This window comes from Hevea brasiliensis, chromosome 15 (assembly GCF_030052815.1).
Source record: "Hevea brasiliensis isolate MT/VB/25A 57/8 chromosome 15, ASM3005281v1, whole genome shotgun sequence".
Lineage (NCBI taxonomy): Eukaryota > Viridiplantae > Streptophyta > Magnoliopsida > Malpighiales > Euphorbiaceae > Hevea > Hevea brasiliensis.
This window is the reverse complement of record NC_079507.1, coordinates 67,196,789-67,268,877: the sequence shown is the minus strand read 5'-3', so window position 1 is coordinate 67,268,877 and position 72,089 is coordinate 67,196,789. Positions and strand designations below refer to the sequence as shown.

General features: G+C 33.1%; 4 protein-coding genes, 1 non-coding gene and 1 pseudogene across 5 annotated transcripts; all 6 read left to right on the top strand.

The window, feature by feature from the left end:
* Positions 1-23,397: 23,397 nt before the first annotated feature.
* On the top strand, positions 23,398-26,968 carry LOC131174010 (MDIS1-interacting receptor like kinase 2-like). The gene is made up of 2 exons (XM_058137031.1): positions 23,398-26,252; positions 26,390-26,968. Exons 1-2 carry the CDS (start codon positions 23,486-23,488, stop codon positions 26,764-26,766), a joined length of 3,144 nt encoding a protein of 1,047 aa, XP_057993014.1. The 5' UTR covers positions 23,398-23,485; the 3' UTR covers positions 26,767-26,968.
* A 5,574-nt stretch (positions 26,969-32,542) lies between these two features.
* Positions 32,543-35,577, top strand: LOC131173998 (MDIS1-interacting receptor like kinase 2-like). The gene is made up of 2 exons (XM_058137006.1): positions 32,543-35,099; positions 35,294-35,577. The coding sequence occupies exons 1-2, from the start codon at positions 32,543-32,545 to the stop codon at positions 35,575-35,577; spliced, it is 2,841 nt and encodes a 946-aa protein (XP_057992989.1).
* Positions 35,578-47,802: 12,225 nt separating this feature from the next.
* Positions 47,803-47,910, top strand: LOC131174257 (small nucleolar RNA R71). The gene has a single exon (XR_009144505.1). It is a non-coding gene; the product is annotated as a small nucleolar RNA R71 (small nucleolar RNA).
* Positions 47,911-52,405: 4,495 nt separating this feature from the next.
* Positions 52,406-53,454, top strand: LOC110652311 (transcription factor BEE 3-like). Its single transcript, XM_058137168.1, has 3 exons — positions 52,406-52,806; positions 52,891-53,035; positions 53,293-53,454. The coding sequence occupies exons 1-3, from the start codon at positions 52,406-52,408 to the stop codon at positions 53,452-53,454; spliced, it is 708 nt and encodes a 235-aa protein (XP_057993151.1).
* Positions 53,455-59,086: 5,632 nt separating this feature from the next.
* On the top strand, positions 59,087-61,606 carry LOC110652309 (uncharacterized). The gene has a single exon (XM_021807878.2). It carries the CDS (start codon positions 60,004-60,006, stop codon positions 61,372-61,374), a length of 1,371 nt encoding a protein of 456 aa, XP_021663570.2. The 5' UTR covers positions 59,087-60,003; the 3' UTR covers positions 61,375-61,606.
* Positions 61,607-62,272: 666 nt separating this feature from the next.
* LOC110652310 (probable serine/threonine-protein kinase PBL23) lies at positions 62,273-64,255 on the top strand (annotated as a pseudogene).
* The last annotated feature ends 7,834 nt before the right edge of the window (positions 64,256-72,089 follow it).

The following is a 72,089-nucleotide window of genomic DNA, read 5'->3' as shown; positions in this document are numbered from 1 at the left end:
TCTAATTACCAATATGAAGATTCAACTAAATTTACGGTAAATTAAAACGAGCAAATTGAAATATGGCAAGATCTAAAATGATAAGCAATTAAATTCGATTAGAAATTAACAATAATAAAAGAGCGATTCCGGAATTTAGGGATTCATATTCAAGTTATTTTAGGATTTTTTTAAATTGGTTATCCAATCTTATGGAAATTATGGGTTTTAAGGGGATTAATTCTTAAATCCTCTGAATACCCTTTCGAGTGAGACAAAGAGTACCTTAATTAACTTAATCCTACTTTCGTGAAGTTAAAATTAATCAAGACCCATTAGGTTCCTTAATTAATGTGTAAATCCTCTTAATCCTTAGTCTATTTCTAGATCTAAGTTAATCAAGTTCAATTTCTTGATTATCTATCACAGGATTTTCTACTTTCGGTGCTTCAACCATGGATTAAGAACAATACTTAATGGGATCCTACACTAAGCATGTCATTAAGCACACAAGAAATAGATAAAATCTCATAAAAACCACAAAATATGGATTACCCAGTCAAAATCCACAAAATATCTCAAATATTACATCCCAACTCCAGAATCTATGAAAAACTACTCATTATCCATAATAATTACAAGAAATTTTGAGTAAATATGAAAATAAAACTTGAAACTATATTAAGAACTAAGAAACCCAATACAAGAAAGGCAGAAAGTAGTGAAAAAAAGAAGAAAACTCCAAATCTGGTTCAGAAATGGAGAGTGACGCCTCTTTTTAACATAATATTATAATAAATAGTCACATACACTATAATAAGTGTTTTATTTCTCCCTCATATACGCTATATTGAGGGTATATTAGATATGGATTGAAAGATGAAATTTAATAATACAATGACTTGATTTAGAACTTAAAGTTGATGACAGTCAGGGACAATTCATCTCCCTCCCTTTTCACTTAACACGGTATGTTAATTAATGATTGCATGCAGTGTAGTGTAGTGAGTATTCTCTTTCATTCTCAAATATGTTTTATAGAGGGCGCATTATGCAATTTGAAAGATAAAACTTGACATCACAATGACTTAAATGAAAACTTACATGCCATGTAGTGATTTTTTTTTTCTCTCATTATATAGAGAGGACATTAATTATAATTTGAAAGATAAAAAAATGACTTGGATTAGAATTTATAGTGGGCGATAAATGAAGACTATTTAATGCCGTGTGAAAATTGACCGTCACATATAATGTAATATCAATGTGTGTGTGTATATATATATATATATATAATTGATGCATACGTAGAATAAACAAGCCTTCTAAAATGGGGTGGAAAATTGGACCCTTTCTAATAGTGATAGGAGTAGACCCTGGGCTGAGCTACTTCTGGTTCAATTTAAGGAGACTAGAATTAGATAGTATAGCCTTTTAATTTAATTTCAAATTAGTTTTGTTTTAATTCAGTTTTAATTAAATACAATAGTTAAATTTTTTTAAAGGAAAATTTTTATTTTAACTTAAAATTGTATCAAATTACAAAGTCGATTTATATTAAATTAATTTAAATTTGTTTCAATTTTAGATTAGACTGATTCAATTTCCAGATAGAACCAAACTGTAGCCATGACTGGGTTAAGCTATTGATTTTTAAATTCAATTCTAACCACACAAATCTCAACCAACATTATTTTCAGGAAAAAAAAAAATCTCAAATCACATTTGAATTTTCCACGGAGAAAATGATTGACAAAGATTTGAAGCGAAATCCCTCTTAAGTCTTAGATTTAATTTCCAACATCCAAATATTAATTACCACTGAATGTAAAGTCTATATTTCTAGGTATAAACGACAGACGGAAACAATTCATCCCCTTTAACACGGTATGATGATTGATAGTTATATGTAGTGTATTGATTTTTCTTTCCATCTCTCTCATATGTGCTACGTGGAGAGTGCATTAGTAGAGGGTGGATGGAGACAATTCATTGCCCCTTGTCACGCGGTATTATAATTGAATTGATGAGTGCATTATTCAAGATTCATTAATTCGTTAATTGTGAATTGGGTCCAGGTCATTTTCAATTTATTAATTTAAGGAGACTGAAATTACATAGTAGAGTGCCTCTTGACTTCAGTTAAATTCCAATTTAATTTTAGTTTAATTAATTTAGTTTTAATTTTCAATTTATTAATTTAAGGAGACTGAAATTACATAGTAGAGTGCCTCTTGACTTCAGTTAAATTCCAATTTAATTTTAGTTTAATTAATTTAGTTTTAATTAAATGAAACAGTTATTTTTTAAAAAAAATTTAATAGAAAAAAATTGATTTTGAGATCAAATCCATTGATTTTCATCCAATTTAAAATGGATTTATATCAAATCAGTTCAAATTTGTTTCAATTTTAAATTAGACCAATTTAATTCTGTATTAGAATCAAACTGTGGCTATAAACTATTGATTTTCAAAATCAATTCTAACCTCTCAAATCTCAAACCAAATTATTTTCATGGAAAAAAAAAATAAAACCACATTTGAACTTTGCATAGAGAAAATGATTGGCCAAGATTTGAAGCCAAATATATCTCTAGTGAGACCTTTCTATTTTAATATAACTTATTATGTAATCCCTGAATTTTATTGTTATTTATTAATTAATTTTTATATTTTAAAATTAAATTAATTGATATTTAATTCACTTAACAATTTTAAGTACTTACATTCAGTATTTATATTTTCTATTAGTCGAAGATATTAAAATATGCAAAAATGCTCCTAATAGATACTTCCATTCCTAATTTCAAGTCTCTGACTGACTTGAGGAAAGAAAAAATGCTCTAAAGACAAACTATACCATGGGACTTAACTATAGATTGTTTCTTTCTGCTTTCTGATGTGGCTCAACCGCAAGTGCACGGGTTGTACAAATAATATAAAAAAGTTATCGTTTCCTCGAAGAGTTGTGTTAATGATTGAATTTTTTATATAAAAATTCACTAATTCAAGCTAATTTTGAAATTCAAGCGATAGATTGATAGAAATTGAGGTGTAAAATCTATATATGCAAAATTAATAATCTAATTACCAATATGAAGATTCAACTAAATTTATGGTAAATTAAAACGAGCAAATTAAAATATGGCAAGATCTAAAATGATAAGCAATTAAATTCGATTAGAAATTAACAATAATAAAAGAGCGATTCGAATTTAGGGATTCATATTCAAGTTATTTTAGGATTTTTAAATTGGTTATCAATCTTATGGAAATTATGGGTTTTAAGGATTAATTCTTAAATCCTCTGAATACCCTTTCGAGTGAGACAAAGAGTACCTTAATTAACTTAATCCTACTTTCGTGAAGTTAAAATTAATCAAGACCCATTAGGTTCCTTAATTAATGTGTAAATCCTCTTAATCCTTAGTCTATTTCTAGATCTAAGTTAATCAAGTTCAATTTATTGATTATCAATCACAGGATTTTCTACTTTAGTTGATTCAACCATGTATTAAGAACAATACTTAATGGGATCCTACACTAAGCATATCATTAAGCACACAAGAAATAGATAAAATCTCATAAAAACCACAAAATATGGATTACCCAGTCAAAATCCACAAAATATCTCAAATATTACATCCCAACTCCAGAATCTATGAAAAACTACTCATTATCCATAATAATTACAAGAAATTTTGAGTAAATATGAAAATAAAACTTGAAACTATATTAAGAACTAAGAAACCCAATACAAGAAAGGTAGAAAGTAGTGAAAAAAAGAAGAAAACTCCAAATCTGGTTCAGAAATGGAGAGTGACGCCTCTTGCTCTATTTTCTAACTTTTCCTCTGCCTTTTTCCTCTTTCTTCCTTCCTTTCTTCCCCTTCCAAAATGAGATAAGGACACTATTTATATTCTTTAATAAATAACCCTAAAATGGTGTGTTTGAGGTGAAGTTCACGTGAGAGAGTCTTTCTGCCAGCTCATTATGAAGAGTTGCACAAGTTGTGCAAGTTTCTTATGCAGGTTCCATGCAAAATCAGTGGTTCTAAGTGCTTCCCGTGATGTTGCATAAGTGATGCAGGTTGGTTGTGCACGTTTTCTAGCTTTGGAGTCCTCTGTGAAACTGCATAAGTGGACTGCATAAGTTGTCCAGGCTCTTATGCAGATTTCGGTAGGTTTGGGAGCTCTTTCCGTGAAGCTGTATAAGTGGAGAGTGAAACTGCATAAGTTATGCAGTAAGTCATGCAGGATTCCGTGAAGCTGCATAAGCAAGGAGTGAATCTGCATAAGTCATGCAGTAACTTATGCAGGTTTCAGCAGGTTTGGAAAATTGCTTATTCTCCTTGTGCAAAACTGCACAACTTGTGCAGTAGGTTATGTACATTTTAGCAATTTTGCATTTTTCAACTTTCAAGCTTCATTTTGATAATTTTGGCTCTGAGAATCATTGTTCAATGGCACAATTACTTTTTTGTCTCTCAAAAACACCATTTTCACCTACAAAACAAAACAAATTATAAATTAACCCAAAAATTGATAATTATAGAAAATTATCTAAATAACTAATAAAATTAGCTAAAAATGACTAACAAATAAATGAAATGGCCATGAAATCTAACCTAAATGGCTATGCAAAATGCATGTATCACTTTCTTAGATTTTCCATTGAACCAAATAGAAATCATCATGCTTTCAAGTGAAGTTTCATCTTCATAGTATACCTTTTTCTTAAGTTTTTAATAAACCTTTTTTTTTTTTTTTTGCAAAATTGCCCTTCAACATAATGTCATGCAAATTCTCCACTAAAAATGTTATGCTGCCTCCAATGGCAAGTCTGATTGTGTGAAGTCCTTTGGAAAATGAAAACCTTGTGATTCACTAATTAGTGATTGTAAGCCAATTCTGAGAACAGGCCATTTCCTTAAACCTATCATAGCCTCCATTGATGAACCTGATCTTCCTTCGCACTCAGTGTCTTTACCACTGACTCTAACCTTTAAGCCCAGAAAGTATCCATTAAAGGTTACTTTCAGAACGTGGAGAAACCAGACAACTAATGAAACAAATGGGTTTCTCACATGCATTCAACAAACCATTCCACATGAGAAAAGGTAGGTGTCTGTGAAGCAATTCTTAGTTCTACCTCTGAAATACCTAGATATGATAATTTGATTTTTGGGTTGGCCGAGTACTGATGTCCTAACAACAACATGTCTATTTTTCCTGTACAAAAGCTACTATTACGTTAGAGGATGTTATGGTTTTGCAGGTTACCTTGTTTTGGGATCCCCTGTTTCATTCTCTGTTCAGAGCATAGAGTGGAAGAGGATTGAAGAGAAATTGATGAATGGTGGAAGAGTGGTTAGGAGGACTAAATCTAACAAGGTCCGTCAGTATAAATGGATGAACAATTTAATTTAGTGTGGCAGTGAAATGGAGCACGAAGCATTTTTTTTACTATGGTTGTGAAGATTTGTTTTGCACAATTCAGCACATACAATTAGAAAAGAGGTTTTCCACATAGCGTTTAATCTAGCTAGAGGGATCCCTTTTGCTCTTGCACCAACAATTCTAGAAAGTATTTGTAGGGATTTGAGTCAATTGAGTGCAATATTTAACGCTGCCAAATTTAGTAACGATGAGGATGTAAGTAATGAATTAATACTGCACATCCCCTCACCATTTCTTTTTTTTTTTTTGGATTATAAGATGATTGATGTGGCCTAACCGCAAGTGCACGGGTTGTTCAAATAGTATAGAAAAGTTATCATTCTCTCAAAAAGTTGTGTTCTAAATTAAATTTTTGATATGAAAGTTTACTAATCTAAATTAAATTTAAACTAAAAATTAATTAAATGAAGTGATTGGAGGTTTAATATGTATATATGCAAATTCAGCAAAGAAATTAATTGAATGGCAAGTATCACTAAAGTTGCAAGCAATAAATGCAGCAAAATGAAATATGGGAAGAATTAAAGTAATAAGCAATAAAAATTAACGATTAACAATGATAAAAGGGTGATTCTGGAGTTTTAGGCTTTATATTCAGGCTATTTTAGAATTTTAAATTGATTATTCAAACATATAGAAATTATAGGTTTCAAGAAGATTAATTCTTAAATCCTTTGAACACTCTTTCAAGTGAGAAAAAGAGTACTTTAATTAACTCAATCCTACTTTTGTAGAGTTGAAATTAATTAAGACTCATTAGGCTCCTTAATCAATCTATTAATCCTCTTAATCCTTAGTTTTCTAGATCTAAGTTAATTAAATCCAATTTCTTAATTATCTATCACTAGATTTTCTCCTTTCGATACTTCAACCAAGGATTAAGAACAATACTTAATGGGATCCTACACTAAGTATGTCATTAGGCACACAAGAAATAGATAAAACGTCATAATACCCATAAAATCTGGATAAATCAACTCAAATCCTCAAAATATCTCAAATATTACATACCCAACTCTACAATCTAAAAAGAACTACTCACTACTCATGTTTGATAAAATGATTTTAGCAAAATAAGCAAATAAAAGATGAAAAGAGAATTAAAATTGAAGAAACCCGATGAAAGAAGTTTAGAAAATGGTGGAGAAGAAGAAGAAATAGAGCTTCAGATGGAAAATAATGAGATTGGCGGCTCCTTTGTTTCCTGCTCTCTCAATCTTTCTTCTCACAGTAAAAATGAGGTAATAATGCTTTTTATATCCTCTGACATAAACCCTAAAATGGACTAAAAATGGTGTGTGGTGAGGTCATACATATGTGACAAAATTTTGCCTCTTCAGCCAATTAATGAGGGATTGCATAGCTGGATCTGTGCTCATGCAGCATCTTATGCAGAGTCAGAACTGAAAAGAATAAGTAAAAATAGGTTTGCATGGTCGTGCACATCCTTATGCATGTTTTAGTAAGCTTCAGAGAGTTTCTGTGAAGGTGCATATGCATTTGCATAAGCTATACAGAAGGTCTTGCACATTTCGGTAAGATTAGGAAATCCTCTGACATAAACCCTAAAATGGACTAAAAATGTTGTGTGGTGAGGTCATACACGTGTGACAAAATTTTGCCTCTTCAGCCAATTAATAAGGGATTGCATAGCTGGATCTGTGCTCATGCAGCATCTTATGCAGAGTCAGAATTGAAAAGAATAAGTAAAAATAGGTTTGCATGGCCGTGCACGTCCTTATGCATGTTTTAGTAAGCTTCAGAGAGTTTCTGTGAAGGTGCATATGCATTTACATAAGCTATACAGAAGGTCATGCACATTTCGGTAAGATTAGGAAATTTTTCGATCAGTTACATAAGCTATTGCATAACCTATGCATGAGGCTATGCAGGTTTCGGCAAGGTTGAATTCATTCCTCGTGAAGGTGCATAAGCTATGCAGGAAGTTATGCACATTTTGATAGACTTACAATACCTCTCCGATCTCTTGCATAAGATAGTGTGTAGCCTATGCACTAAGCTATACAACTTTGGGCAACTTAATAATTTCTTTAATTTTCTGAGAACAAGCAGCATAAACTATGCAGTTCCTCATGCAACTTTCAGCAACATTCAAAAATCTTCAATTCTAGGCTTCAATTTTCATACTTTTAGACTTAAACTTCACTCCTTACTTGCAAAATTACCTTTTAGTCCCTCCAAATAACATTTTATCTACAAAACAAAAATAAAATTATAAAAATTAATCCAAAAATTGATAATTATGTAAAATTAAGTAAATAACTAATAAAATTGACTAAAAATGACTAATAAATGGATAAAATGACTATGAAACTTAACCTAAATGACTATATGAAATGCATATATCAATGATATTTTTATAGTGTTGATTGTTAACTGTACTCTTCCAAACAAATTTCCTCCCAGATGATAAAATATTGCCGCTCTTCTTATTGTTTTGCTTAGTATAATTTGTTCTTACTTTGTTTGAACGATAATGTTTTATTGTTAATTTTTCAATAATATAGATATCTAAAATAATATATATATATATATATATATATATATATAATTATGTGAGTCTTAACATATGATCTATGTTACATATTACATAGTTAGTTATAAATTGACTTTATGTACTATACACCATATTAGCCTTAAATTATGATTTATGTTACATAATCAATTATAAATTATTAGTTGATTCAAAGTTACAATCCTATCACTATACAAAAAATATTTCATATAAAAATGTTAATAAACTTGAAGCTGAGTCATAGAAGTTGTAGACTTAAATCTCAATTGAACTTTCAATATTCAAATCATTCAAGTTTGGATTATTATTTCAATTTTTATTTATATCAAAATTTATCACCTTTAACAAAATGACCCATATCTAAGTCAAGTCCTTTTCATAGGCCAAATAAAATATTAGAAAGTTATTTTGATTATTGAAAAAAAAAAGCAAGTCAAGTCTTTTTGATAATATATAAAATAAATGAAAGGCAATATAGAAATTTTTTGTAAAAAAAAAATAAATAAATAAATGGCAACCAATGGAAACTGCTCAACTCGAGTCTTTTTTTATAATATATAAAACCCTAAAATATATAAATAATGGAATCATAAAAGATAATTTACATGTTTTTTTTTTTTTTAAAACAATCAGAAATAACTCTATATGTATTTGTAAAAGTTCTATAATTTACCTCCCTCACTTGATCTATAATTTATTTTTTCTTTTATTATAATATATAAATTGATGGGACAAACCAACTAACAGTATAGAAAAATGGACCATCTCTAATAGTTGTATGAGTGAATCATGGACCGGTCAATTTCAGTTGTATTAATTTAAGAAAACTGAAATTAGATGGTAGGATGTTTCGTGATTTCGGTTTAATTTTAATTTAGTTTTGATTGAATTTAATTTTAATTAAATATAATGGTTGAACTTTTCTTTTAAAAAACTTAAAAAAATTAAAAGTGTTTTTTATTAATAAAGAAAATTAGAAAGTTAAATTTTATTAATAATACAAATTAAAATTTTAAAGCATGCAGTGTAATGAGTTTTTTTTTCTTACTAGATGGTATTTGAAAGATGAAACTTGACACTACAATGACTTATACTAGAACTTATAACGATTTAATTTAACATGATATTATAACGATATTATTATAACCATATTATAATAATTAATTTCTCCCATTTAACTTAACATGATATTATAACGATAGTCACATTTAGTGTAGTGAGTGTTTTTTTTCACTCATACATGTTGTGCATAGACAGTGGCATATTTAAAAAAAAAAAAAGAAAATTTATCAATATATTAAATATATATATATATATATATATATATATATATATATTAAAAATAAAATTTTTAAATATTAAGAGTTTGATATTTAAAAATTTAATAAAATAAAATCTAATCAATCTAACTAATATTTTTTTTTTGTGAAAAGAAGAGAACAAACTATTATATTCAATCAAGTCATATAAATAAATCATTTATTTTAATATTTATTAAAGAAGATTCATTAATTAAATTTATGAGAAGTTAATTTAAAAACACACATATATTTACTTGAAACATTTTAATAAAAAAAATAGTCAATAACCTCTCATTCTTTAATGTGAATTCACCACTGATATCAGATATGATTTAAAAAATGAAATTTGATATCACAATAACTTAAATAAGAGCTTATGGTAAACGGTAAATGAAAAGGATTCATTCCCCTTTTAACAAGGTATTATAATTGGCGTATAAGTTACAATTAGTCAATTTATTTGTTTTTTGAGATCCATATTTAATTAAAATAGAATACTTTATCAATAAAAGGAAATTTTCTAGATTTTTCCTAAACCATTATATGTTCCACATGACACCATGGAATACGTGAGTTTTTAAATATGCTGTGGCATGAAAATTATTAGAAATATAGGAAGCCCAAAGCGCTTGGATAGAATCTCCTTCCTGCTTTTATGTCTCTTACTCATCTCATCTTTTTTCAATGTGAAAATTTTACACTTGCATATTCCTAACAATCTCCTCCTTAAGTATGAATTTCTTCTACATTGAGCTTACTGGGCATGCTTGCCCTTAAACATAAGCCTTTTTTCTTAAGTATTACGATATTACTGAGAGCCCAATTACTCTATCAAGCCCACTTGGGCATGCACCTCTAAGAGCCACGCTAGAGCCATTCGTGTTTCACCATCACGTGCACTGAGAGTTCCCATTCCATCAGTCTGCTTTTCTCTAGAAGAGTGCCTTCCTGCTCCATTGGGCTTACTAGGAGTCTCTTAACTCTTTCATCCACATGTCAGAGCACCACAAGAATCACTGACCATCGTTTCCATACTCGTCCCTTGCCAAACCAAGGCTCTAATATCGCTTGTTAGAGATCTAGAGAGCCCAAAGCACCTAGGGAGAATCCTTCTTGATGAGCCTTATAAAAGAATACATTCATGGACTTAACACCACATCCAACCCACAACTTTAAGGCAAATGGGTAAATGGGTCCTTCCCACTTATACGTCTCACACTCATTCCATCTTTTTTTGATGTGGGAATTTCACACTTGTATATTCCCAATAATCTCTCCCTTAAATGTGAATTTCTTCTACATTGAGCTTACTAGGTCTGCTCCCCCTTAAACAAAAGCCTTTTTACTTAACTCAAGTATTATGACGTTACCAAAAACCTCAATTAGTCCACCAAACCTACTCAAGCATGCACATCTAAGAGTCATGCCAGAGCCATCATGTGTACCAAGAGTTTCCACTCCATCGATCTACTCTTCATTAGAAGAGTGCCTTCCTGCTCTATTGGGCCTACTAGGAGTTTCCCGACTCTTCCATCCATGTGTCAAAGTATTACGGGAATCACTACCAACCATTTCCTTACTCGTCCTTTGCCGAACCATCAACTCTAATACCACTTATTAGAGATCTGGAAAATCCAAAGCAACTGAGGAGAATGATAGAGTGGGTTTGATTAAGTGTATGATAGAGTGGGGTTGTTTATTATGGTTAAAGACCATTTGTTAAATACCTTCTAACTTAATTAAGTCTATGATGGAGTGGGGTTGTTTATTATCATTAGTCCTTATTTATGAGCTTTGCTCTTCCCTTTTAAAGAAAAGAAGTTAAATTATCCAAGCATTACATCACATCACATCAAATCTAAACATTAAGATTGATTGGCCTTCAACTTCTATTCCTTACCCCTTAACCAACGCTACGCAAAAACGCTACGCAAAAAATTATTTTTGCAAACAAAGATATGTGTTTTTCACATTAAATATTTGTGTTGCAGATAAGATTTAAACAATTTTTTTTTCTTTAATCTAACATTTGAGGTGGCATAGCTAGGCTGTTGATGCCTGACTCTTCAAATTGGACCTCATTTGCCGGTACAGTTGGGTACACATGTCACGGACCAAGAGGAAGGGTCCCAATTTTTTGCATTTTCAAGGCAATTTCGACCGCGGAGGTCATTTGTGGCAGTTGACTAAGTGGGCACGTCAACTGGCCAATTTGGTGGCAAACGGGCCAAAACTGCCTAAGGAAGAGCAAGCCAATCCATCGGGGAAGATTGGCCAGCCAGCAGGTGCTACGGGCCCATGGGGCAACAAATGAGGTTCACTGCCTAGGAGGAGGCAGCATAGGTGCTGGAGAAATGCCAGGCGCAAGGGAGAGCTACTTGGCAAGTCGCAGGCCCAAAAGAGGTTCACTATGCCTGAAGAATTAGCCCAGCAAGGCAGGCCCAGCCCAGGAGTGGGAAATGAGGTTCCTAGCGCCCAGACAGCATGCCAGGCGAAGTTCCAATGGTCATCCCGCTAGCTCCAATGGCTAGCCTACCCAGACAGCTTGCCAGACGAGGTTCCAATGGCTAGCTGCACGCCAGACGAGGTTCAAATGGCTAGTGTACAGTGCTCCCACCCAGCCACCTTGCCTTGAGTTGATGCCTATAAATACCCCCAGTGAGGTTCATTTTGGGTAGATCTGGAGAGTTGTGAGGTTCACCAAGTGTAGAGAGATCACTTGTGTATTGAGTGTATAGTCTTCTCTAATTGTAAAGACATTCTCATCATTAATAAAGCTCCACTTTTATCCCCCAAATACTTGTGTTCTCCTTCTTCTACATTTCTGCCAATTGAGGTTCATAGTGCTGCTTGGCCAGCACAAGTGAGGTTCTGCCTGGGCATTCTGCCAGCCAAGTAATGTTCGGCCAGTAGGTTATTCCGCCCACGTGAGGTTCCGCCTGGGGCATTCTGCCAGCTAAGTGATTCGGCCAGCAGACTCTTTAGCCCAGTGAGGTTCGGCCAGGCTATTCCACAGCTCAAGTAAGGTTTGACCAGCAGGATTTTCAGCCCAAGTGAGGTTCCGCCTGGGGCATTATGCCAGCCAAGTGATTTGGCCAGCAGACTCTTTAGCCAAGTGAGGTTCGGTCAGGCTATTCTACAGCCCAAGTGAGGTTCAGCCAGGCTATTCTACAGCCCAAGTGAGGTTCAGCCAGGCTATTTTCAGCGCAGTTGAGGTTCGACCAGTGCAATTGTGTCCCAAGTGAGGTTCAGCCAGCACTTTCACCCGAACATTCTCACCATAGCCCCCCAGGTGTTTTGGACCAAGGCAGTTGAGAAAGGCTGACTTAGTCAATTGGCATGGATTGAGTTGTGCATTAATTTGTGCCGTGATAGGTGGTATCAAAGCCTGGTTAGAAGAAGTTCTACTTGTGCAAGATGTCAGACCCGAGTGAGATGCATCAAGGCACAACTGTTGGTGAAGCCGCTCCTAGAGGAGAGGAGCATGGTGGGAGGCGAAAGGGTCGAGGCAAGTCCCGCGAGTCAGCACGTGCCGGGGAGAAACTTGGCGATATGGAGATCCGATTGGTAAGGGTCGAACGGAGGGTCATCGAGAACGAAGGGAGGTTCGAGGAGATGGATACCCACATGGAGGGACTTGTTGTGGGCATTGAGGAGTTTTGCGATGAGATGCAGGGTGACTTGAATGCGTCCATCGATAAGCTGGCTAGTGAGACGGAGACTTTGCGACACTCCCACACCGAGGAGATCACCAACATAAGAGAGGAGAACCGGATTCTACGGGAGGAGCTGGACCACATGGTTACTAGGATGAAGGAGCTGTTCAAGGAGCTGGTGTTGGTCAAGAGGGCCATAGCGCACAGTGGAGTGCCCAGCACACCTGAAGTACCTAGCACTATTCCGAGGCGTATGGATGTACCAAAGGCATCACCGTATGGAGGGGCGCGCAATGCGAAGGAGATAGACAATTTCCTGTGATCCTTGGAGCAGTATTTTCGAGCAATTGGTGTGATGGAAGACAGCCAGAGGATTAATTATGCCCCGTTATTCCTAGTGGACACAGCCTTGGTTTGGTAGCGGTGTAGGCAAGTGGATGTGCAGAAAGGGACTTGCACCATGACTGCCTGGGGTGACTTCAAGAGAGAGTTGAAGAGGCAGTTCTATCCAGACAATGCTACAGACGAGGCTCGTGCGAGGCTGCGTAGGTTGACGCAGAAGGGCAGCATCCGAGACTATGTGAGGGAGTTCTCAGAGATTCTTCTGGAGATACCCGACTATCCAGATTCAGAAGCACTTTTCTCCTTCAAGGATGGCCTGTAGAATTGGGTAAGGTTGGAGATAGAGCGATGGGGAGCTCGGGACCTCACCACAGCCATCTCTATTGCCGAGTCTCTAGTGGAATTTCAGAGGATTGAGAAGAGTAAGCCTCAACCACGAGAGGAAGTAAGTGGGGGAGAGACCCACGTCGACAAGGAAGGGAATTCCAGGTTTGGCAAGCCGAGGGAGAGGAACTTCCATCGCTCGAAGGAGGATCGCAGAGGCGAGAGGCCTGTGTTAAAGTGCTTCATGTGCGACGGACCGCACAAGGCAAGGAATTGCCCAAGGGAGGCTGCATTAGTAGCCATGGTCGAAGAGAAGGAGTAGCCTTCTCTACTGCCAAAGCTAGCAAGCATGGGGAGCTTGCAGTATTGTTCGCTTGGTGCCCTGAGGTTAGTTGGCCCGAGTGATGCTCCTAGCGAGGATGGGGAGCAGGAAGATGGCATGGGGGATACCTCTGAAGAGAAGGATTCAGAGGAGTGTGCGACTCAAGAGGAGTCCGAGTTGTCGAGGGAGCTACCACCAGAGGAGCAGGTGGGCTGTGTAAGTGCTACACCGGAGGAGCCACCAGTAGCCAGAAGTCCAAAAGTGGCATTGCCGAAGCAGGAGGGATTGAGGCAACACCGCTCAAGGAGGAGCCGAAATAGGTGCAAGGCCAAGAGGAGGGCAAAGACACCTAGCCACAGGGACGAGGAAGGTACTGGAGCACAGCAAAAGGCCAAAGGCAATGGGTCGCAGGGACATGAGAGGAGTCCTAGGCGAAGAGGGCATCGCCATGATGAGTGGGGGAGAATGTCACGGACCAAGAGGAAGGGTCCCAATTTTTTGCATTTTCAAGGCAATTTCGACCGCGGAGGTCATTTGTGGCAGTTGACTAAGTGGGCACGTCAACTGGCCAATTTGGTGGCAAATGGGCCAAAACTGCTGAAGGAAGAGCAAGCCAATCCATCGGGGAAGATTGGCTAGCCAGCAGGTACTATGGGCCCATGGGGCAACAAATGAGGTTCACTGCCTAGGAGGAGGCAACATAGGTACTGGAGAAATGCCAGGTGCAAGGGAGACTTACCTGGCAGGCCCAGGCCCAAAAGAGGTTCACTGCGCCTGAAGAATTGGCCCAGTGAGGCAGGCCCAACCCAGGAGCGGGAAATGAGGTTCCTGGCGCCCAGACAGCACTCCAGGCGAGGTTCCAACAGTCATCCCGCCAGCCCCAATGGCTAGCCCGCCCAGACAGCTCACTAGATGAGGTTCCAACGGCTAGCTGCACACCAAACGAGGTTCCAATGGCTAGCTGCACGCCAGACGAGGTTCAAATGGCTAGTGTACAGTGCTCCTGCCCAGCCACCTTGCCTTGAGCTGCTGCCTATAAATACCCCCAGTGAGGTTCATTTTGGGCAGATCTGGAGAGTTGTGAGGTTCACCAAGTGTAGAGAGATCACTTGTGTATTGAGTGTATAGTCTTCCCCAATTGTAAAGACATTCTCATCATTAATAAAGCTCCACTTTTATCCCCCAAATACTTGTGTTCTCCTTCTTCTACATTTCTGCCAATTGAGGTTCATAGTGCTGCTTGGCCAGCACAAGTGAGGTTCTGCCTGGGCATTCTGCCAGCCAAGTGAGGTTCAGCCAGTAGGCTATTCCGCCCACGTGAGGTTTCGCCTGGGGCATTCTGCTAGCCAAGTGATTCGGCCAGTAGACTCTTCAGCCCAGTGAGGTTCGGCCAGGCTATTCCACAGCCCAAGTAAGGTTCGGCCAGCAGGCTTTTCAGCCCAAGTGAGGTTCCGCCTGGGGCATTCTGCCAACCAAGTGATTCGGCCAGCAGACTCTTCAGCCAAGTGAGGTTCGGTCAGGCTATTCTATAGCCCAAGTGAGGTTCGGCCAGGCTGTTTTCAGCCCAATTGAGGTTCGACCAGTGCAATTGTGCCCCAAGTGAGGTTCAGCCAGCACTTTCACCCGAACATTCTCACCATAGCAGCCCGGATGTTTTGGCCCAAGGCAGTTAGGAAAGGCTGACTTAGTCAATTGGCGTGGGAATTGGCTAAGTGCCGCACGGCATTGAGCTGCGCATTAATTTGTGCCGTGACACACAGCACCGGGTGTATGTCTTAGTTTCATTTACTATTTTTATTGCTACATCAATTAGGTTAATAGTTGTTCTTTCTTGATATGTTTTTCTTTTTTTGATCATCTAAAAATCGATTCACTATTCCTACAATTTTTTTTTTTGAGTTGGCATACGCAATGGCAATCAATGAAAAATGCGACATCTATAGTTTTGGAGTGGTCACTCTCGAAATACTAATGGGAAAACATCCAGGAGATGTTGTCTCATCTCTTTCATCTTCAACTCCACCAATGGACCAACAAACACTTATGAAAGATGTGATTGATCAATGCCTGCCAACTCCTAAAAATAAAGATGCTGAAGGAGTGATCCATGTTGCAAAACTAGCACTTGCATGCCTAAGTACAAATCCTCAATCTCGACCAACCATGACACAAGTTTCTTCAAAGTTGATGATGGCCCAGTGGCATCCATTAACAAAGGTATTCTCTCAAATAAAATTGGGAGAAATTTTGGTCCACGATGGGTTCAGTGCCTAAGCAATTCTGGGAAATTAAGATCTTTGTACTTTTTTTTTTCCTCTGCAAACCTTGTATTATATATTTGGTTGGAGCAAAAATGAAGTGTCAATTTCATCTTTTTAATAGACCTGATCTTGACGTGGGTAGTTGTAAATTTTAAATCATAATCACAATTATAGTCCTAGTAACCTTTGCTATTGCAGAAGAAGTTAGACTTGAATTTTAATTTCCTTAGTCTTGGGCTGAGTCTTGCCTTATACTTTACGTAACTTTGAATTTTTCATCAAGAGAAACCAAAAGTGACAACCTGATTTTTCAAAAAATATATATATATAATTTCTAATATAATTTCACTATTATTTTATTAATATTATTATAATTTAAAGGCTTTAATTAAAAATATCATTCTTAATTATATTAAAGTAAATCTCAGTTCAATTATTTGAGTTAGGTATATTAAATAAAGATTATTTTATTAGATGTTTATATTTTGTTTTAATTGTTGATTTAATTATTATTATTATTATTATTATTACTTGATTTAAAGTAATTAAAGCATAATTGGATGTAATTGAGAAGGAACTAATTGAACAACATAGAAACGTTAAGGGACTAAAAGCCTAATTTAAAGTTGACCTTACCAACAGGATTTTGATTAAGAGAACTGTTATTGTAGATCAACTCTCATACCTATATATGAATTTGTTGTGTTTGGTGCGTTTACAGCTTCAAGTTTTTTTAGTGCAAATATTTAGTTAATTATTTATTAATTGCATTATATGTGTATTTTATTTTAGGATTGCACTTGTTTTATGTAATTATTAAAATTATATTTATAATCAATATCTAAACCTGCATTTCTGCTCAATATTTTTTCATAGATTGTAAGAAGAGCATTTTTTTCAGAGTCTAACTTATAAGTTTTCCTACAAGATATTAAACTTTGTAGTAAGTAAATTTTAGTTTATTTATTTATTTATTTATTCGTAGAACTTCACTGTGACACTGATGTATAATTATAGCTAGAGCCAAATTAAAAAGAAAAAAAAAGTAAGTTATTTGGTAGAAAAATTATGACGACTAATAAAATTGCTTTTCAAAAAATTACTAAAAAAATCAACAATTTTTAGAAATACATCTCGATACTTTTCATTTTAATATAAATTATTGTGTAATCTCTGAAATTTATTATCATTTATTAATAAATTTATTATCATTTACAATTTTAAGTTCTTACATTCATTTATTAGATTTTTTTTAAGTCAAAGATATAAAAAACACGTAAAAGTCGAGGGTAATTAATAATAGGTAAGGAAAGTGAATTGGTCTAAGTTCAAATATCTCTAATTATCATTTACGATATTATCAATTTTATTAAGGTAAAACTATCGTTTACACTAGTTACTACTAGATTCATCTTATTTTTAAGGATAAGAAAAATTTATAAAAATAAGTAAAATTGCATAATTATCATTAAGAAAAAAAAAATCTTGCAAAAACAGATTTTTATAACTAAGAGAGAAACATATAAATAATTGATTGGACTATGAAATAATTAAAAATAAAAAATAAATATTTAAAAGATAAATTAAAAAATTTATATATATTAAAAGAATCATCATGCTTTCAAGTGAAGTTTCGTCTTCATAATATACCCTTTTCTTAAGTTATTGATATACGTTTTTTTTTTTTCTCTCACAAAATTGCTTCAACAGAATGTCGTGCAATTCTCCACCGAAAACATTATGCGAGATAAAGGCTGTCTCCAATGGCAAGTCTGATTGTGTGGAGTCCTTTTGAAAATGAAAACTTTGGGATTCACCAATTGGTGATTGTAAGCCAATTCTGAGAACAGCCCACTTCCTTAAACCTATCATAGCTTCCATTGACTTTCTTCGTCTTTACCACGAGCATCAACCTGTGAGCCTAGAAAGTGTCCATTGAAGGTTACTTTCGGAGCGCGGAGAAACCATCACAACTAATGAAACAAATGGGTTCACATGCATTCAACACACCATTCCGCATGAGAAAAGGTGGGTATCTGTGAAGCAATTCTGAGTTCTAACAACAACACGTTTATTTTCCCTGAGCCGAAGCTACTATTACGTTAGAGGATGTTATGGTTTTGGGGGTTACCCTGTCCTGGGATCCCCTGTTTCATTCTCTGTTCAGAGCATAGAATGGAAGAGTATTGAAAAGAAATTGATGAATGTTAGAAGAGTGGTCAGGAGGACTAAATCTAACAAGGTCTGTTAGTATAAATGGATGAAGGATTTAATTCAATGTGGCAGTGAAATAGAGAACGAAGCATTTCATTTACTATGGTTGTCAAGAATTGTTTTTGCAAAATTCTGCTCAGACAAGTAGAAAAGAGGTTTTCCACATAGCGTTCAATCCAACAGTTCTAGAAAGTATTTTTAGGGATTCGAGTCAATTATTGAATGCAATAATTAACGCTGCCAAATTTAGTAATGGTGAGGATGTAAGCAATGAACTAATACTATAATCCCCCCTCGCCATTTGAGTTGGTGCAACTTTGTGGATATAGATGGAGACTTAAATTAGTGATTTTATAATTTTAAAAATAATTATAATATCATTGAGGCAAAGGCCCACATCATTATTTAATTATATCCATTATTTCAAAAATATTAAATATATAACTGAAGATAAACAGGGTCGATTGGATGTGTGATGTGTCCCAGTGAATGCCAATTCGATCTATATTGAAAACCACGTGTAGTACGAGAGCATGGGAAGCTTAAAGGGATGAGGGATCTAGTCACCTGCGCACTTTCGCTGCCGTTCGATGATCCAACCCCGTCGCATCCAGGTAAGTCGTTGTCTTCCTCCTCTTCTTCTTCTTATTCTAGAGGTCTGATGCGACTAGTTTTAAGACTCTGCTTTTTAAATTTTAACCTAAATTTTTTTTTATAGAAACGCGTTTTCGACGTCAGAGATTTTGTTTTTTACTTTCAAAATTCAAGGAAAGGAGTCTGAAAGGCCTTCTTGTTGTGTCTTGTCGTGGGGAAACAGCAAGGGTTTCCATTTCCATGCATCGGAGGGAAGATTCCAAGCATTGCAGCCAAATCCCAATATGATCAAGGTGATCCAAGATTAGCTCAATAGAGCAAAGTGAAATTTCCAGGACAATGTAGGGTTGGCTTCAATTGCTTCTGGAGAGTTTTATTTTGGCGCCCATATGCGAAACTTTTGCACAATTGGCTTTTCCCCAGATTTTACAATGAATAAGAAGAGCGGCCATCTACGGAGTTCTACTTTCTTGTCAAGCCCTTGCTTTTGCTTCCTTGCAATTTCTTTTCCTTGTGTGTTGATCATACAATACTAGTAAGGGATTTGGAAGCAGAGTCTCAACTTTTTGTCCGTTCCCAATCTCGTTAGGGCTCCACCTCGGTAACAGCATATTATATGGAAATATTCCTTCACATATTGCTTATCTTTCCAAGCTTACTTTCCTTGATTTGGCTTTTAAGTATATATATGGAAATATTCCATATGAAGTAAGCTCATTAACAAGTAATGGAATTCTTTCTATGAATGTAAACCTTATTAATGGCTCAATTCCTCAAGAAATTGGGATGTTGAGTTCTCTTCCTTATATTGATTTGCCAAATAACAATCTTAGTCTTTTGTGGTTGAGTTTTCAAGATAGAAACTATATTTTTTTTTTTTTTCAGAGGAAAGCACTATTTTAAATGCATTAAAAAAATCAGTTTAAAAAAGTTATTGCAGAAAATTTAAAGCAGTTGTACATTCTATGAAAAAAAATTTTCTAGTCCCACAAATTTTATGAGAAAGGGAATGTAAACTCTCATACACCCAATAATTCCTTTTTTTTTTTAACCATGCCATACTATGTAAATGCCCCATTTTTTTTTTCATATCAGCACGTTGCACTCAGTGACAGATTTACCACACTAAAAGAGAGGTTAATTATCCTTTTTTTCTTAAATTATTTATATATATTTATATATTTATTTAATTAATATCTCATTAATTTATATATTGAACTCTTTTTTTTTTTAATAAATAATGTATTTAACTAATGGAAAGTCAATCGATTCTTATGTAGTGACTCCGAAAAATTTTTTTCTATATCTGCAAATGATTGCACACATTGAAGGCTTATGAAGGCAAAGCCTGACGGTGGTAACAACAAGAAGGGAAAGGGCCTATAAGAGTTTTTTGGTCCATTATTAAAAAATGATAAACCCCAATTTCAAATTCAATTTTGGAACGTGTAGGAAATTTTAAAGTTATTAGTCCTTTTCCCTCTAGAAGAAACAAGTTACTCGTTATTTTGCGCGGATTTATATTAATATTTATATTTAATTGAAATATATTTGAAAATATATAATAAAAAATATTGTAATTAATATTTTTTATAAAAAAAAATAAATTAAACTTTGAAAAATAATACCATATTAGCCTATATTTTTCATATAATATTATCTAATCAATTTATCTATATCTATATATCTATGTAATATATAAAAGTGGGGAGGAGAATATTGGGATACACAATTATTTATGCGATTTATAAAATATTACCAAAAATATCTTTAGCGACAGTTCGTTACTAATAAAGATGTTTAATGACAATAAATGTTACTAATATATGCTAGTACGTCACTAACAACTTTAGTTGCTAATATATTTTAGTGATGGATGATCCGTCAACGGCAGTAAATATTGTTTACCTAATTTCGTGGCTAATAACTTTAGCAATTATATTCTCATCAATAAATTTATAAATAATTTTAATTTTTAATATTATAATAATAAATATAAATTAAAATTTTAATATTATTTTAATAATAATTCTATTTATACCTAAAATCTTATTATAATTTTTAATATAATAATTATATAATTATGATTAATTAATTAAAATTTTATTATAATGAAATTAATAGAAAAACCATAACATTGAATCTTGCTTCTACTAGCCTATTGTATGTTTGGTTGGAGCAAAAATGTAATATAAACTTGATCTTTTTAATAGACCTGGCATGGGTGGCTGTGAATTTTTAATCAAAATAAAAAATAACCATTGCTATTGCACAAGAATCAATCAGACTGGAATTTTGATTTCCTTAGTCTTGGGCTGGGGCACGCTTTATTCTGCGCACATAACTTGGAATTTTTATCAAGTGAAACCAAGAGCTATGTAAAAAAAATACTAAACAAGGACAAATTCCTAAACTATTCAGTTGACAAAAACTATGTTGATTTGTGAATCAAACAGTTAACTACCACGGCCAGAGCAATTATTATCTAATTAATAATCTTAAATTTACAATTATTAAAATTAAAATCATAATGTAAAGTTAAGCAATAAAGCTTATGTTATATTAAATATAGAATAATAGGGTTTATTTGTGGAATTAAATTTCAACTTTGATGAAAAGTCTAACAATAAAATCACATTATGGTTCATATTTTTAATTTTTTTTTTCAAAGATCAAATATTATTTTAGAAAAACAATTCATCAATAAATATTTAAAATATGCAATTTCATATGTCAAACTGTGTGTAAAATTTTTAAAGTTTATATATATAGAGAGAGGGAGAATTTTAATATTTAAAAATAAATATTAATATTAATTATGTATTCCATATCAAGATTTATGAATAACCTAATAAATATTAGTTAGAAAAATGATTAAGGCTACCATATAGTTGCTTACAAAATTACAATTAAAAAGATTATTATTTTTTTTTTTACCACAGATAAAACACACGTGATTAGTGATGATAGGTCAAGATTAATAATAATAATATATTATTATACTTATCTAATTTTGTGCATGTATATATATAAATTGGTAGGTCAAACTTGTCTTGAACTTATATTGGTATCTAGGAATGGCAATATAGCTCAAGTGTATTCGAGAATTTAATTCAATTAAATCTTATGAAAGAGTTCTAACAGTACGAATAGTTGAGTTTGTAATGGAGTTTGTAATGCGTTAAGGTTTTGAATGGAATATTTATATTTAGTTGCTAAACTTATTTATATAAATAAATAATTATATATATATATATATTACCTTAAAAAAATTAAAATTTAAATATTTTAATAGTAGTAACATAATTCAATGATAGCTATATATAAGTTACATATGAAAGACTCAGGTTTAACTCTCTTATGTACTTATATAATAAAAAATAAAATTTAAATAATTAATTTATAGAATTATTAATGTTTCAAACTATTAATTATTAATAAAAAATATATTTTTATATAGATTATTGATTATAGTATCTAATAATACTTACAGAAGTTAAAAAATATATATATAATTTTACAATCAATTAAAATGGTAGAAATTGAGTAAATTAAGAATTCATATAGCTAATAATAATGATAAATACAATGTAAATAAGTGAGATTATATTATGAATATTGTATCATTAAAATTTAAAATTTTAAAAGAATTTTTGATTTTAGGGAAAGAACACAGGCCGTTCATCCATGCTATGGTAGTCAAAGAATTTTAATTAAGGTGTACTTACCCTACAAACGGCTTTTGGACATCCCGTCAAAACACGGAAAGGACTAGAAAGTAAATACGGCAGCGTGTGTATGGCAAACAAAACAAACCTTCTCAAACGTCGAAACGCATACGGAAAAAAGGTCTACATGTTCATATCCAAGCATCACATCACATCACATCTCATTTAAACATTAACGATTAATTGTCGACCTTTCAGAATTATTCCACAACCCTTAACCCACGCAACGCAACTGACTGTTGTAGACAAAGATATGCGAATAGAAACTAGCCACACTACTTTTCCTTCAGTCGATGTAGACTTTGAATAAATGTTAGCAGCATTAATAAGGTGCATTTAATTGCATTTTATTGATATTTTATGACTATGGCATTAATTTTTTACCTGCTTTCAACCAATAATTAATTATTATTTTAATTAAAATTATAATAGATTTTAATATTTTAATATTCTTAAATTATCTAAGAATTTCTAAATTGATAGAATATAGCCGAAGCCTTTGAATAAATGCAAGCGACATTAATTAAGTACATTTTACTATGTCTCACCTTCTTAATTACCTAGGGATTTCTAAGTTTATATTAATTAGCGTAGTGAATTGTCATTGAATTTATTATTTAGAGATGGATTGTTTGTCTCACAATATAAGAGGATAAAAATTTAAGTTCATTGAACAATATTTACAGCAATCACTTTTCTTCTTCTATAAATACCTCACCATGCATCTAAACATAAGCGTGTCAAAACTTGAAACCCATTTCTGCAGTCATGTCTTCCCGATCACAGAAACCACTCTCCGTATTCTCCCCAGTACTCTTGTTCAGCCTTATTCCTTTGTTTCTCCTTTATTTTCATGTCCATGTTTTTGCTTTCCATGCAACTTCTTTTGCTGCTGCTAAAAATGAAGTAACACAAGGGGCTAAGGAGACGGATGCTCTTCTAAGATGGAAAGCCACTCTTGATAATCACAGCCAATCTATTCTGTCCTCTTGGACTGGAGGCAGACATTGCAATTGGTCTGGTATCATTTGCAATAAGGCCGGAAGCGTTGTCAATATAAGAGTTATAGATTCCGGTTTGAAAGGTACGCTTCAGAGTCTCAGCTTCTTGTCCTTTCCCAATCTCATCGAGCTTATTCTCCGCAACAACTCACTCTATGGTGCCCTTCCTTCACACATTGGTAATCTTTCCAAGCTCAACACCATTGAATTGTCATACAATAATCTCTCTGGAAAAATTCCACCTGAAATAAGCTCACTGGCAAGTCTTAGATACTTTTCCCTCGCTGTGAACCATATAAATGGAACCATCCCTCCAGAAATTGGGGTCCTTACTTCACTTTATGGGGTCTGGTTTCACCGTAATTATCTTACGGGCACAATCCCTGCTTCAATGGGAAATTTGGGCAACTTAACTGATCTTTACATCAATGATAACGATCTTTCTGGCTCCATACCACCGGATGTTGGAATGATGAGATCTCTTGGTACGCTCGATTTGTCGAGCAACAGACTTAGTGGTACAATCCCTGCATCCATGGGAAACTTAAGCAACTTGGGATATCTTTACCTTTACGGTAATGAACTTTCTGGTTCAATCCCCATGGAATTAGGAATGCTTGGAAATCTTTACGCGCTTCAGCTTTTAAGCAATAATCTTAATGGTGCAATCCCAAATTCTATAGGAAACCTCACAAAGCTATCAACTCTTTATCTTAGTAGCAACAAACTTTTTGGTTCCATTCCTCCAGAAGTCGGGATGTTAACATCAATCACTGTCCTTGCATTGGGCTCTAATGAACTCTCTGGAACTCTCCCTCCAGAGATGGGCAACCTTACTCTCTTAAATTCATTTCAAGTATCTGGAAACAGATTGATGGGCCATTTACCTGAAGATATATGCCTTGGTGGACAACTTCAGCTTGTCGGTGCATCTGCAAACAATTTCACGGGTCCTATCCCAAGAAGCCTGAGAAATTGTAGCAGCTTGTTGAGACTTCGCCTTGAGAGAAACCAACTCGCAGGAAATGTATCTGAAGATTTTGGTTTTGGTGTATATCCTAACCTGGTCTATTTGGATTTAAGCGATAACCAATTATATGGCGAGCTTCCATGGAAATGGGAAGAATTCCGGAATTTGTCGGCATTAAAAATCTCAAACAACGAGATCTCTGGCACAATACCAGCTGACATCAGAAAGGCACCTCAATTGCAATTACTTGATCTCTCATCAAATCACCTTGCAGGGGTGATTCCAAAGGAATTGGGGGAGTTAAATTTGTTTAAACTTTATCTTCATGATAACAAGCTTTCAGGCACAATTCCTGCAGAAATAGGAATGTTATCTGCTCTTGAAGACCTTAACATGGCAGCAAACAATCTAAGCGGAACAATTTCAAAGGAGATCGGGAAGTGCTCAAGACTGTTGTTCTTGAACCTCAGCAAGAACAAGCTTACAGAGCGCATTCCTTCAGAAATAAGCTATTTGCACTCTCTACAAAGCCTTGATCTCAGTCAAAATTTGCTCATAAATGAGATACCACAACAACTTGGAGGTTTGCAAAGACTAGAGACGTTGAACCTTTCTCACAACTTGTTGACAGGTTCCATTCCATCTTTCGATTATTTAACAAGCTTGACGAATGTGGATATATCCTACAATGAGCTGCAGGGTGAAATTCCAAACATTAAAGCCTTTCGGGAGGCTTCATTTGAAGCGTTGAGAAACAACAAAGACCTGTGCGGTAATAACACCAGACTAAAGTCTTGTGGTTCTCTCGCAGTGAACAAAACAATAGGAAAAAAGGGCAAAAAGGCTGTCAATCATCTAATTGTTTTTCCTCTCGTGGGTAGTCTGCTTCTATTGTTTATCTTGGTTGGATGTTTCTTCTTCATCCATCACAGAAACGGAAAAGCCAAGTCAACTGAGGGGAAACATTGCGAAGATATGTATGCAATATGGAGCCATATTGATAGAAATATGCAATATGAAAACATTATTGAGGCTACAGAGGAGTTCAATTCCAAGTATTGCATTGGGGTAGGAGGTTATGGAATTGTCTACAAAGCTGAGCTGCCAAATGGTCAAGTGGTTGCTGTGAAGAAAATTCATCAATCACCAAATGGTGAGGTGGCTGATTTGAAAGCATTTACTAGTGAGATTTCTGTGTTGACAAACATACGTCATCGGAACATTGTGAAGTTATATGGGTTTTGTTCGCATGTCAGACACTCATTTTTGATATACGAATTCATAGAAAGAGGAAGTTTGAGAAAAATTTTAAGCAACGAGGAAGAAGCAGTGGAGTTAGATTGGAGTAAGAGGCTAAATATTGTTAAAGGAATAGCAAATGCTTTGTCTTACATGCACCATGACTGCTCTCCGCCAATTATCCACCGAGACATTTCCAGTAACAATATTTTGTTGGATTCAGAGTTTGAGGCCCATGTCTCTGATTTTGGCATAGCTAGGTTGCTGATGCCTGACTCCTCAAATTGGACCTCATTTGCGGGCACAGTCGGGTACACAGCACCAGGTGCATATCTTAATTTCATTTACTATTATTATTATTACTATGTCTATTAGGTTATTAGTTATTCTTTCTTGGTATGTTTTTCTTTTTTGGATCATCTAAAAATCGATTGACTCTGTATAATTTTTTTTTTTTTGAAGAGTTGGCATACACAATGGCAGTCAATGAAAAATGTGACATCTATAGCTTTGGTGTGGTCACACTCGAAATACTAATGGGAAAACATCCAGGAGATGTTGTCTCATCTCTTTCATCTTCAACTCCACCAATTGACCAACAAACACTTATGAAAGATGTGATTGATCAATGCCTGCCAACTCCTAAAAATAAAGATGCTGAAGGAGTGATCCATGTTGCAAAACTAGCACTTGCATGCCTGAGTACAAATCCTCAATCTCGACCAACCATGAAACAAGTTTCTTCAAAGTTGATGATGGCCCAGTGGCATCCATTAACAAAGGTATTCTCTCAAATAAAATTGGGACAAATTTTGGTCCACGATGGGTTCAATGCCTAAGCAATTATGGGAAATTAAGATCTTTGTCTTTTTTTTTTTTTTCTCTGCAAACCTTGTATTATATATTTGGTTGGAGCAAAAATGTAAAATTGATATTTTTAATAGACCTGATCTTGACTTGGGCAGTTGTAAATTTTAAATCATAATCACAATTATAGTTCTAGTAACCTTTGCTATTGCAGAAGTTAGACTTTAATTTTAATTTCCTTGGTCTTGGGCTGAGTCTTGCCTTATTCTGTATGTAACTTCGAATTTTTCATCAAGAGAAACCAAGAGTAACAACATGAATTTTTTTTTTAAAATAAAATAAAATTTCTAATATAAATTCACTATTATTTTATTAATATTATTATAATTTAAAGGCTTTAATTAAAAAATATCATTCTTAATTATATTAAAGTAAATCTTGGTTCAATTATTTTATTGAGTTAGGTGTATTAAATAAAGATTGTTTTATTAGATGTTTATATTTTGTTTTAATTGTTGATTTTATTATTATTATTATTATTATTATTATTATTATTATTACTTGATTATTATTATTATTATTATTATTTAAAGTACTTAAAGCAAAATTGGATTTAATTGAGAAGGACCTAATTGAACAACTCAGAAAAGTTAAGGGACTAAAAGCCTAATTAAAAGTTGACCTTATCCGGTAGAATTTTGATTAAGAGAACTATTATTGTAGATCAACTCCCATATCTATATATGGATTTGTTGTCTTAGGTGCGTATGTAGCTCCAAATTTTTCTCTTGTAAATATTGGATCAATTATTTATTAATTGCGTTGTATATGTATTTTATTTTAAGATTGCACTAGTTTTAAATAATTATAAAAATGATATTTATAATCAATATTTAAACATTTATTTTCTGTTCAATGTTTTTTTTCCATATTGCAAAGAAGAACATTTCTTTCAGAGTTTAACTTGCAATTTTTCCTGCAAGATATTAAACTTTGTTGTAAGTAAATTTTAGCTTATTCATTTATTTATTCATAGAACTCTATTATAACACTAGTGTATAATTATAGTCAAAGCCAAATTAAAAAAAAGTTATTAGTCCTTTTCCCTCTAGAAGAAACAAGTTACTCGTTATTTTGCGCGGATTTATATTAATATTTATATTTAATTGAAATATATTTGAAAATATATAATAAAAAATATTGTAATTAATATTTTTTATAAAAAAAATAAATTAAACTTTGAAAAATAATACCATTTTAGCCTATATTTTTCATATAATATTATCTAATCCATTTATCTATATCTATATATCTATATAATATATAAAAGTGGGGAGGAGAATATTGGGATACACAATTATTTATGCTATTTATAAAATATTATTAAAAATGTCTTTAGCGACAGTTCGTCACTAATAAAGATGTTTAATGACAAGCAATGTTACTAATATATGCTAGTACGTCACTAATGACTTTAGTTGCTAATATATTTTAGTGATGGCTCAACAGTAGTAAATATTGTTTACCTTATTTCGTGGCTAATAACTTTAGCAATTATATTCTCATCAATAAATTTATAAATAATTTTAATTTTTAATATTATAATAATAAATATAAATTAAAATTTTAATATTATTTTAATAATAATTCTTTTTATACCTAAAATCTTATTATAATTTTTAATATAATAATTATATAATTATGATTAATTAATTAAAATTTTATTATAATGAAATTAATAGAAAAACCATAACATTGAATCTTGCTTCTACTAACCTATTGTATGTTTGGTTGGAGCAAAAATGTAATATAAACTTGATCTTTTTAATAGACCTGGAATGGGTGGCTGTGAATTTTTAATCAAAATAAAAAATAACCTTTGCTATTGCACAAGAATCAATCAGACTAGAATTTTGATTTCCTTAGTCTTGGGCTGGGGCACGCTTTATTCTGCGCACATAACTTGGAATTTTTATCAAGTGAAACCAAGAGCTATGTAAAAAAAAAATACTAAACAAGGACAAATTCCTAAACTATTCAGTTGACAAAAACTATGTTGATTTGTGAATCCAACAGTTAACTACCACGGCCAGAGCAATTATTATCTAATTAATAATCTTAAATTTACGATTATTAAAACTAAAATCATAATGTAAAGTTAAGCAATAATATGCTTATGTTATATTAAATATAGAATAATAGGGTTTATTTGTAGAATTAAATTTCAACTTTGATAATCAATCTTATTTAAGAAAAATACTACAAAATATATATATTAGGAGAAAGTGTTTCTCAATTTGCGTATTGATTTAATTTTAATCTAAACTTATATGCGTGATTAAGTTATTTTTCACATAAAAACGATTAGTCAAAGTAATATTGCAATCTTATTACTTATATTCACCTTTTAATTTTTGTTTATTCCTGATATGGGACTTAGATACCCAACAATATATATACTTATATAAAGAGCAAGAGAGAGAGATAATTTTGTTATTTTAAAGAAAATTATTAATAGTAATTATGTATTCTATATAAAGATTTATAAATAACCTAATAAATATTAGTTAGAAAAATAATTAAGGGTATCATTAGTTGCTTAAAAAATTATGATTAAAAAGATTATTATTTTTTTTTTCAAAGATAAAACACGCAAGTTAATGATAGTACATCAAGATTATTATACTTATATATATATATAGTCTAATAATAGTTGCATATATGTTAAATATGGAATACCTAGATTTAACTCTCCCTCCTCTACTTATGTAATAAAAAATAATATTTAAATAATTAATTTACATAATTATTAATGTTACAAGATATAAATTGTTAACAAGAAATTTTTTTATATAAATTATTAATTAAACTATATAAAACTAAATGGATTTTATTATTATTCAAATAATAATAATTGAATTTAAAATATATTCGAGTAATTAATGATAAATTTTAATAAGATTTACAATAAGTTCGAATATTAAAAATATTAATAGAGATTAAGTAAGAATAGGATAATTTACACTAATATTCTATTCGTTATCAATTTTATAGTATCTTATAATACTTAGAAGTTAAAAAAAAAAAAATTATAATTTTGCAACCAACTAAAATGGTAGAAATTGAGTATATTAAAAACTGATATCTAATAACAATAAATAAAATGTAGTAGTGCGTAGGATTATATTATGAAAATTGTATAATTAAAATTTTAAATTTTAGAAGAATTTTTCATTTTAGGGAAAGAACATAGGCCATTCATCCATGTTATAGTTGTCTAAGAATTTCAATAGAAGTACCAACCCTACAAACGACTTATGTACGTCCCGTCAATGCAGGGAAAGGACTAGAAAGCAAATACGACAGAGTGTGCATGGCGAACGAAACAAACCTTCTCAAATATCAAAAAGCATTACGTCTCATTTAAACAATTGACCTTCAAGTTTTGTTCCATAACCCTTAACCCACGCAACGCCACTGGCTGTTGTAGACAAAGATATGCAAATAAAAACTAGCCACACTACACTTCATTCAGTCGTTGGAGACTTTGACTAAATGTTAGCAGCATTTATTAGGCGCATTTAATTGCATTTTCTTGATATTTTATGACAATGGCATCTCATGTTTTAGAGTAATTTTTCCCTTACCTATATTAGAGTGTATATATTCAATTAATCATTAATTATCATTTTAATTAAAATCATAATAAATTTCATTAATATGCTATTATTCTTGAATTATCTTAGAATTTCTAATTTCACAGTATATCGCTGAAGATTTTGAATAAATGTAAGCGGCATTAATTAAGTACATTTTGCTGATATCTCGCATACTTAAATTTCCAAGGAATTTCTAAGTTTACAATAATATTAGGGTACAATGCATTCAAAGTGAAGTCATGAATTTTCATTGAATTTATTATTTAGTGATGGATTCTTTGTCTTACAATATGAGAGGATAAATATTTAAGTTCATTCAAAAAAAAAAAAAAATCAAATTTGTAATCAATTTTTATAATCGATTGAAATCAATTGCCATTAAGCAATCAATTTTATGACTAATTTGTTATTTCGATTTTTTTTAATGAAATAGTTAATTTTTAAAAATTTAGCAACTGAATAAAAAATCGATTATTTAGAATCAATTTATAATTGATTGCTAAAATTAGTTACTATTAATAACCGATTTATAATTGATTGTTAAATCGATTGTTAATTGATATTAGAAAAACATTAAATATATAATGAGAAGCCCATTTTAAAATTGGTTGTTAAAATCTGTTGCTACTAGGAAATTAATTGTTAAATTAAAAAATTATTATGATTGGCTCTAAAGTTAGCAATTAATTTCCAATCGGTTGTTATTTATAATCGATTCCTCGTCAGTTGCTAATAGTAACTGATTTTTATAACTAATTACAAATCGGTTTCTAAATTTTCCCCCAATAATTTCCACACAAATTTTTATTTTCTTTTTTTTTTATTTACAATCGATTTGCAAATTAGTTACTAACAGTAACTAATTTTTACAATCGATTTTTCCTTCTAAAAATTCTTGCCTATTTTTTTTTATTTTGATTTATAATAGATTTGTAAATCAGTTGCTAACAACAACTGATTTGAGAATCGATATTAACAATAGATTGCGAATCAATTGTAAAATTTTCTATCCAAAATTTTTATCTGATTTTTTTTAAAAAATTAACAACCGATAATCAGTTGCTAAAATTAGTTGCTAATTCGCTTATATAAACTATAACTCTTTTTTTTTCTCTCTCTTTCTTGTGTTTTCTTTCATTTTTTTCATCATATTTTTCATTCTCGTCTATTTTATTCATCATCTTTTACTACCTATTTTTTTCATTATCTTTTTCTTTCTCATTTATTTTTTTCATCATTTTTTTTATCTATTTTCTTTTTTATCTTTTTCTTTCTCATACGTTTTATTTTTCATTATCTTTTTCTTTCTTATTTATTTTCTTTTACATCATCTTTTTATTTAATTTATTTTTTCGACATAAAATGAAAATTTTTGTACAAATATATTTTTTGTTAGTAAATTATTTGTTATATAATTTCAGTAATTTTTTATTATATATATATATATATATATATATATATATATATATATATATATATATATATATATATGGTAATTTTTTTAGTAATTTGTCTTATAAATATCTTTTTATATTTAATTTTTTATTAATATTTTTTATAATAGTTATTATTAGTCATTTTTATATTAATTTTTTAGTACTATATTTTCATTAATAATTTATTATTTTAGTAATTTTTTGAAAAATTTATTCATTTGAATTTTTTATTTATTATTTGGAAATTTTAATTTTTTTATAATTTTTTAATAATTTTTTTAAAATTAACAAATGACTTTCAGCTGTTAAATTAGTTACAAATAGCAACCGATTTACAAAATGATTGTAAAATTATAAAATTAGAGACACTAATTTTTTTACAACGTTCATATTTCGGTTGCTCTAAATCAATTACTATCAGCAATCGATTTCGATTACCAGTAACTGATTTCGATTGCTCTGAGCAATCGATAGTTTTTTTTATCAAAGTTTTAGTTTTTAAATTTAATTAATTTACTAATTAATTTGATTGTCGATTGTTATTTACAACTAATCCTATTATAACTTACTGAACTAATTACTAAATCAATTAATAATCGATTTTAGTGTATTAGCAACCGATTCAATCACTTTTCTTCATTAAATAACTCACCATGCATCTAAAGATATGCGTGTCAAAACTTGAAACCCATATCCTTTTCCCATCTAAAGTCATGTCTTCCTCCTCACTGAAACCACTCTCCATATTTCCCCCATTACTTCTCTTGTTCATCCTTATTCATTTCTCTCTCCTTTCTTTTCATGTCCATGTTTTTGCTTTCCATGCAACTTCTTTTGCTGCTGCTAAAAATGAAGTAGAACAAGGGGCTAAGGAGGCCGATGCTCTTCTGAGATGGAAAGCCACTCTTGATTACTACAGCCAATCTATTCTGTCCTCTTGGAATGGAAGCAGACATTGCAATTGGTCTGGTATCTTTTGCAATAAGGCAGGAAGTGTTGTCAATATAAGCGTTACAGATTCCGGTTTGAAAGGAACGCTTCAGAGTCTCAGCTTCTGGTCCTTTCCCAATCTCATCGAGCTCAATCTCTGCAACAACTCACTTTATGGTGTCATTCCTGCACATATTAGTAATCTTTCAAAGCTCACCATCCTTGACTTGTCTTTCAATAATATTTCTGGAAAAATTCCATCTGAAATAAGCTCACTGGCAAGTCTTGGCTTCTTTTCCCTATTTGCGAACCATATCAATGGCACCATCCCTCGAGAAATTGGGTTGCTTACTTCACTTTCTGTGCTCTCTTTACAAGATAATTATCTTACAGGCTCAATCCCTGCTTCAATAATAGGAAATTTGAGCGACTTAACTCAACTTTACCTCCATGATAACGTTCTTTCTGGCTCCATACCACCAGATGTTGGAAGGATGAGATCTCTTGGTACGCTTGATTTGTCGAGCAACAAACTTACTGGTGCAGTTCCTGCATCCATGGGAAACTTAAGCAACTTGGAATATCTTTACTTTTACGATAATGAACTCTCTGGTTCCATCCCCAAGGAATTAGGAATGCTTGGAAAGCTTTGCGCGTTTCAGTTTTCAAGAAATAATTTCACGGGCCGTTTACCTGAAGGTATATGCCTTGGTGGACAACTTCAGTATTTCAGTGCACATCATAACAATTTCACGGGTCCTATCCCAAGAAGCCTGAGAAATTGTAGCAGCTTGTTGTCAGTTCGCCTCGATAGAAACCAACTCACAGGAAATGTATCTGAAGATTTTGGTTTTGGTGTATATCCTAACCTGGTCTCTTTGGATTTAAGCGATAACCAATTATATGGCGAGCTTCCATGGAAATGGGAAGAATTCCAGAATTTGTCGGCATTAAAAATCTCAAACAACGAGATCTCTGGCACAATACCAGCTGACATCAGAAAGGCAACTCAATTGCAATTACTTGATCTCTTATCAAATCACCTTGTAGGGGTGATTCCAAAGGAATTGGGGAAGTTAAATTTGTTTAAACTTTATCTTCATGATAACAAGCTTTCAGGCACAATTCCTGCAGAAATAGGAATGTTATCTGCTCTTGAAGACCTTAACATGGCAGCAAACAATCTAAGCGGAACAATTTCAAAGGAGATTGGGAAGTGCTCAAAACTGTTGTTCTTGAACCTCAGCAAGAACAAGCTTACAGAGAGCATTCCTTCAGAAATAAGCTATTTGCACTCTCTACAAAGCCTTGATCTCAGTCAAAATTTGCTCATAAATGAGATACCACAACAACTTGGAGGTTTGCAAAGACTAGAGACGTTGAACCTTTCTCACAACTTGTTGACAGGTTCCATTCCATCTTTCGATTATTTAACAAGCTTGACGAATGTGGATATATCCTACAATGAGCTGCAGGGTGAAATTCCAAACATTAAAGCCTTTCGGGAGGCTTCATTTGAAGCGTTGAGAAACAACAAAGACCTGTGCGGTAATAACACCAGACTAAAGCCTTGCGGTTCTCTCGCAGTGAACAAAACCATAGGAAAAAAGGGCAAAAAGGCTGTCAATCATCTAATTGTTTTTCCTCTCGTGGGTAGTCTGCTTCTATTGTTTATCTTGGTTGGATGTTTCTTCTTCATCCATCACAGAAACGGAAAAGCCAAGTCAACTGAGGGGAAACATTGCGAAGATATGTATGCAATATGGAGCCATATTGATAGAAATATGCAATATGAAAACATTATTGAGGCTACAGAGGAGTTCAATTCCAAGTATTGCATTGGGGTAGGAGGTTATGGAATTGTCTACAAAGCTGAGCTGCCAAAGGGTCAAGTGGTTGCTGTGAAGAAAATTCATCAATCACCAAATGGAGAGGTGGCTGATTTGAAAGCATTTACTAGTGAGATTTCTGTGTTGACAAACATACGTCATCGGAACATTGTGAAGTTATATGGGTTTTGTTCGCATGTCAGACACTCATTTTTGATATACGAATTCATAGAAAGAGGAAGTTTGAGAAAAATTTTAAGCAACGAAGAAGAAGCAGTGGAGTTAGATTGGAGTAAGAGGCTAAATATTGTTAAAGGAATAGCAAATGCTTTGTCTTACATGCACCATGACTGCTCTCCGCCAATTATCCACCGAGACATTTCCAGTAACAATATTTTGTTGGATTCAGAGTTTGAGGCCCATGTCTCTGATTTTGGCATAGCTAGGTTGCTGATGCCTGACTCCTCAAATTGGACCTCATTTGCGGGCACAGTCGGGTACACAGCACCAGGTGCATATCTTAATTTCATTTACTTTTGTTGCACTACATCAGTTGGATTACTTACATTACATATAATTTAGGCTTGGAATAGAGGAAAATCCTTTGCTTCAGAACGGCTTTAAAAAAAATAATAATAATAAATGTTGCAATTGGTGATTGGATCATCTAAGAAGCGATTCGCTATTTCTATATTTTTTTTGTAGAGTTAGCATACACAATGGCAGTCAATGAAAAATGCGACATCTATAGCTTTGGTGTAGTCACTTTCGAAATACTAATGGGAAAACATCCAGGAAATGTTGCCTCATCTCTTTCATTTTCACCTTCACCAATTGAACAACAAACACTTTTCAAAGATGTGATCGATCAATGCCTGCCAACGCCTAAAAATAAAGATGCTGAAGGAGTGATCCATGTTGCTAGACTAGCACTAGCGTGCCTGAGTGCAAATCCTCAATCTCGGCCAACCATGAGACAAGTTTCTTGATGCGTCCCAACCGCAAGTGCAAGGGTCGTACAAGTAGTATAGAAAAAATATCGATCCCACGAAGAGTTGTGTTAATGATTGAATTTTCGATATAAAAGTTGACTAAATTGAAGTATTTATGAGATTAAAGTAATGAATTAATGGGTAATGGAGTATGAAATCTAAATGTGCAAATTTAATATTCTATTCAACAATGTATTAATTAAACTAAAATTGCATCAAATTGAAATAAGCAAATTCAAATATGGCAATATTTAAAATGGCAAATGATTAAATTCGATTAGAAATTAACAATGGTAAAAAGGTGATTCCGGAGTTCGGGATTTCATATTCGAGCTATTTTGGGATTTTAAATTAGTTGTCCAATCTTATGAAACTTATGAGTTTTAAGGAGATTAATTCTTAAATCCTTTGAATTCCCTTTCGAGTGAGACAAAGAGTGCCTTAATCAAACTAATCCTACTTTCGTGGAGTTAGAATTAATTAAGACCCATTAAGTTCCTTAATTAATCTGTGAATCCTCTTAATCCTTAGCCTATTTCTAGGTCTAAGTTAATTAAGTCCAATTTCCTGATTATCTATCACAAGGCCTTCTCCTTTCGGTGCTTCAACCATGGATTAAGAACATTACTCAATGGGATCCTACATTAAGCATGTCATTAAGCATACAAGAAATGAATAAAACTCATTAAGACCACAAAATATGGATTACCCAATCAAAATCCACAAAATATCTCAAATATTACAACCCTTACTCCAGAATCAAAAGTAAACTACTCACTATCCATAATGCTTACAAGATATGATGAGTTTAAATGGAAATAAAGCTTTAATCTAAGCTAAGAAGTAAGAAATTAAACACTAGAAATGTAGAAAAATGTAAAAGAAGGAAGAAATCTGCAAATCTTGGTTAAAAATGGTGTGGAAGGTGAAAATGACTCCTCAAATTCTGCTCAGCCTCCTCTTCTTCTTCTTTGCTCCTTGCCCCCCTCTAAAATGGGAAAATGAGACTATATATAGCATTTTTCTGACATGGAGCCCTAAAATAGTATGTTCTAGGAGGAATACATTAAGGGAATCTTCTGCCAGCTCATTAATGAACTCTTTATGGGACTGCATAAGTGGACTGCATAAGTTATGCAGTCCCTTATGCAGTTTTCGGCTGGTTCTGGGTCACTTATGCGAAGCTGCATGACTTGGTGCATAGGTTATGCACAATTTCGTGAATGTGCATAAGGGAGGTGAGAATGTGCATAAGCTATGCAGTCTCCTTATGCACATTTCGGCTGGTTCTGGAACAGTGATCTTCCTCCTTATGCAGAACTGCATAGCTTATGCGGCAAGTTATGCACAGTTTGGTCAATGCATATTTCAGCTTGAAAACTTGTTTTTGGCATCTTTTTGCTGTAGAAGACACTCCTCAATGGCAAAATTCTCTTTAGTCCTTCAAAAACACCATTTTTCCTACAAAACAAAGTAAAAATTACAAATTAGTGCAAAATTGACAACTATGAAAAACTAACTAATTAACTAATGAAATTAGCTAAAAATGACTAATAACCAAATAAAATGATTGTGAAATTAGACCTAAATGACTATGCAAAATGTGTGCATCAAATACCCCCAAACTCAGGCTTTTGCTTGTCCTCAAGCAAACTTTAAAATGTGATGCAAAGTTTTTAGGGGTGCCTTATCCAAAGAGTTATGAAAATTACCAATTAAAGTAACTTAACACACCTTTAGCCATACCAACAATCCATATACCCATCCCTCAAAATGCAAAGAATCTAATGCTTATCCAAGCTTTCACCACTTAGCCATCAAGTCAATTATCATTCAAAATCCCCAAACCAACCAATCAAAAGAGAGAGTCATGCTCAAAAGGAATTCTAGAACAACCAATAGTCAAGTGTCTCTATATAGAATGATGGAATTAAATGAATGAATGAATAATTTTTCCAATCCCATAGGCAAATTCCCTACTCCTATCTCCACTAATGTAGCTAGTACTATCAAGAGATCAAAGGTCTTTTTAGGGATGTAATGGGGCCATGGGGTTCAAAATGAGGCTAAGAAGAAAGATGGGTAAAAGGATTCAAAGCATGAGAATATTTTCAATTTTGAAACATAAGGTACACTTTATTATATATTTTTTTCTTTTTTTCTTTTTTTCTTTTTTTTTCTTTTTTTATATATGGAAGAGAAGAATACACAATGAGGATTGTCAAGTGCTAGCATAGTTTACAAAACACATAAAAATGGAGGGACATTTTGATACTTTAACTTGTATTTTGCATTTTCTTTTGATGATTGTCCCTAAAATTGCCACCCCCAAACTCATTTCTTTTAATACTTTGGGTGGATTTCTTTCATTTTGAATGGCAATAGTGAAAAGCACATATACTAGCACTTTTACAAGGTGACAAGTATTTCTTCTCCCTTTTATTGTATTTTTTTTTTCTTTTTCTTTTTTTTTTCTTCAATTTTTTTTTTATGTACCTAATATTGTAAATAATTATTCTCATGGAAAGGGTTGTAGTGCTTGGTTCATTGGCTAGGTAGCAATAAGGGATTCAAGAAAAATTAGGGATAAAAAGGCTCAAAAGGGGTTTGCAAGGGTAATTTTAATTAGGAAAAGGGCCAAAGGTTTAAAATGAGAAGGTTTAAATCAAAGAATGCCTAATCATCTCTCTTTTCAAGTACAAGCTGGTATTTCGCCTTGAAAGGTTTAGAAAATTTGTTCTAGGATTGGTGAGACATCATTTGACTACCTTATATCCAATAACTCCCTCTAAACACTCCAATCTCTAAATGACTAGTTGGGTGGCTTTTTGGCTAAGAAGATATAGACAAGGGATAGACACTTCAAAACCTTGCACCTTTTAGGAACTTTCAATCCACAAACCCAACTAAAAGGTGAGTCAAATCACTCTCATAGGCACATTTTCAATACTCAAGGGATTTGGCAAAAGATTTTAATGCATGGTGTATGATTCCTAAAATGAGTAATGCATGAACTAAACGGAGGAAGTCTATTTGTATGCAATTTGTACAATTTCTAAGTGATGTATAATGTGTGTGTAAATGTGTAATGAATATGTATGTATGGATGTATATGTAAAATATTTACAATATATGTAAATGAAATGGGATGAGATGCTCCTATACTCAAAATGTGAAAAGTAAAGCCAAAAATCAAAATGTGCACCCCCAAACTCAAAATTGGACATTGTCCTCAATGTCTCAAGCAGCAGATAACCAAAACTCAAAGCAAATAATATTGACCAGGAATTGTAAAAAATGAAGAGCAAAAAGAAAGAGTTACAGTATGAGAATTCAAGTTAAAGGGATGCATAAGAAGTGCACGAGTTATGCGAGTTAAGTCTTTATCGAGCATGTGCATAGGTAAGGTGCATAAGCCATGCGGTCTTTGCATAAGAGGCAATATATGTTGCATAGGCTATGCAGACAGTTGCATAAAGGAAATACAACACATGCGATTCTGCGAAGTAGCAGAAAGAGTTGCACAGGCTATGCAAAGGTTATGCATGAGGAAATTCATAGCTGTGCAGTTTATACAAAAGCTGCTGCATGGGAATTGGCAAGGGGAAATGTACAACGAGCAGTAAAAGTATGGAAATATAGACAGAGTATGGGCAAATATATACAAAAAGGAAATAAGTGCAATAAAATCAAAGAAGACTAATGTAATAGCTATCCAATAAAACTGCAAAAGAAACAGAATTTAAAAGAAACTAATTCAGAACAAACAAACAAAATCCAAAACAAACTATAAATGTTTGAACATATTTACAAAGAGAAGGTCCTACAAGATTGAACAAAAGTAAAATAAACACTAATCTATGTCTATTGTTTTTCCTTTGTCCAAGGATGTTGCTAAGGGGCTGGTGGCTGCTGCCGGCTGTCGAAATGATGGTGCAGGAGGAGGTGATGGAGGTGGGGGTGGCATGCCCAGAAAGATCATGAGTTGTTTCACCATCTCCTTCAGTTCTTTCTGCTTGTCCCTGGTTTCCATGACAAGGTCAAATAGTTGATCATGACGATCCTTTAGTGTATCAAGACCACTGTCAAGCTTCCTATCCACAAAGTAGATATCATCACTAAGCCTGTCAAGGTAGGTGAATAAGGCTTTAGTGTTAAATGCGAGAGGTCTTTGTGGATGAGGTAGGTTCATTTGTAGGAGGAATGGGGTGACAGGTAGCTGGAATGTCCTGAGTAGGCTGTGGGGGTGGGGTAGGTGTAGTAGGGTCTTTGTGGGGGAGGTGTGAAAGGTTGGGTTTCTGGTTGTGCAATAGGCTCAGTTTCTGCTGCAGGGTGGGCAGTATCAAAATATGATAAATGGAACCCTGTTTTGGTTAAGTGTGCAGTATCAAAATAAGAAGTGTCCTCAAGTCTTTGGGATTGAGTGTTACAGGATTAAAGCCAAAATGCTTGGCTATGTGATAATGAGCCCACCCAAAACAATGTCACCAATGGATTTGGTGGCAATATGCAACACATGTTCACAAAAGAAGTAACTGGAGATACCTTAACTTTGTGAAATGCACACCATAACATAAATAGTTCAGATTTGCCTGACACGAGAACTAGTCCCTCGCCCAATATGGTGCTAGCCATCACCTATGAATAAACCTAAGTGCGAGGTCAAGGATTTGGGATGTTTTGGACCTACCAGAGAAAGTTTGAGGTTGGTTTGTTATGATTCTCCAAAATTGGGCGGGATTCCAAATGCCCTTGTTGGCTACCTCTACTCCAGATGTGGTACTCTAAAGAACCCATCAATTGCAAAACCAAAAATGCTATGAAATTGGTCCAATGATGACTCTCTATTTTGCCCCAAGCATCTAAATGTCATAATTGGCTTATGGTCTACATCATGCAAGTTGAGGGTAGCAGAATGAAGAAATAAACTCCAAAACTAGAATTGGATAAACTACCTCTTGCTTATGCACAAATTCTGTCCAACCCATACCACAAGAAATGCAACTACATTGTCAAATAAACCAGAGATTGTAGAGCATCAGAGATATATACCTAGTAGGTTGTACCCTTCTATCTTTGAGTCTTTTGAAAGCGGCTTTTGAATTGTATCGAGGAGAGGCGGGGTAGCTTTGATACAAATGGGGTTCTGAAATTGTCTTTTCTTTGGAAGAAGGTGTAGAGGCTGGAGCTTTTGGCTTTTAGGAGGTGGTTCCGAAAATGGGGTGGGTGGGTCTTTGCGTTTGGACAGAGGAGGAGCAGAGGACATGGGTCGCACGGATTTGGACCGAATTTTGCGTTTGTATGTGGTTGGTGGAGGTGGTGGGGGTGTCGTTTGTGGTGGAGGATTGGAAGTGGGGTGTATCGAAGACAATGGAGAGACTTCGAGAGGAGAGGCGGGGCGGGAATGTGGAGGGGAATCCATTGCCGATTGGAGAAGAGATAGGGGGAAATGAAAATGTAGGGGGATTTAGGGTTTTCGTGATGAGAGCGCTGGTGGAGAAGATGGGAGAGAGACGGCGAGAATGCCGGAAGGAATGAAGGTTGAAGGGCGGTCGTGGGGTGAAGAGTCGGGAAGTGGAGGTGGTGGGAATTTTGTTTGCCGAAAATGAATTTGAATCGGGTTTGTAGGAGACTGCATAAGGGAAAAATGATTTATGCACAACCTGTGCACTCTTTTGTACATGTTTCAAAAGGATTTAAACTTCAGAGAAATGCTTATGCACAAGTGCATAGGTTATGCACTGTCCTTATGCATGTTTCGGTGACCCTTGAAATGTTGAGGAGCGAAGTCATGCGGGAGTGCATAAGTTATGCACTCCCCTTATGCATCTCTCGGCAGAAGTGGTGTTTCAGAAAGTGGGGTCATGCAAAAGTGCATAGGTTATGCACTCTGCTCATGCACTGTTCGGCAATTTTTTTGAATTTTGGTTGGTGGTTATGCAGATGTGCATAAGCTATGCACTCTGCTTATGCACTCTGCGGTAGGTTTTGAAATTCAGAATTTTGGTTATGCAGAAGTGCATAGGCTATGCACATTGCTTATGCAGGTTTCGGCAACTTTTGGTTTTTCTGTGTTTCTGGTCATGCAGAAGTGCATAGGTTATGCACTCTGCTTATGCATGTTTCGGTGAATTTGTATTTTTGGAGTTCTTGGTTATGCGGAAGTGCATAACTTATGCACCTTCCTTATGCACCCCTCGGCAAGATTGATTTTTCTGGGTTTCTGGTCATGCAGAAGTGCATAGGTTATGCACTCTGCTTATGCACCCTTCGGCAGAATTGGAGTTTTGGATTTTTGGTTATGCAGAAGTGCATAAGTCATGCACTCTCCTTATGCAAGTTTTGACAGATATGAAATTTGACAAAATGAGGTTATGCAGAGTTGCATAAGCTATGCACTCTCCTTATGCACTTGCAATAAAGGTGAAAAATGGCAAGAATTTTGGTTATGCAGGATTGCATAAGCTATGCAGTTGCTTATGCACAATTCAACAAGATCAAGAATGCAATAGAACATGAATTGCAAGTGTGAAAAATACCCTGGAATGATGAAATATAATTCTATGAAGCACAAACCATGAGAAATTTTCATCAAAAACACATCAATATAATCAAAGTTCATCAAAAGTGCATCACACAAGCATGTAAAAATGGATCCTACATAAAAGACCTTTGAGAACTATGCCATTTTGATTCAAATTCTGCAAGTCAATTATTTAGCACATAAAACTCCATAAAAATCTGCATAAAGTTGCATTTAACCACAAATGAGAAATGAAATCTCCAAGATTTGCCAAGAAAATGCAACATTTCTACCTTGAATCCTACAACCCCAAAGGAGCTCGAAACTGCAAAAATGACCAACTAACCACCATAATATCATTATAAGCACAAATATTAGAAAATTACCCACCCAACCTCACCAAAAACACAAGTGATCTGCTGCAGATTCTATTTTTCTGCTCTGCAGAATGTACTTAGTTTTCCTCTGCAATAATCAGATTGCAGCTTTCAGCAGTTCACCAACCTTCCTCCATTTAAATACATCCAACCTCATCAAAAACATGAGCCATTTTGCTGCAGACACCCTTTTTGCTGCAGAATGTACATTTCCTCTGCATAAACCAGATTGCAGCTCACGACAAAGTTATGCAGCAAAAACTTATCAGTTCTTTTGAAGGACAAAATTTTTCAAGTTAAGAATTACTTTCTCAACAGTTCACCAGCCCTTTCTTCATTGAATTACATCTACAAGAGACAAAATTTAACAATGTCAAAAATTGAATTTGGGGAGATTTAAGATAAAAACAAAATTAATGAAAATGAAAGTAAATCAACAAAAGCAAAATAAAAGGACTTGGGATGCCTCCCAAGAGGGCTAATTTATAGTCCTTAGCTGGACTCTTCATGAATTTTACTGAAAAGAGGTGAGGGATTGGAGAGCTTGTAACAGCTTGCTCCTAGCATTGGGTCTCCAGTTATGTAATGCTTCAATCTATGCCCATTGACCTTAAAATTCTGATTTTTCACTCCAAATTTCTATTGCTCCATAAGGAAAACCTTAGAAACTCTATACGGACCAGTCCACCTTAACTTGAGTTTTCCAGGAACAATTTCAATCTTGAGTTGAACAACAAACTGAATCACCTTCTTTGAATTCCTTTTTCCTCAGATGCTTATCATGCCAAACTTTAGTTCTTTCTTTGTAAATACGGGCACTTTCATAAGCATCCATCCTCAATTCCTCAAGCTCATTAAGTTGTAACAACCTTTTCTCACCAACTTGCTTAAGATCAAAATTCAAGGTTTGAATGGCCCAATATGCTCTATGTTCTAGCTCCACAGGTAAATGACAAGACTTACCATACACCAACCTAAAGGGAGTAGTTCCTATAGGGGTTTTGTAGGCAGTCCTATATGCCCATAAAGCATCATCTAGTTTGATAGACTAATCTTTCCGAGAATTGTTCATTGTTTTCTCCAAAATATGCTTGAGCTCTCTGTTAGAAATTTCAACTTGTCCTGAAGTTTGAGGATGGTATGGGGTAGCTATCTTGTGCACTACACCATACTTCCTCATTAAGCTCTCAAATTGCTTATTACAAAAATGGGAACCCCCATCACTAATTATAGCCCTAGGAGCTCCAAATCTGCTCAAGATAAATTTCTTCAAAATTTCACTACCACTCTAGCATCATTAGTTGGAGTTGCAATAGCTTCCACCCACTTTGACATATAGTCAACCCCAACTAAGATGTATCTATTACCATATGAAGGAGGAATGGCCCCATAAAATCTATTCCCCAAACATCAAATAATTCCACTTCAAGAATATTATTTAGGGGCATTTGATCTCTTTTGACAAATTTCCACTCCTTTGACATTTATCACAATTCAACACAAATTTCCTCACATCCTTAAAAAGATTTGGCCAAAAGAAACCAGCTTGCAAAATTTTACTAGCTGTCTTAGAGATTCCAAAATGACCTCCATAATCAGAAGCATGGCAATGATGCAAAATACTTTGTACCTCCTCTTCAGGAATACATCTTCTAATTAAACCATCACAACATCTCCTAAAGAGTAAAGGATCATCCCATCTATAAAACTTCACTTCATGCAGAAACTTTTTCTTTTGTTGCCATGTCATACCTAGAGGTAAAACTCCACAAGATAGATAATTCACAAAGTCTGCATACCAAGGTAGTTTAGCAACAAGAGAGAAAAGTTGGTCATCCAAGAAAAACTCATCAATAGGGATTTCATCCAATTTTTCACCATCCAATTTCAACCTACTAAGATTGTCAGCAACTACATTTTCAGCTCCTTTCTTATCTCTAATCTCCAAATCAAATTCTTGTAGCATCAGAATCCACCTAATGAGCCTAGGTTTAGCCTCCTTTTTACGGAGCAAATACCTGATAGCTGCATGATCTGAAAATATAACCACCTTTGAGTCAATAATGTAAGGTCTGAACTTTTCCAATGCAAAGACAATTGCCAAAAATTCATTTTCAGTTGTTGCATAATTTGTTTGAGCCTCATCCAGTGTTCTACTAGCATAATAAATAGCATAAGCCTTTTTGTCCTTTCTTTGACCAAGAACAGCCCCAATTGCATAGTTGCTAGCATCACACATAATTTCAAAGGTAGGCTCCAATCGGTGGTTGCATGATTGGTGCAGTGATGAGAGCTTGCTTCAACCTGCAAAAGGCATCCAAACACTCTTGGTCAAATACAAATGGTGTGTCATTACTTAACAAATTAGACAAAGGTTTAGCTATTTTAGAAAAATCCTTGATAAAGCGTCTGTAGAACCCGGCATGTCCTAGGAAACTTCGAATTCCCTTGACATTGGTAGGAGGGGCCATCTTCTCTATCACTTCAACTTTGGCTTTATCAACCTCTATTCCTCTATTAGACACCAAATGTCCAAGCACTATCCCTTCCTGAACCATGAAATGACACTTTTCCCAGTTTAACACAAGGTCGATTCGCACATCGCTGCAAAATTTTAGAAAGGTTAGCCAAGCATATATCAAAAGAAGATCCATAAACAGAAAAATCGTCCATAAAAACCTCCATTATGTCTTCAATGAAATCTGAGAAGATTGCCATCATGCACCTTTGAAAAGTGGCTGGTGCATTACACAACCCAAATGGCATCCTTCTATAAGCAAAGGTTCCATATGGACAAGTAAAAGTGGTTTTCTCTTGATCATTTGGATGGATAGGGATTTGAAAAAAACCTGAATATCCATCTAAATAGCAAAAGTAAGAATGCCTAGCTAGTCTTTCCAACATTTGATCAATGAAGGGAAGTGGAAAGTGATCTTTTCTAGTGGCAACATTTAATTTTCTGTAATCTATGCACATTCGCCAACTAGTCACTGTTCTGGTGGGAATTAATTCATTATTTTCATTTTTGACAACTGTCATTCCACCCTTTTTTGGAACAACATGTACTGGGCTCACCCAAGTACTGTCTGAGATGGGGTAAATGATCCCTGCATCAAGCAACTTCAAAATTTCCTTTTTAACAACTTCTTTCATATTTGGGTTCAACCTCCTTTGATGTTCAATAGATGGTTTACAATTTTCTTCCAAAATGATTCTATGCATGCAAAAGTGTGGGCTTATTCCCTTAATGTCATCTATGGTGTATCCCAAAACTTTCCTAAATTTTCTCAACACTCTTAACAACTTATCAGCTTCTAAAGTACTCAAGTTTGCATTTACTATTACTGGATAAGTGTTATTAGTGCCAAGAAATTCATACCTGAGCTGAGAAGGAAGTTGCTTAAGTTCTACCTTAGGTGCATCTTCTTCCTTGAATGATGATTGCTTAAATTCAGCTTTTTCCTTTTGTGTGAGTTGAAAAACTGGAGCAGAAATGAATGGTGGACTTCCCTCTAAGTGTTGAGCATATGCAGCTACATGAGGGTTGTCATAGTCTATGCCTCCTCCATGAACCAAACAATTTTCAAGTGGATCTTCTGGATATTTCTTCCTGAAGTGTTCTTCAACCAGCTCATCAATGATATCAACTCTCAAGCAAGTATCAGCTTCAGAATGATGCTTTCTCATAGTGTTATTAATATTGAAAACCAATTGCTCTTCACCAACCCTAAGAGTCAGCTTTTCTCCTTTCACATCAATCAATGCTCCTGCTGTAGCTAGAAAGGGTCTCCCCAAGATAATTGGAATATTAGAATCTTCCTCCATGTCCAAGATGACAAAGTCAACAGGTATATAGAACTTTCCAACCTTCAGGGGCACATTCTCCAAAATCCCTTCAGGATACTTGATTGTTCTGTCAGCTAACTGAAGAGAAATGTGGGTTGGCTTTAGATCTCCCATGTTGAGCTTCTCATAGATGGAAAGGGGCATAAGGCTAACACTAGCCCCTAAATCACATAGGGCTTTTGTAGAACATGACTCTCCAATGTGGCATGGAATTGAAAAACTCCCTGGATCCTTTAGCTTTGGAGGAAGTTTCCTTTGGAGGATAGCACTACATTCTTCTGTCAAAGCTACAGTTTCATCATCTTCAAGTTTCCTCTTGTTTGAGAGAATTTCTTTCAAGAATTTTGCATAAGAGGGCATTTGTGAAAGAGCATCAACAAAAGGCACATTTATGTAAAGTTTCTTCAAAACCTCTAAGAACTTCCCAAATTGCCTATCAAGCTTGGCTTTGTGAAATCTTTGTGGAAAGGGAAGTTGTGGCTTGTAGGGCTCAGGAGGTATATACTTCTCTTCTTTTTCTTCAAATTCCTCTTTACATTTTTCTGCACTCTCTTGTTTTTCACTCTCATCAGTCCCTTTTTCATTTTCTCTCTTCTCACTGTTTTCACTCTTCTCATCATTTATAACTTTACCACTTCTTAAAGTAATAGCTTGACACTGCTCTCTTGGATTTTCTGGTTGACTTGGAAGCTTTCCAAAAGATTTGGCACTTGAGGAAGATGCTTGTTGTGCAATCTGGTTTTCCAAAGATTCTGTGTGTTTGCATCTGTTCCGGCCTTGCTTTCACCTCTCTCATCTCCTCATCATGCTTATTTTGGTTGGCAAGAATGCATTTGCAATAAAGCTTGATGGTGGAATTTCGTTCTTCTTTGTTTTGGTGGAGGGTTCATATTTTTCTGCTGAAAATTAGGCAATGGTTGCCTATTTTGCTGATATGGAACTTGACTCTGCTGTTGTGGTTGAAAATTCTGATTTTGAACTTGACCTTGCTGATTGCCCCATGAAAAGTTGGGATGATTCCTCCAATTTGGATTGTAAGTTTGAGAATAAGGATTCCCCATTTGCTTGTTTCCATAATTACCAACATATGCTGCTTGTTCTCCATAATCTACTCCACAGCTGGTTGTTTCCTCTGCATAAGCCACTTGTTGTGAACTTCCAGCTGATGATGATGAACTAACCAACATACTCAAATCTTCCATCTTCTTAGCAAGGACATTTGTAAGTGCATCAAACTTTGCATTAATCATGTTGAATGGATCAAGATCATATATTCCAGCAGCTTGCCTTTTCTGAGTTGGAGCTGGTCCTCTTGGACTACTCCAAAGATGAGTATTCTTTGCAATTTTCTTCAATAGCTCATAAGCTTCATCTTCATGCTTTATAATAAATTCTCCTCCTGTTTGAGCATCAATAATTCCTCTGATTGCAGGAGTGACATTGGTGTAAAAATTCTGATTTATCATCCATTTTGGAATGGCATGATGTGGGCATAATCTTTCCAATTCCTTCCATCTCATCCATGACTCATAAAGAGTTTCATCTTCTCTTGGTCTGAAAGCTGTCATTTGATTCCTCAACTCTTGAGTTTTTCCAGGTGGAAAATATTGTGCAAGAAATGCATCAGTGAGTTGCTCCCAATTTGTAATGGAGTTGTGAGGTAAAGAATCAAGCCAATCCAACGCTCTATCTTTCAAAGAGAATGGGAATAGCTTCAATCTTGCTGCATCATCAGACACTCCAGGTTGTTTTTGCATGTCACAGATCATAGCAAACTTCTTTAGATGTGTGTGTGGATTTTCAGAAGGATGTCCTCCAAATTGAGAGTTTTGAATCATTTGAAGAACTCCAAAATCCATCTTGTAACTATTTGCATCAATTCTTGGTCTTGCTATACTCTCTCTCAAGTCATCAAAACGAGGAAAAGCATGATCCATCATACTTCCCCTAGGCACGTTTGCATTAACAACTTCTTCCCCTTGGACTTCATTTTCATTGTTTTGACCATTTCCAGCATTACCAACACCAATTCTAATTCTTTCATCAGCCATGTCTGCTTCAATTTCAATCTCTCTCACAGCTTCCTTCCTTTTTCTGGTCTCTTTCTTATTGGCCTTACAAAATTTCTCTATTTCAGGATTGAACAATAAGGTTGTGTCAGTTGTGCTTCTAGCTCTTCTCATAAAAAAAAATTAAAGTACCTGAAAAAGAACAAACAAACACAAAATGAAAAGATAACAAAGATAAAACTAAAAACAACTAAAATGATCAAAAACTCAATCTTAAACAAACAACTCCCCGGCAACGACGCCAAAAACTTGATGCGTCCCAACCGCAAGTGCACGGGTCGTACAAGTAGTATAGAAAAAATATCGATCCCACGCGGAGTTGTGTTAATGATTGAATTTTCGATATAAAAGTTGACTAAATTGAAGTATTTATGAGATTAAAGTAATGAATTAATGGGTAATGGAGTATGAAATCTAAATGTGCAAATTTAATATTCTATTCAACAATGTATTAATTAAACTAAAATTGCATCAAATTGAAATAAGCAAATTCAAATATGGCAATATTTAAAATGGCAAATGATTAAATTCGATTAGAAATTAACAATGGTAAAAGGTGATTAGAGTTAGATTTCATATTCGAGCTATTTTGGGATTTTAAATTAGTTGTCCAATCTTATGAAACTTATGAGTTTTAAGGAGATTAATTCTTAAATCCTTTGAATTCCCTTTCGAGTGAGACAAAGAGTGCCTTAATCAAACTAATCCTACTTTCGTGGAGTTAGAATTAATTAAGACCCATTAAGTTCCTTAATTAATCTGTGAATCCTCTTAATCCTTAGCCTATTTCTAGGTCTAAGTTAATTAAGTCAAATTTAATGATTATATATCACAAGGCCTTCTCCTTTCGGTGCTTCAACCATGGATTAAGAACATTACTCAATGGGATCCTACATTAAGCATGTCATTAAGCATACAAGAAATGAATAAAACTCATTAAGACCACAAAATATGGATTACCCAATCAAAATCCACAAAATATCTCAAATATTACAACCCTTACTCCAGAATCAAAAGTAAACTACTCACTATCCATAATGCTTACAAGATATGATGAGTTTAAATGGAAATAAAGCTTTAATCTAAGCTAAGAAGTAAGAAATTAAACACTAGAAATGTAGAAAAATGTAAAAGAAGGAAGAAATCTGCAAATCTTGGCTAAAAATGGTGTGGAATGTGAAAATGACTCCTCAAATTCTGCTCAGCCTCCTCTTCTTCTTCTTTGCTCCTTGCCCCCCTCTAAAATGGGAAAATGAGACTATATATAGCATTTTTCTGACATGGAGCCCTAAAATAGTATGTTCTAGGAGGAATACATTAAGGGAATCTTCATGACTCATTAATGAACTCTTTATGGGATTGCATAAGTGGATGCATAAGTTATGATCCCTTATGCGATTTTGTTACAGGTCACTTATGCGGTGCATGACTTAGTGCATAGGTTATGCACAATTTCGTGAATGTGCATAAGGGAGGTGAGAATGTGCATAAGCTATGCGATCTCCTTATGCACATTTAATTTGGTTACAGAACAGTGATCTTCCTCATTATGCAGATCTGCATAGCTTATGCGGCAAGTTATGCACAGTTTGGTCAATGCATATTTCAGCTTGAAAACTTGTTTTTGGCATCTTTTTGCTGTAGAAGACACTCCTCAATGGCAAAATTCTCTTTAGTCCTTCAAAAATACCATTTTTCCTACAAAACAAAGTAAAAATTACAAATTAGTGCAAAATTGACAACTATGAAAAACTAACTAATTAACTAATGAAATTAGCTAAAAATGACTAACAACCAAATAAAATGATTGTGAAATTAGACCTAAATGACTATGCAAAATGTGTGCATCATTTCTTCAAAACTGATGGCCCAGTGACATCCATTAGCAAAGGCATTCTCTGAAATAAAATTGGGAGAAATTTTGGTCCACGATGGTATCAATGCCTAAGCTTGTAGAAAGATTTTGTACTTTTTTTTTTTTCATTATTCAGTCTTTCCTTCTGGTGCATGCCTTGTATTATATGTTTGGTTGGAGTAAAACTGTTATATGCCTTGCACAAGAAGCAATCGGACTTGAATTTTGATTCTCTTCCCCTTGGGTGGGGCACTCTTTATTTTATACATAACTTCGGAAAGATAAACCAAGAGAAAGACATATCAATAATTGATTGGACTGAAAAAATAAGCCTGGCCATTGGTTGGTTCGAATTGTAAATTGAAATGGGATTGCCCGGGTCAAACTTGATGTTCCAACTGAATGTCATCCCAAATGTAACATGGCGAACATGGAAAATTCTTTAGTGAGAGAAAACCAAAAGTTGAGGAAATGAGAACATGTAGCAAGCGTGACAGTTTTGACAGGAGATCATTTGATAATAGTGATAAACTAGGTATAAACCCGCACTTTGCTTATATATATATATATATATATATATAAATTTTTAATAAAGCATGTAAAGTGGTTTACTTAGTAAGATATTAATTAAGATGATTTCAATAATAGGCGTGTGTCTTTGATTAGAAAAAATAGTAGATGTGTCAGTTTTATTTGGAAGTTTGGAGATTTTATTATGTTTTGACTATGTTATATTTTAAAATGGGTAAAATCAAAACCATATTGATTTTTTTATCAAAATTGGTTAAATCTGTTGTAACTCAAACTGCAAATGAATTGAATCAGAATGAAATTGAAATCGTTCGTTGCTTTTGAGACAAACAGGATTTTTTTCATTTAAAAAGAAAATGGACCGTGAGATGAAATTAGGCTGAGGTGCTGGTGGTGTCTGCATATAGAGAAAGGAATATTGCACCAGTCAGCTGCGCCACCAGCATCACCAACACATCTTACTGGTCGGCTTACCCAATTAGAAGGGGGAGATTCGTGTCACGATACTAAGGCAATGAGATAACAGGTTTAGAAATAAAATAAAATAAATAAATAAAGTATGGTAGATATAAATCTAGACAACAATAGCAAGATCATTATCAGAAAAACATACATCTTTCAACAAACAGAGATATAACCCTGTAAAGCCAATTAATATTCTGTTGTTACAACACCTTATAAACTGAACCAAAGCCACCCTTGCCAAGTTTGTTAGCTGGAGAGCAGTTGTTAGTGGCCGCAACTATGGTGCATACACAAATATTTCTAGTATAATTAAGAACCTACCCCTTTTTGCAACTGGATCATTATAAGCATTCTATAAAATACACTACTGGCGTTGGTACTTTGCGAACATATTATTTATAAGAATTTTAATTCTAGTCATGCTTTTCATGGAAAAAATTTCCCCCATCTCAGCAAGCTACACATATTAGTTCCTGATATGATTCTTTCTGCAAGTGGTGCATTATACATTCGTACTTAGGCGAATAATGAAATATGGTTCATAGAAACAGGGCAATTATGTGAGAAAGAAGGAGATGATCAATTGTGACAAATCATGCGCAGAAAAACTAATTAATAAAGATTCTGCTCCTAATCCACTTCTGATCGAACATTTCCTGAAACTTTTTAACCTTCGTAAATGAGCAGCCACCAAAAGAACAGATGACCTGGACAGAAATAAATTTCATAATTTCTTCCACTTTACTATCTTTTTTTTTTATTACAATATTTAAAAAAGACTTATTCTTTATAATTTATTCCAATATTTAAGCCTTAATCTGAGAACTTATAATGGCCTCACACTACTGGATAAATATACAAGCGCATAAATCCTTTAGTTAGATGGACCCACCAAACAAATTCAGTTTCGGAAAATGAAATTTCCGCTTGGAGCTTTCATGCCTTCAAATTTTTACTTGAATTTAAAGCAAAAAACGATTACAGTGACACTCACATTTTCATATATGAAATATTCAAGGTACTATTTGTTAATTAATAGTGCTAATTAAACTCTTCTAATAATACACATTTTGTTTGCACCTTATGAATAGTACTGTCAATTCCCGCCTCTTCCATTAAGGGTCTTCTCTAAGAAGCACTCTACCTGAAAATATTCTTCATGGCCGAGTTTACAGCACATTTACGAAGGCTAAAACCTTCTCAGCCTTTCATACAGATGGATATGAACATGCAATTGCTGAAGCAGCTTCCAAAGCTCAATCCAAGTACCTTAGAGAATTTCAGTGCCACTGACTTCTCAGTAGACTCTTTCTTGGCCCACCACCAACCACCAATTGAATTTCTAGCAAGGTTTGATCACAATGGTCTTCCAAGTGCTTTCCATCACCCTGAAATCTTGAATTCAGCAACAATTGTTCATGCTGCCACTTCCACCTCAAGTCAAAATGTTTTCCCTGACAGCTGCAAGAAGAGAAAAGCAGAGGCACAATCAACCAGTGGTTCCAAGAACATTTCTCGCACAGCCTCTACTACCAATACAAAGAAAAAGAATGCGTGTCTGTCAGTTTCTCGAACCCTTTTCTTAATCTTTTCTTTTAGTTTCAGTTTCTAATTTTTTATCTCTATTTAAAATCAAGCCAATAGGTATTTAGTCTTTGACGTTTTTCAGAAGTTAGGCAGAGGTAAAAAAGAGAAGAACAAAGAGAAAGAAGTGGATAAAGCAGAAGAAGTTATTCATGTTAGAGCAAAAAGAGGCCAAACTACTGATAGTCATGGTCTAGCAGAAAGGGTAAATTTGCATACAATCATTTCAGTTTCTCACCAGAACTTTCTATTTTAATCATTAGACCAAAGTAGACTTCAAACTCCATAATATGGTTATTTATTCATAAACATCATGTGAGGAAATTTAGAGCTAAAAGGAAAACATGATTAATTTCCAAAAAGAAAATGATATTGCACATGAAAGAAATGAATTACCTAAAACTTGATTCTAGAGGTAACAGGTTGAGTGTGCTTAACAACAAAGCTCACAATTTGGCGTAGCGTGTAGGGCGTAAAGATTGTCACAAGAACAAATCTCTAAAGAACAATAAAGGGTTAATCCAAAACCTCAACAAGAAAGAGATAAAAGTAAGCAAAGAAGCTTTATTGAAAATTGAAAAAATAAACAAAGTTACAAAATCTGAATATAATGGGGGCTATTGATAGGGTTTGATAGTCCAAAACTAATTAGAATAAGATAATTATTACCTAGGAGTTTTAGATAAATATAAATACAATAGTAAATCTTTTAGATAAACATATATACAACATGAAATCTAGATAGAATAGGAAAATAACTAATCCTAATTAAATTGGATAACTAATAAATATTCCTATTAAAATAAAATAAAATTAAATAACTATAATGTTCCGCATCATTCATCTCCACTTTAAAAAAGACTCATCCTCGAGCTAGTTTCCAGATACTCAAGTGCACAATTAGGTAGGTATGAGTAGAAATTAGCCCCATTGAATGCCTTAGAAATGTTTCCCATCCAATACGGAAGATCAACGGCATCTGCATTATCAGTAATCTTGTTAGTGATATTAAATGGACCATATTTCCTTTGTTTAAGCTTATGGTGTCCCCCAGCAATCCTTGCTTTGCTCATAAACACCATGACTTCATCTCTCACCTCAAATACTTTGAATCTTCTATGTCTATCCGCAACTTCTTTATACTTTGCATTAGCTTTCTCAAGCCTTTTCTTCACATCCTCTTGAACCGATTGCACTTGTTCAACAAGATTTCCAATAGCTACACTCAAACTTGGAACCTTTGGAAGCTTTACCAAGTCTAAGGTATGATTAGGAACCTTAGTGTACAAGATAGAGAATGGAGTCCTTTCCATAGCACTATGGATAGCATTGTTGTAAGCAAATTCAACTTGTGCTATGGCAAAATCCCATTGCTTTGGTCTATCCTTACAAATGCTCCTTATCAAATTTCCCAATGTTCTATTCACCACTTCCGTTTGACCATCAGTTTAGGGATGCGCCATGCTACTAAACTTTAATAAAGAATCAAATAATCTCCACAAAGTGATCCAAAGGTGACTGAAGAACTTGGTGTCACGATTAGATGTGATAGTCTTTAGCACTTCATGTAAGCGTGCAACCTCCCTAAAGAATAGTTTGGCTGTAAAAGTTGCATCTGCTGTCTTCTTGCAAGGTAAGAAATGTGTCATTTTAGAGAACCTGTTAACAATAACAAAAACCAATCCATACCTCATTGAGTTCATGGTAAACCCAACACGAAGTCCATCGATAGGTCCTCCCATATGGCATTTGGCAAGGGCAAAGGCATGTAAAGGCCTGTATTTTGTGTTTGTCCTTTGCATGTTTGACACACATGACATCTAGAAACAATGTGAGTCAAATCCCTCCTCAATTTAGGCCAATAGTATCTACTTTTCACAGTTTCAATGGTCTTATCCCTTCCAAGATGTCCTGCTAAGCCACCTCCATGCAAATCCCTAATGACCTTCTCACGAATAGATGTACGAGGAAGACAAAGTTGTCCACCTTTCATGAGATAGCCATGATGCACAAAATAATCATCATGGGACTGATTTAGAATACATTTCCCCCATACTTTTTTAAAATCTTCATCATCCACATATAAATCTTTCAAATGTTCAAATCCTTCAATCTCTACACTAAGGGTTTTAATCAAGGACACCTTTTGACTTAAAGTATCAGCTACTACATTTTGTTGCCCTGGTTTGTAAATCAACTTGTATGGAAACTTATCCACAAAAGCTAACCTTCTAGCGTGCATATCATTTCTAATTTGCTTTTGGCTTCCTAGAAACTTCAATGCTTGGTGATCGGTATAAAATATAAATTCTTTTGCAATTAAGTAGTGTTATCATGTCTTTAAAGCCCTTACAACAGCATAAAATTCTTTGTCATAAGTAAACCATTTTCTCCTAGGCTCACTCAATTTCTCACTTGAGAAGGCAATTGGTCTTTTTTCTTGGGAAAGCACAGCACCAATTCCCACACCACTAGCATTACATTCAACTTCAAATAATTTTTCAAAGTTAGGAAAAGCTAGCACAGGTGCTGTACATAGCTTCTCTTTAATCAAGGCAAAACTCTTTTCTTACTCCTCACCCCATTTAAAATTCCCCTTCTTCAAACATTCAGTAACAGATGCAGCAATGCTATCAAATTGCTTAATAAACCTCCTATAAAAGGTGGCTAGACCATGAAAACTCAAATAAGATATGAGGATTAGCAAAAATAATAATACATATCCTAGATGAGTGTTATAAATTAGAGAAACACATATCAAACTTACCAAAACTAATATTCATTTCCACATTTTTTTTTCACTCCAACCTTTCCTTTATGATCTAGCAACAGCCTCCAAACACCCCATATTCACAAAATTACCCTTGAAGGGCCAATTTCCCCATGGAAATTGATGTGGCTTACATATTATAGCAGTATAGATATGCTTCTATTTTCTTTCATCATAGCTATAGATTTAAAAACAAATAGAACCTAATTGACTTTATATGGTAAGCTCTATATATCACGCATCAACATTCATTTTTCATAGAAACAACTTTAATGTGAGATACCTATATGATGCATTTGCAACAGCAAAAACAGGACCTAAGCTCACCAAGTGGTGCTTCCTCATACTGCTCCATCATATGCACATTATAAAGATGAGGAAACTTGGTGAATGGACTAACAACCATCAAAATGCTTCCCGTGTATGTCCATCAAAAAACAAAAAGGAGGAAAAGAAGGTTAAATATACGACACTGCAAAGTCCTTCATATTTAAGTTTTGCATTCCAATATCAAATAGGTAGAATGACAGAACAACATTGGCTTCACAGCTTTAGCAAAATCAAATAAGCAAGTAAAAATCATAAAAAAGGAATCAACAAAAGGTATAAATTAACAACTATAACCAAAAAATGAAACATGCTGAGAATTGAAGAAAAAAAGCAAAAACCCAATGACAGGAATACAAAACAAAAACACTAAGAAAAGAAGAACTAAACCCACTTGAATAGCAAGATAAAATGTAGAAATACAAAACAAATAGTACAAATCAATTATATAAACATAAAAACAGAGTACAAAAGCGTGCAAGATAAAATGATTACCAAGACAACGCGCAAAAGAAGAACAGTGAATTCACTATTAGGCATGGGAGAATCGGTAATCAAAACAAATAAATAGTAAACTTAATGAGAATAGGAAATAAATTATTACCCATCAAATCAAGAAGGAAGCAAACGCACTTAAAGAAGCAAAAGTGTAGAGAAGAAGATGCTCTGCCCCAGCGAAAAAAGCCAAAATGAAAGAAAGAAGAAATGAGGCAAGAAGGTAGAATGAAGAGGGAAACGGCACACCTAAGTGAAACGGTGTCGTTTTCCCTGCAGGACGCATGAAGGAGGGAATGGGGAAGGCATACGGTGTGCAGGGGAGGGAAGGAGGAAGGAAGGCATTACTCTAAAGAAAATGGCGTCGTTTAATGGAGGGGGTGAGGAAAAAAAAGGCAAAAAGTTAGAGGAAATAACAAAATCGCCACTCAATTTCCACTATTCCTTAGCACAGGAAATTTTGCCATGAAAATTAATGTATTGTTTAGCTAATCTCAAAGTTCTTTAGCTTCATTTATGGATGACGAAACTGCAAGAAACATGGATTCAATGCCAAAATTAGTAGAAAACATTTTGCATTAGTGAGGCTGCAAGGGGGAGTTCACATAGAAACAAATAAGAGAGAAGATGGTCTGGTTTATAATAAGAAGGCAAGCCTCACTGGCAAAGGAAAAAAAAAAATAGTAGTGATACACTTGAAATGCTAGATTGGCAGTACTAGAGGCTCGGATTAGAAGTCTTGAAACAAAAATTATTAAGCAAAAAGTTGCAAGATTTGGCAACAGGGTTTTAAGTAAACCTATACATGAATAAGGGTATTCTATACAGATTAATGCGATAAGGTTTATTTTAATTTTTTTCTGTTATTATGTTAAACCTTTTTTCATGTGAAAATAGCAGTAACTATTAAATGCAGAAGCATTACACATTAAATTAAAAATATCCTACTCCATAAGGCATTGGCCATAGGTGACAATCAGCGTAAAAATTTCGTCACAGCTTATGATATGGATTCAAATGATATAAACGTTGGGGCGTCCTAGTACAACAAGACGTAGAAGCATTACACATTTCTGAGGATTTAACCCAAAATCGTTTAGAGTGGAGAAAGCGAATCCATATAGCCGACCCCAAATTTTTTTTGGGATAAAGGCTTGGTTGAATTAAGTTGAGTTGAGAATATTAAGAAAACTAAAAGCTATAGTTATAAATTATACAAACCAAAGTAATCTTTTTATTTTCCACTATAATTATAAAATCATATGATTAATTTTTTATCATGAAAAAATTTATGATAATAATTATAATTTAATTAATATTAAGAAAACTAGAAATCATTGTTATAAACTATATAAATTAATATCACATATCAAAAATAAAATTAATCATCCCTAATCATTCCTAATACAAATAGAATATATAATTTTTAATCAAGATTTTCTGTTAAATTTACCAAATAATATTTTAGTAACTAAAATTTTTGATACAATTGCCCGACAATTAAGACAGCTAAGTTTTACTAAAATAATTTCATTAGCACATGAATGTTATAAGAATTATAAGATATAAGATGAGATATAATATTTAAAATTAAGATGATAAATGATATAGTTGTTGTATTTATAATATTATTATAGTATTTAAATAAAAATAAAATAGAATTAAAATTAATTACTAAATTATGTTTCATGCATATATCTTAAAATAAATTAATTTATATATAAAAAAAAAGAATATGTTGAATATATCAAAACTAGAGAGAAATATTAATTATAGTTTATCATGGGTAGGAATCACATCACTGAAATCAGAAGATAATAAATAATTTGGAAAAGTATCACTATTTTATTGGTGTATCATTATTTATTATTTATGTTCATTTTTAATTTATATTTATTATTCATATTTTCACAATTTTTTTTACAGACTATTCTTAAAATATTTTAAACAAATTCAGTATAAATATATAAAAAAAAACTATATAATCATATTTTTATTCAATTAAATAATATATCAATATTAATAATATCTGCATAATGTGCAAGCAAAATTATAGTTTACATATTGTCTATAGCACTTTGACCATTATTAGAGATGACAACAAGTATGACATTAATGAAAATTACTTTATTTAAATTTAAACTCAATTAATATTTACATTACTTGAATATATTACAAACTTGATTAAAATCTATTATTAATTATTAGAATTTGTTTAAAAACTAATTATTATTATTCAAATAATATCCAAATTCTTTTAATTTTATATATTTTAATTAACTTTCTACATAAAAAATATTTTTAATTAGTAATTTATATTTTAAAATTTTAATAATTCTATAAAATATTTTAATTTTATTTATTTAAAATATTTATATATAAAAATTATTATAAAAATATATTTTATATTTAATTAATTATTTATATAAATAAATTTAAATAATACACCCAAGATACAAAATCCAACCGATATCCTACTCCATTAGAAATATTATTTATCAAATTTCAACTCATTTTCAATAGAATTGGGTCGGTACCCGCCAATACCATATTCGGTTCCATCTGTAGCCATTATTTAATGGAAAAATAGGGGGGAGGCTTCGTTACATAATTGCCCCTGATCAACTTTAAGCCTCTGAGCCTGTTGACTGTCAGAAGAGAGAGAAAGAGCAAGAAATTGATTTGTTTGTCCAACTCCACTTGTGTACTTCTCTGCCTTATGCTTCCATTTTCACTTTGTGCAAAGCTCTCTGTTCCTTTTGGCTTTGTTTAACTATTCATTTCTCCAAGTTTTATCCTTCGTAGGGGTGGATTTGTCGCAATAACTCATTACCCAACAAGGGAAAAACAAGGAGAGAAGCTATATCTTTGATTTCCCTCATTTTCTCGCGAAACAGACAGAAAATTTCTGCAATTGGTTAAAAAAAAAACCCCATTCCCTACCAGGTACCTTTCTTTCCACTTTTAGAGTTGATCCCTTGTGAAATAGCTTGATAACCAATGATTGCCAAACCTTAGGATATCCAATTTGTTGGGTTACATCATTTTCCTTAGAAATCCAAAAATGTATGAGTTTTCAATGGGAAAATAAATGCTTAATACCATTACCGTGAAGAAAGTTAGTCCCTATTGATACCCGACACAATGCGGGAGCAGACAGAAATTATTGTTGAAAAGAGAGGAGGTAATGCTATCATCCGCTAGAAATGCAAGTCCAACCCTAAGAACAGCCCATTTTCTGAATCCCACTCGTGCTTCTACTAAAGCACTAGTCCCCAAAAACCCTTTCACTCTGGCCCTCTACTTTGCCTCCCACTTTTGATCCTGAAAATTGGCCAATGGATGCGACTTTCTATGGTTGGCAAGACCCAACAGCGAATTGGAAATCATGGGTTCGTCACATGGAAGGTATGTATGAGCCTGTGTGGAAAAGGGCAGGCATTTATTCAGCAATCTTGAGTTCTACTTACAGAGTTCAAAGAGACTATGACTTGATCATGGGCCTTGCCGAAAAATGATGTCCTGAGACCAACACATTTAACTTTCCATGGGCAGAAGCAACTGTGACACTAGAAGATGTGATGATTTTGGGAGGGTCCCCTGTTTTAGGGTCCCCTGTTTTTTCATGCTCTCGTGAAATCAGGGAACATAAAGAAATTGAAGATATACTGAAAGAAGCTAGAAGTGAAGTAGGAAGGGGATTAACTCGTGGGGTCTGCCAAATTGGATGGATGGAAGAGTTTATGTTTAGTGGCAGTGAAATAGAGCACGAAGCATTTCTTTCATTGTGGTTGGAAATGTTTGTTTTCCATGATTCTGAGAACACACTTAGAGATTGTATATTTCCTATTGCAATCCATTTAGCGGAAGGGGAACTTGTTGCGCTTGCTCCTGCAGTTCTGGCTAGCATATATAGAGATTTGGGTTTGTTAAAAGCACAAATCGTTGCTGTTACTGAGTTTAGGAGAAGAGACTATGCTGATATATTAGCAGTTGCTCTATGGTCGCCACTTCATTTGGTTCAACTTTGGGCATGGGAGAGATTTCCAGCCTTCCAGCCACGGGCCAGTTCTATCAGAAACGGTGAACCCAGATCAGCTCTATGGGACAAAGTCAAAAGCAGGAAAGTTGAGAATGTGAGGTTCGTGTTGGACTCAGCAACAGAGACTTTTCGCTGGCGGCCTTATGCCACAGGAAGATATAGTTTTGAATTTTACAAAGAGAAAGAAGAATGGCGAGAACTGGGATCAAATCAAGATTTGTTGTCATTTGCTTTATGCTTGAGAGTGTCTGAGCTAGTTGGTATAGGTTGTATTGAACGATATCTTCCCCATCGAGTGGCAAGGCAGTTTGGATTCGATCAGGATATTCCTTGTGACATTGCTAAATCTAACGGCATCCCAGAACTTGCTTGGATCAATTACATTAGGCCATTTAGTGTTACCAAATTGCTTGTTCCATCTCCATTCTTTGTGCCTGATTTTACTATAAAATACTTGAGGTGGTGGAAACAGTCAGGGTTGGATTCGCATGATCTGCTCAAGAATGCGATAATTGCCGCTGTGCGAAGAAAAAGAAGCTCAAGGAAAAGATCAAAAGGACTGCCAAAGGCTTGGATAGGGAAGAAGGGAGATAATAATGCAGGTATTGTTCCTAGTCCTTCCAATGCAAAAGCAAATAATGGAGCTCTGTCTGAGGTGAAGTCACTACAGAAACCAGTAGAATGCATTATGAATCTCAATACTGAAATAGGCAGACCAGTAAGAGCTTTGGAAAATCAAGCTGGGATTCCAGCTTGCCATACTCCTAGCAAGAGTAGAGGTGGAGGAGAAAACAATGTGTTTGAGGTACCAGGATTGGCACTTGAATCTCGGATTGCCATACTTGAGAAAGCTATTGCTGAGCTAAAAGGTGCAAGATTTGGCAGCAGGTTTGAGAAAATTTGTTCATAAAAGGGCTCCTACCGACTGTTTAGGGCATAGCAGTTCAAAGTATTTACTTGCTTTAGTTTATTTGGTTCAGTGCATGGTGTATTAAGAAACGTTAAACTCTGTAAATGTAACGGCAGATTTGAGTACATTAGCATAGTATCTGGTACAGGAAAGAACAGAATCCCACGGAGTTACAGCAATATGGAAAGCACAAAAGAAAGAAATTAAAATGCTCTAATACAGTATATGCGATTGTTTTTTCTTAATTAAGTTTAATTTTCTTTTCAGCCAAGGTTTGATAGACAGATTGCTATCCTCTTTGCTGCACAGCTATTACTTTTGCTCCATCAGCTTTGCGTAGGTTGTCATCTTTAGATGGTCCAGAATCGAAAGCATTTTGGTAGGTTGCCGCTAAGCATATCAGGATAGTTTCAAGTTGTAATTCCATTAATGGAGAGGACATAAGCCAATAATAAACTACGAGAGTTAATCTCAAACTCTACAAATAATGAACTTATTCATAAGAATATCCTTCCAAGCTGGTGACTCTTTGCTAGAGAATCCAAATTCATAAAAATTGTCAGTCGATCACTTTTTCCTTGACAATTTTTTTATAATGGTGATTAAGCCACCGTGGCTGGAAAGTAAACGTCACAAATTTTAAATCGTGCAGATATGCTTGAATAAAAATATCGTATGTAAAAAATATCAAAGAAAGCCATAGCCCATTTTGCCTTGAAAAGAAATTATGTAAATGACAAGGGTAGTTAAAATAAAGATAGCAAGTACCTGTCAATTACTGAAATTAGCAAATTCGACCAAGTCTTCTTTCCCTTTCCTAGCTCAATGGATTTTGAGAAATGAAGCAAAACAATGACAAAGAAGAACTTTCTTGTGTCTCCAGAATAACAAGAATCTCTCTTCCAGGGGTTAGGTTTTCAGCAGGCTAAGCAGATCATCTCCCTATTATCGACCCAGTTCCTGAATTGGATGCCTTTGCTTGTTTTTGAGACTGGATCTTTCCAAGTCTCAAACAGGCCAACACATATATATCTATGTCTCTGTGACGTATATTTTATTAGATTCAAGATTTTGATGGTTGTTGAATTAGAGGGGAGGCAAGATGAACTGCTTTCCATGTTGCATGTCAGAACAAAAACTCAGCAGAAAATCATTGAAAAAAAGCATCAAGGAATATCAAGACACGAAAACTTTGGCCACTTTTGCAAACATCTCATTCAAAAGCGGTACATTTTTAAGCTTTAATGTTTAATTCTTAAATTTTACGAAAACTTTCAAGAAATTACAAATTCCCCTTTTTTTTCCTCCCAATTTCCCGTTGGCCTAACTTATTGTTTTTTCAACATTAATTATCGCTTAATCTGTCCATTAAAAAGCCACCAATTTCCAAACCTTTACCTTCTTTGTCAAATTCTACCATTCCAAATGGAAATTTAAGGGTTAATTTGTTTCCCTTTTTTATTTTATTTTTTATGCACCTGTGCTTCAAATATAAGGTAATAGTAAAGTATGCCTTTCTTTTATTTGAAAATAACAAGACAAGTTCTTAATGTTCAGCCCTAATGTAAATACTTTTGTCACATTGTCATCATACCAAATAATCATTCATCAACATGCTTTGCTATTCGTTAAGATATTAGCAAAAATTTTAAAATTTGCAGGTCCAGTTCATTGTCATTTTAAACTGTTTCCTGTGCTGATAATCTGTACAAAGAAACAGCAAAGAAAAACATCAATTTCGACTTTCCAATTTGTGATTCCCTGGCCCCATTGTCCCATTTAAAAGTAATTAGCGGACCAAATTATTGTTTACGCCATTTAAGGAGCCAAATCTAATTGATGCCAGCAGAAGAAGGTATATAACTGAAGAAATCAAGAGAAATGGAAAGGGAAATATATCTGCTGACACTTTCACATTCCGTGAGTTATCTGTAGCAGCTAAAAACTTCAATCCTGACAATCTGCTAGGAGAAGGTGGTTTTGGAGGGTGTACAAAGGACAGCTTGAGAAAAAAAGCCAAGTACTACTGCAGTATACTTCTTTTTTCTTAATTGTTTTCTTTCTACTAATAAAGAAAGCGCACAAGTTGAACCCATGATTGTTATGCTGTTTTCATTTGCTTTGGTTGTTGCTGTGAAGCAACTCGACCGAAATGGATTTCAAGGAAACAGAGAATTCCTAGTAGAGGTTTTGATGTTGAGTCTTCTTTTCCACCCTAACCTTGTGAATCTAGTTGGATATTGTGCTGATGGTGATTACATGCCCATTGGCTCCCTAGAGGATCACCTTCTTGGTATGTGCAAAGTAACTTCATTTTGATTTCTCGCTCTTTGATTGTTTAACATAGACTGCAATGCATATCAAATGATAGCTTAGATCACAAAATGGTTGAAGAGCAAGCTTTAACACATTTAACTTTTTGCACTTGCATGTGGAGACTTAACTAGATGCCTTTCAGAATCTGTTTCTTCAAAAATTTTCTGTAATGATGAGGTGGACTTCTTTTTTCAGATTTAAGACCAGGCAGAAAGCCTGGAAAACGAGGATGAAAATCGCTTCAGGAGTACCAAAAGGACTTGAATACTTGCATGAAACAGCGAATCCTCCTGTAATATACCGGGACTTTAAAGCATCAAACAAGTTATTAGATGAGAATTTCAATCCAAAGCTGTCAGATTTCGATCTGGCAAAGGTTGGTCCAACTGGAGACAAGATTCATGTTTCCACCAGAGTGATGGGAACTTATGGCTATTGTGCACCTGACTATGCATTGATAGGCCAATTGACAACAAAATCTGATGTGTACAGCTTTGGTCTTGCATTCCCGTTATTTAAATTACAATTCTACTTCATTATGATAGCATGCAGTTTAGAGCAATAGGAGCTTTAGTAGTTAAGAATGAATTTACCAAAAGTAAAAAGAGAGATGACTATCTCTGAATGTTATCAGACATTGGTATGCCCCACTTTCTACATAAGAACTTCATGTTGTTCGTTGTCAGAAAGTATGGAGAATGCCATTAGCTTTTAGAAATTAAGTTTATCTATAGATGATAGAATTGTTACCATGAAGTGAACATTTTGGCTGCATTTGGAAATGAAAAATATGTACGATGTGCCACTAGTTTTAAGTTGAAATGTCTGTCTTTAAAATGCATCAGAGTGTAACTTGTCTTACTAGTATGAACTGTCCTGCCGTGTGAAAGAATTTTACATCCTGCCTTTTCTAGGCATTACTGGGGCATTGAATTTGGTGATTCTAAATGAATCAATATATGTAACACTTAAACTCTGTGCATTCCTTTTACACCCAACACAAGTCTCAAACTTCAAATTAACCAAATAAATACTTAGAGAAGAAAATTAAAGCACTTAATTTTGTCATCTTAAACAAGCCTGTATAACACAACAAACAAGAAAAGAAATCTGGAATATTTTAATCATATATGTGAATGTTATTAATTGTCTAATCCACAAACTTATCAGCAATTTTTACTTCTTAAAGCTTCCAGTATATGCCCAATCTGTGCAATATGCCTGCAAATACTGCCCAGAATGTGATTGAAGCACTAATCCAAAAGAGCTGGACAAATTACGATTTGGGTATTCATTAATTTAAATTATCGTTTGAAGATAGTAAAGTTATCAAAATTGATCAGCCAATATTAACTTACAAGTGCGTTATCTGGTGACTTGCAATGCCATCCATTGATAAATCCTTCAAAGGTAACTTATGCAGCCACCACATATACATTCATTCCTATCCATTCCAGGAATAAAAATGGCGTGCGCAATTTCCAATTTTTTTTTCTTTTTTAGCTGGATGTGCAGGAGAGTTGACACTCGACGGATGGCCTTTATGACTAGATTATTGGAAAAATTAGTTCTGTTCTGTTTAAAGTCCAATCCATAAGTCCCGTTGATCTAAGGGCCCAAGCCAATTTAAGCCCATGATTACTACTTTCGAACCACGAATGATCAACCTAAGATCCAGTTATCGCAAAGGCTCGAAGAAACTATATATATTATAATTATAATGTCACATACTTAATTTTTATAATAAAAAAAAATTATGATAATAATTATAAATTCTAATACAAATAAAAAATATAATATCCAATCAATATTTTTTCTCAAATCTACCAAAATATATCCTATAATATAATCTATATAAATGTATGAAAGAGAGGAGCATTGGGCTTGATAAAAATACTCATATTAATTTATTATAATGACTAAAAACTATTTTATTTTTAAATTATTAATTTATTTTAAATTTCTATTATTTAATTTAATTTTATTAAAATTTATATAAAATTTAAATTCTTAATCAATAAAATACAATTAGGCTAATAAGTAAGAAAAAAAATGCAACATTAAAGCAAAAGAAATATATATATATATATATATATATATATATATATATATATATATATATATATATTATCCTAATTTGTTTAGAATATAAATCCCTAACCCAGTAGAATTCTATGTAGTAACTAATTTTTTATATATAAAAAATTAAAAAAAAATTGTAAACAACATTAATTAATTACTTATATTATTTATAAAATATCAATAAAAACGTATTTATAGCGACAAATATAAAAATTTACCTAATAATATAAAGAATTGTTGCTAATTCATATGACAGCCTAGTAACTTTTAGAAACAGCAAAATCAACATTAACACTTTTGCAACTTGAGTCTATCTCAGCTATTTTATTGTTAATAATTTTTAGTGATGACAAATTAATCTCTAAATTTATAAATAATTTCAATACTAAATATTATTATATTTAATATAAATCAAAATTTTAATATTATTTTAATAATAATTCTATGTGTACTAAAATTATTATTATAATTTCTAATATAATAATTCTATAATCTCAATCCTATAAGTATTATTAATTCATTAAAAAAAATTATTTAATTTATTAAATAAAATTAATAAAAACCTCTAATTATATAAAAGTGAGAAGGAGGAAAACATTAGAATTACTAAAAATACTTATAGTAATTTAATATTATGACAATAAAGGACAATTTAATTAGCTATTAAAAATTAATTAATTAATTCTTTTTTATTGAGAATGCTAATTTGCTTGAAAATGAAATGTAAGTAAAATAGGACTCAAACTCTTGAAAGCGCTACAAAAATTAACCTTTAAATATTATATTAGAGTAATCCTATTAATTAATTCATAATTTCATATAATTTGTTAAAGTTTTTTATTATTATACTTTTGAAAGCAAAGTCCTACTATTATTGCAACTTAATGTTTACTGAATAAATTTTATTTTCTTTATAATATTATTTTTCTAATATTTGCTTAATTATAATTCCATTAATTATAAGAGTTTTAATTTAATAAATAAATTAATATATTTTAAGCGCATAAGACTAATTAAAATAAAAAATATACTAATAATTCCTAATTTAAGTACAATTAAGCTAACGATTCCAATAATAATAAAAAAAAAAATACAGCCGCACATGAAAACAAGAGGGGAAAAAGTTATTTTTTTAATATACTTCTATTTTAATTTGATAATAAGTTAATTAAGTTAAAAATATAGATTAAAAAAATTATCAAACTGCTTTATTTAATTTAAAGTTTGTTTATTGCTTCTCGACTGAGATGATGCGCACAGAGATTTCTGCTCCTGGCGTGGTGTTTTCTGTGACGACGTTAGCTGCTCTGTGGTTTCTTTGTAAACCTTTTGACATCTCTTTTCTCACTTTCGTGCTATACGGTTCTATGGTGTCTATTAACTTACTTGTATTTGTTCTTGTTATAAGGAATTTGTCAAATTTAGACATGGATGGGGAAATTTGTCTCTGTATATATATATATATTTTAATTATTTTTTGTAGAATTTTTTTTGCAGTACTAACACCCTTGGATATGTTAATAGTATTTGCACTAAAATTAATTATTTGTAACTCATTAAATATTTTTAGGTCTATGATTAATTAAATTAATTTTTTATAAAATTAATTTAATTAATTTAATTAATAGGCTTGAATAATATTTATAATTATTTTTGGATAGCTATTATTGAAAGTTAATTAATGAACGTTAACAGCAGTTATATGCTATTAGGAAGTTACGAAGATTGTCAATCAGTGGGAAGTTACTTGCTGCAAAAGAAGTTAAAAACAGTTACTGATAGTGGATAGCAACTGCTGGACTTGCAGGACGTGAAGTGTGCAAATTTCGGAATTTTCTAAAGGTTATCAGGTGCATCTATAAATAATCATTACAGTGCTACCGGAAAGAACCCAGCCAATCAACCAATCAAATAAATAACAATCCCAAAACTCCAGCAGTACATATTAATTCAAAACTCTAACAATCATTTTCAGTTTTCAAGCATTATTCTCTTCTATTTCTATTGCAATTTCAATTTGTAAACATTGTATTTATTTTTCAATCAAGTAATATAATTTTCTTTTCTAATTCCAATTCTAGGAAGATAATTTTTTATTTACAATAAAAAATCAAACTGCATTTAGTGCAGCTAACTTTAATAATCATCTAATCTAAAAATTAACAATATATTTTAATTAATACATTAAGTATCTAATACGCTTACAGACTCAAGTTATTTGTCATCTAAATTATTTTTATAGCAAACAAATGGTAATGTGAAAACTTAAAAACTTTTTGACATTAATTATCTAATAAATTATATATTTTTTTAAGAAAACTTATAGAGAATAAATGATCAAAGTTTTATCATAATTGGTATATAAATATATTAAATTTTATTTAAAAAATATAAAATATTTTAAATTTTAAAAGTAAAATTATCTTTTGAATATGACCTAATTTTGTTTAAAATTCCATTTTAACTTATCTATTTTTTAATTATAAATTTAATTATTAGTATTAGATTAAAAAAAATACGTTGGCGCCAAAAATAACGTAATAAAAGCATAATTGCCCACGAGAATGCCCATCTCCATTATGTCTCTTATCATCCAGCGGCAGGGCTGACGATGCAAATGTCCAAAATTCTAGGGTAATTTTTATATCTTGTCCTTGAATTTTATCTTATATTTTATTTTTATCTCTTAACTTTATTTTATTACTAAAAAATTTTAAACTTTAATTTTATTTTATAAAAATTTCTATAACTTACAATAGCATATTTTCATATTAAAAAAAAATCCTTCCAAGTTATAGTGCGATCTTTACAAATGTAATTTCAATATTTTTCAGTCATAGATAAATCATTCTCCTTTTCAAAAAGTAAATCATTGTGATTGCATCGATATTTTTATAATAAGTTCAGATAACGATTGAAATGAAGATGCATTTTTAGTGTGAGAGAAAATAAGATAAGAAAATCATTTTATTAGCAAAATTTAAGGGCAAGCTATAAAAATTACACAAAATTTTAATACAATTTTAAATTGCATAATGAATTAAAAATCTAACATTAACAAAATTTTAATATGATTTTTAAATTATAAAATATAAAAAATAAATATTAAATTATGGGGATTTGGCTTCAAATCTTTGCCGATTATTTTCGGTGAAAAATTCAATTGTGGTTTGAGATCATCATTTTTTTTTTTCAATAATGCAGTTTGCGATTTTAGAGATTAGAATTGAATTTGAAAATCAATGGTTCAGCATAATCATATCTACCGTTTGATTTTAATTCGAAATTAAAATTGTATAATTTAAAATTGAAATTTATCTAAATAGATTTGATAGAAATTAACTTTAATCAAACTAAAATCAATTAATTTAATTTAATTTTAAATTAAAATAAATTTAAAAATTACAAAAATTAATAATTAAATTTCATTATATATATATATATATATATATATATATATATATTAAAACTAAACCTTGAAAAAGGTTTCATAAGAGAGTGACATATTTTTATTTTTATTTTTAAATTTATTTGTAAAAATTAGTGTAACACCCATAATTTTTAAATAATTATTTTATATGCAAATATTTTATTCTAACCCTAGTATTGTGGACTCTGCGTAGGCACTTTTATTTCGTGGAAATTCGATCATCGCCCGGATTTGCAATTTCGGGCTGAGCAGATAAACTGCTGAAATCATTTTAGAACCGGGTCAAGATTATAGGCTATCCCACCATTTTCAGACGCCCCGGACGCGTTCCAAGCATCAGAATTGGCATAGGTAAACCCGAACTTTGAGTTTCTTCAATTTTATAGTGCCGGGTTTAGATTAAAAATTCATAAAATATTCGTAGGTAGTTAGAAAATTATAATTCATCTTGTATTAGCTTAGTAACATTACTAAGGACCGCAGGGCAAAATTTTAGAATTTTTAGAGCTCATTTGGGTAGTTTTTGCTAAAGGGTTAGTTGTAGAGACTAAATGGTAATTTTTCAAATTGTAGTTGTTGACTGTTTGGATGGGCCCAGGAGGGGCCATGTGATATGATTGAGATATGGTTGTGTGACTTGCTGATATAGAAGTATATTTTGAGCCATTTTGTAGGTTGGTTAAGTCCTAGGTATAAGGAGAACTCTGTCGAATTTTTCGACACAACTTAGGGTATCTTTTGATCCTTTTTAAACTTATATTGGGTCAAATATATTAAGTGATTGCAATGAAATTGTCAGGTGAGCTGGGACTATCACACCCTACTCCTCCATAAGGCATAACATGATCTCGTAGTACACCTAATGAATTATCATATTTCGCCTACCGGTAATCCATTAAATATACTACAAGGGATTTTAAAACAATTTCCGTTCATTTTTAAGTTGGTGGGTAATTTTTATCAAGTATTAAAAACCTTTAATTGACACTAAGTCATAAATCAAATTATCAATTAAAATCCGGTGTTACAAAAATTTTTCTAAATTTCGACAGAGTGCCGACTGTATTTTGAAAAAACAATTCGTCAAACCTGAAAGGAAAACACTTCTAATATATTTTCTCAGCCAGAACTCCAATACAAATCATTTTCATATCCCAATTCAACACAATCAACTCAATTCAATTTTCAAGCCATATATGGGTTCAAAACTCAAGAGGAAATTTGAATATCATACTCATTAGGATAATGAAATTAATATTACAACAATATACAAGTAAAGAAATTCTCAAATTAAGATTACAATAATTTGATTTCATTATATATCAAAATAATATTACAAGAGTTTTTGTACAACTGCTCAAACAATTTACATACATATAATTACATGCATATATCAAACTCTAATGTACAAGGGTATACCTCTAATATACCCGAAGTTAATTCCAATGAGTCTTCAAGGTGTAGCTACCGGAAATGTCACTCGACTTCTCTATATTTACTTTCACTTGCGATAGCATACAAAGCTATCGCTCAGTGGTGCATAACTATAATTTAAAATATAATATACAATACTTTGCCAAAATTTTAGCAAAGAATCTGGAAATCTTGAAATTCAATCAAAATTCAAAAAATCAAAATATTCGTTGCCAATAAAATAAATCATTTGTTAAAAAGACTTTGCTCAAGAATTTCAATTTATCAAATCATAATCAAACATTTTAAGGAATTCCAGTAATTTATGGAAACAAATCTTAATTTCAATAAAATTAATTATGCATAACTCCCATTTGAAATTATAATTCTTACTATTCAAAACTCATTCTTCATCTCACTAACTATGTAAGACTAATCCGTAAAGGCCATCTTCGGGGTGATTCTAACTCTCTATAGTAAGGGAAATCGAATCGGGATTCTAACTCCCTATGGTCGGAGAGGTCGAATCATCGTGCACAGTACACACCACAATAATGCAACTTCCAAAAGAGCCAATGAAAAACTTAGCTCTAACCTCTAATAAGAGGAAAATCTAAGTCTGTGCACGTACCATGGTAATCAAAACAAAGCTAACTCCATTGTCTCCTCAACAAATGAAAGAGACAGGTAATAACCTAGTCAAGCATCTATAGTGAGATATAAAATAATATAATGAATCTCTTTGTCCTTTTTGTGAGCATAAATCACAACACTATTCAATTCAATGTTAATTCCAACATCCAATAATTTTTATGCCCATCACAATTCAAAAAATTAATTTGTATTTTTTTTCCATGCAAATCCGATTTCAATCACAAATTTCTGAAACTGGATTCATTCAATCCATATCAAAAACAAAATCATAACTTAATCATTTTCTCACAACTAAACTCATTTATACCATAACACATTTCAATAATCATTAAAATAAATTCAATAATTGGTAAACATAATATATAAAGAAACTAAAATCCTTTAACCAAATAAAATATGCAAAACTTTAACAATGTAAAACTAGTTGTGCACAAACCTCTTTGTTGACTAATTTACTCCACCTTTCGTTTCTGCTTCGAAGATTTCCTTTTTAACTGAAACACATAAATTTAAAGTGCTTCAGTATCCATTTCTAATACTTAAATTCCAACAATTTTTTTACAAACTTATCCTACCTATTACGGTTTATAATTTTGGGTCTTTCACATTTTTGTGTATAGTGTTACTATTTATGGCACTATTCAAGTCAAAATGTTGACTTTTCCATACTTAATAGGTTTATTAATTCTAATTGTATTCATATACCACATTTTGGGTGTTAATTTTATTAGTATTGATTGCCAATTCAATTTTTAAGTCTCCTAAGAGAAATTGTAAATTTTCAGTTTTTAGTCACTGTATTCTACTGTTCTATTGGTCT

Coding starts and splice junctions, on each gene's coding strand:
- LOC110652311 (XM_058137168.1), top strand. CDS start 52,406: ATGGCCGAGTTTACAGCACATTTACGAAGGCTAAAACCTTCTCAGCCT. Junction 52,807..52,890: donor AAGAAAAAGAATGCGTGTCT/GTCAGTTTCTCG, acceptor TCAAGCCAATAG/GTATTTAGTCTTTGACGTTT. Junction 53,036..53,292: donor GTCATGGTCTAGCAGAAAGG/GTAAATTTGCAT, acceptor AATTTGGCGTAG/CGTGTAGGGCGTAAAGATTG.
- LOC110652309 (XM_021807878.2), top strand. CDS start 60,004: ATGATTTTGGGAGGGTCCCCTGTTTTAGGGTCCCCTGTTTTTTCATGC.
- LOC131174010 (XM_058137031.1), top strand. CDS start 23,486: ATGTCTTCCCGATCACAGAAACCACTCTCCGTATTCTCCCCAGTACTC. Junction 26,253..26,389: donor AGTCGGGTACACAGCACCAG/GTGCATATCTTA, acceptor TTTTTTTTGAAG/AGTTGGCATACACAATGGCA.
- LOC131173998 (XM_058137006.1), top strand. CDS start 32,543: ATGTCTTCCTCCTCACTGAAACCACTCTCCATATTTCCCCCATTACTT. Junction 35,100..35,293: donor AGTCGGGTACACAGCACCAG/GTGCATATCTTA, acceptor TTTTTTTTGTAG/AGTTAGCATACACAATGGCA.